Raw genomic sequence first — 72,089 nt, forward strand, 5'->3', positions numbered from 1 at the left:
GCGCGTCATTTTTGGCGTCATGAACAGGATTGTCGTAGCCCGGTATAACTGGGTACTGTGTGCCATAGACTTTATTGAACGGTATAATCGCGTCATTTGACGTCAGCCGGGGGTAGCAAGAGGCCCCGATCCGGAAACGCCAGGTAAGCGATCCCTCTCACCTGCAGAGCAGCAGACTGGTACGCCAGCAGAAACCCAGGACCTGGCTGATGTTCACTAGGGGGGGAGGAAGATGCCCAACGTAGAAGAGGGTCCAGCTGCGGGCGCGGCTGCAGCAACTGTAATGCCTTTATCCATGCCGCATATCCCAGCGTGGTTGCCTCAGTACTCAAGGGAGTCACCCTGAGTGAATTTGAGGAGAGACTGCATAGTTTCTTCGAAGTGTACCCCCTGTCTGAGAAGCAAAAAGTCAGCATCCTTATAGGCCAGCTAATCGGTGCAGCCCAGAGGGAGGTGAAGTACTGGCCAGGCAGGGACAAAAGAACTGTTAAACAAATTGTGGCCAGGTTGAAGGATACCTTTGACACCCGGATAGCAGCGGACATTAAAATGAAGTTCTACGGGTGCAAACAAAGGGTGCAGGACAGTGTACGGGACTATGCTCTAAACCTGCAGGAGGTCCTGCGGGCTATTAAACAGGTAGACCCCGACAGTGTGCGAGACGAGGAAAGATTGCTCACCGAACAGTTTAAGTTTATTGAGGGGCTCCCGTCTAACGCTCACCGGACACAGCTGATCATTATGGCTCTGCAAAACCCTGATCTAGACTTTGTGCAATTTAAAGACCGGGCCAACCGGGTGCTGCGAGAATCAACCCCAAGTGGCACTGCACCCCTCCGGCACCCAGCTATCACATACCACCAGGAGGCAGCGTCCTTTTCCCCGGCACCTGTAGAGGCTGACGCGCAGACCCTAGATAATGACCCCTCTGCAGACCTATGCCTTCAGGTCCAGGAGCTGACCAAAAGTGTGTCTACACTAACCAAAACCGTGCAGACCATGCAAGTGTCTCTAAAGGAAAGGATACAGCTGGCTTCCAATCCAGATGACGTCCCGTGGCGACGGCAGAGAAGAATTCCACCGACCAGAAGGAGAGACAGATATTGCTACGACCAGAACGGACAACCCATCTGCTGCTGCTGTCAAAAGAAGAGCACCTCGCAAGATTCTGCGATTTAAACGAGCAAAGGGTCAACCTCCAGGAGTAAGACGACCAGGCCCACAAAGCTGGCAAGACAAATACGTGGGAGGACGACCGGTCCTGCCTGTCGCGCTTGATGGCATCCCGGTGAACACATTACTGGACACCGGTTCCCAGGTGACAACGATGCCATATATCCTTTTTAAACGGTACTGGGCTGATTCAGACATTACCCGCAGTCCAGATGAACACTTTAACATCTTTGCCAGCAATGGTCAGCCCTTGCCTCAGGTGGGGTATAAAGAGGTGACCATGAAAAAACCTCTAAAACTATCAATTTTATTCTGATTCTTTTTTAAAAAATACCAAAAAACCCATGTGATGTGAGGTTTTAAAAATACGTCACTATATCCAATCAAACCAATATCCCTCAGGGACTATTTTTCAAATAAGAGACAATGGAAATAGATAACCAGATATGGGCCAGTAAGGTCTTATGCATGATAAAAATCCGTACACAATAAAGACTTACATCTGTCTTATTACAAAACGCCTCAACTGATACTGCCTGTCATTGAGGTTGTCGCTCACTTTCCCTGTTAAGCCCTGATTAGTCACTCATTACCTGTCTATAAACCACACTATCAGGGCTTAACAGGGAAAGTGAGGGACAGCCACCAATGAATGGGGGAGCCAAACTCGTATACTAGGGTGCCAACCTCCATGACAGGCACCCTAGTATATGAGCGAGTCATCTTGCCACAGTTGGTGTGAGAGTGCGTCCAGGATTCCAGGAACACGTGTACCTGCCACAAAGACCGATGGATGTCCTGAGTGAAGGCCAGCAGCCAGCCAGAGAAGTCCGGCAGCACGGAGGAGCTCTTTAAGCACCTGGTCCAGAGCCAGCAGAGTATGCAGCAGTCCCAGCAGAGCATGAAGCAGCAGCACCAGGAGACAACCAAACTGTTGCTTCAACAAATCCAGTTGCAGCAAAAGTCGCAGCAACAACACCAGCAGGAGGCGCAACAGCAGATACAGCTTCTGGCGGACGCCATCCAGAGCAGGGCGGCCGCCCCACCCCCAGGGCCGACTGCTGATACTCACGTCAGGAAGGCGGTAAGGAGCGCCATGCAGAAGATGACCCCTGGGGATGATGTAGAAGCATTTATGACTGTTTTTGAGAGGGTGGCTGATCAGGACAGACTTCCACCAGGACAGTGGGTAGAGGTTCTGGGGCCATATTTATCGGGTGAACCCCAAAAGGCAAATTTCGACTTGGCGCTGCAAGATGCTAAGGAGTATCCCAAGCTAAAGACAGAGATCTTAGCACGCCTGGGAGTAAAAATGGCGGTGAGAGCCCAACAAGTTCATCACTGGATGTATGCTAGCGACAAACCCCCTCGCTTGCAGATGTTTGACCTATTGCATCTTGTTCAGAAGTGGCTACAACCGGAGTCCTCCACTCCGGCCCAGATGGTTGAGCGGGTGGTGATTGACAGATTTGTGCATTCCCTTCCCAAGCCAGTACAGACCTGGGTTGCCCAGGGTGATCCCCAGAACACAGATGACTTCATCGGCCTGGTAGAGAGGTACCAGGTAGTTGAGAGATCCCTTGGGAAACCGGATGCAGTCATTTCTCCGTACTGGGATACACAAAAGGGAGCAGGTTCAGCACGGAAGGGGTCTAGAGCCACCACTGGGGGACGTCCCACTCCCACTGAAGGTGCCGTTAGGACTGTTGGTAAAGATATAGTCTGTTGGCGGTGTCACAACCCTGGACACGTAGCTGCCAGGTGTCAAATATCCCCTGAGCCCATGGACTGCAGCCTAAGCAGACGGGTCTCCTATTATGCCTATCCAGCCTGTAGCGTGGACTGTCGACCCGGCGAGGGTCCGCAGGCGTGTGCAGTGTCCATTAATGGAGTAAAAGTAATTGGGATGTTGGACTCCGAGAGTCTGGTGACCTTGATCAGAGCAACCCTTCCCCACCAGTTGACCCCTTCCAATACTACATTCGGTGCATCCATGGTGATGCCAAGGACTATCCCGTGACCACAGTGACAGCGGGGACAGACTGTGGTGCCCAGTCCCATGAAGTCAGGGTAGTGAAGGACCTGATACACCCCGTCATATTGTGCCATGATTTTTCCTTATTTTGGGACTTGTGGGAGAAGGGAACTGGACTAAGTAGCGTGGGGAAAAGCCAGGAGAAGAATCCCCGACGAAGTATCAGGTGGAGGAGTTCCCACTGTGCGTCCTTGTCGGTGATGAGGGTGAGACGGTGACCGATGAGGCCGACCTCCCTGAGTTAGATATGTCCGGAGAGAATTTTGGGACTGCTCAAGTTCGAGACCTGACCTTAAAGGGGGCGTTCGACCAGGTTACTGTATGTAATGGGGTTGCCCAAGAGCCGGGGGCCGACACCAGATTCCCCCACTTTGCAGTGCAGGGGTGTTGCCAAACTAAGGGGTGATGAGATAGTGGAAGAGCTGTTAGTGCCATGGCCATACAGACAGAGGGTACTAGATATGGCCCATTCACATGTTCTGGGGGGACACCTAGGGGTCGAGAAAACTCAGGAGAGGATACTGAGAAGGTTTTATTGGCCAGGGTGTTACCGAGAAGTTTAAAACTATTGTAGATCCTGCCCTTCCTGCCAAATAACCGCTCCCTCCTCCCACTTCCGTAGCCCCTTAGTCCCACTACCTGTGATAGAGGTTCCCTTTGAGAGGATTGCCATGGACCTCGTGGGCCCTTTAGTTAAATCAGCTTGGGGCCACCAATATATCCTGGTCGTCATGGACTATGCAACCTGGTGCCCTGAAGCGGTTTCCCTAAGGAACTCGTTCAGTAAAAGTATAGCCCGAGAGCTGGTCCATATTTTTGCTTGGACAGGTCTGCCAAAAGAGATTCTGACAGACCAAGGAACCCCCTTCATGAGCAAGGTGATGAAGGAGCTTTGCAGAGTCCTTCAGATAACTCAGATTTGGACCTCGGTTTATCATCCACAGACAGACGGCCTAGTGGACGCTTTAACAAGACCTTAAAGGCGATGCTCAGGAAGGTCGTTGAAAAGGATGGGTGAGACTGGGACTACCTTGCTCCCATTTCTGCTTTTCTCGGTCAGAGGAGTTTCTCAAGCCTCCATTGGCTTCTCTCTGTTTGAGCTCCTATATGGGCGGCAACCAAGAGGTCTCCTAGACATCGCTAAGGAAACTTGGGAGGCCGAAGTCATGCCACACCGGAGTATCATCGAACATGTGACCCAGTTACAGGAGAGAATGTCAAAGGTGATGCCCATCGTGAAGGAACATCTCCTCCAGGCGCAGGAAGCCCAGGCGAGGGTATATAAGCGGTCGGCGAGACTAAGACAGTTCCAGCCTGGAGACCGTGTTTTGGTGCTAATACCTACCCTCGAGAGCAAGTTCCTCGCCAAATGGCAAGGTCCGTATGAGATGGTGGAGAAAGTCAGCGAGGTTAATTATAAAGTCCACCAGCCTGGCCGAAGAAAGCCGCATCAAATATATCATGTAAATTTGCTCAAGCCGTGGCGGGACCAGGAACCTGTGGAAACTCCTTGCCTGGGAGCCGCATCAGAAGGCAAGGTGGAGGAGGTCACTATTGCAGAGACTCTATCACCGGCTCAGAAGCAATAGTGTAGAGAATTACTACAGCAGAATCGGGAGCTGTTCTCAGAGTTGCCAGAGGCTTGGACCGGTGAAGTACATCACCACTCTTGACCTGACGAAGGGCTACTGGCAGATCCCCATGTCCCAGACAGCTAAGGAGAAGACGGCTTTCTCAACACCTGATGGGTGTTTTCAATACAAGCGGATGCTGTTCGGATTACAGGGGGCCCCAGCCACTTTCCAGAGGGCTATGGATCGAATCCTAGCCCACATAAGAAGTATGCCGCAGCCTACCTTGACGACATTGTGGTCTTTAGCCCAGACTGGGCTAGTCACCTACCTAAACTACAGGCCGCTCTGGAGGCGCTAAGGAAGGCGGGATTTACCATAAATCCGAGAAATTGTGCCATCGGAAAATAGGAGGCCAAGTACCTGGACTATGTCGCTGGGAGAGGCGAAATAAAGCCGCAAATCAAGAAAGTGAAGGCAATTCAAACCTGGCTGCAACCATTATCGAAGAAGCAGGTGAGAGCGTTCCTGGGAATGGTGGGATATTACCAGCGGTTTATCCCGAATTTCACCATGATGGCCACGCCACTAACGGATCTTCTAAAAGCCACCAAATCAACCATGGTGAAATGGACGGAAGAAACGGAGACCGCCTTTCAACAGTTGAAGCTAACACTATGCAAGCAGCCGGTACTGGTCGCGTCAGACTTTAAAAAATAATTTTTGGTCCAGACGGATGCTTCAGAGGTTGGTCTAGGGGTTGTACTCTCTCAAGAGATAAATGGGGAAGAACATCCCATTTTCTATCTGACCAAAAAGCTGTCCTCCTGCGAGAAGATCTACGCCATAGTAGAGAAAGAGTGTTTAGCCATAAAATGGGCAGTGGATACACTGAAATATTACCTACTAGGCCGGAAGTTTAAATTAGTATCAGACCATGCTACGTTGAGATTGTTGAGGGAGAAGAGTCGTAAAAATGCCAGGGTAACTAGATGGTTCCTAGGGCTCCAAGATTTTAACTTTCATGTGGAGCATAGGCCCGGGAAGTTACATGGGAATGCAGATGCCCTCTCTAGGATTCCTTGCCTGGTGTCAGAAGGTGCCCAAACCCCCCCCGGCTTAGGGCAGAGGGGTGTCACTGGTTTTATATGTGAGGGGAGGTATGTGTCACTCAGTATTCTCTCCTGTGTGAACTAAGACCTACTTTATTTCTGTGTCAGCATGTTATATGCTGGTGGGTTTACTCTGTTAAAGGGTGTGTGGTTTTATGGGAATGGCAAAGAGGGCAGGACGTCATTCCCCCTGAAGTGAAGTCTCCAGACAGTGTTGTGGAAGCTGCAGAGCTTTTCACAAGGACTTTGCCTGTGCAGTTTGTGCTACCGTGAGCGGGCGGAACCCGCTCACCTATGGACTGAGCTATGTTTTGTTTTGTTTTCCCGTTTAACCCAAAGGGGTCTTGTTTATTTTTCCTGTGGAACCCTGCATGAGTTTATGCCAGATAATAAACCAGCAGAAGGGTAACCTGAGAACATGTGTCCTGAGTCTGCCTCCGGGAGAGCCAAGCAAGTCGTCTTGCCACAGTGGGTACAAGTTTTGCATTTTTTGTTTTTACATGGGAATGTGCCCGTCACTGATGGTGATGAGAGGACACTTCTGACAAGGAGATTCCTTAAGTTAGGGGGCTGTTTGTAGGAGAGAAGTGGTAGTTCTGGGAATATTTCTTTCAGTTTGTGGTCTTTGTGGAATATGGGTTGGAGATCAGCATCAATTTTCCTTAGGATGTTCATGTGGGGGTTGTATGTGACCACAAGAGGTACCCTGTTGTTGTCCTCCCTCTGTCTGTAATTCAAGAGGCTGCTTCTTGGGATTCTTGTAGCTCTGTGGATCTGTTCATCTATTAGCAGTGGATGGTATCCATGTTGTAGGAATGTATCCCTCAGTGATAGCCGCCGCAGTTTTCTGTCCTTATTGTCTGAACAGATTCGAATGTACCTCAGAACTTGACTGTAGATGATGGATTTTTTTGTGTCTTGGATGAAAGCTGTTCCATCTAAGATATGCCGGACGTCTTGTGGGCTTATGGTAAATTGATGTTTGTATGTTGTTGTCTTTGATGTATATGGTCTTGTCCAGAAAATGTATTTGGGATTTTGAGAAGTTGAGGGTGAGCTTGATGGTTGGGTGGAACCTGGGGACATTTTGCTTCCCATAACGCTGCTCATACATTGTTGGTATAAATTGTTCCCAAAGGAGAAATAATTGTGATGGAGCACAAACCTGATGAATTGCAGAGTTGGTTCTGTGACCAGATTGTTTTTTTGTAGGAAATGTTTGCATGCTACAATCCCATCCTCATGAGGAATGTTGGAGTAGAGAGACTGTACTTGCATGGTGGCTCGTATTGTGTCTTTCAGAAGTAGGCCCAGGGCTGACAATTTGCAGAGAATATCTGTGGTGTCCTGGATATAGCTGAGTGTGCGTCTCACCAGGGGTTTCAGCATGTTCTCCACCCAGACTGAGATATTCTTACTGGCAAAACAACAAAACAAAAGATAAACAATAGCACAGTCCATATATGTGTGCAGTTCGCCCACACAGGTTATATCCAGCCTTCAGCTCCTTCCTGAGCTATGGCTGTCCAGTCTGGAGACCTTGCCTCTCCAAACACAACACAGAAAAAAAAAACCAGGACTGAACATTTAAAGCTCGCTCAGCCACACCCTGAGGTGGAGGTATGGGGAATGACTTCCCTCCCATCTCTATGTCATTGCCATAAAAGCACACCCATTAAAAGAGTTAACCCCCAACATATAACATGCTGGAAGAAATTCAGTAGGTCTTAGTTCACACAGGAGAGCATCCTGAGTGACATATACCTCCCCTCGCATATAATACCAGTGACTCTGTCACATATCCCCCTCTCTGCCCAAAGCCGGGGGTTTGGGCACCTTCAGACACCAATAAGGGAATTCTTGAGAGGGCATCAGCATTAACGTGTAACTACCCGGGTCTATGCTCCACGTGAAAATTAAAGTCTTGGAGACCTAAGAACTACCTAGTTATTCGGACATTCTTACCCTTCTTTTCCCTCAACCATCTCAAAGGGGCATGGTCTGACCCCAATTTAAACTTTCGGCCTTGTAGGTAATATCTTAGCATGTCTATGGCCCATTTATGGCTAAGCATTCTTTCTCCACAATGGCATAATTTTTCTCACAGGAAGAGAGCTTCCGGCTCATATACAGGATGGGATGCTCTTCCCCATTCATCTCATGCGACAGCACGGCTCCTAGGCCAACTTCTGAGGCATCTGTCTGGAGCACAAACTCTTTAGTAAAGTGTGGTGCGACCAGGACCGGCTGCTTACAGAGTGCCAGCTTCAGCTGTTGGAACGCCATCTCAGTTTCAAACGGTCATTTCGCCATTGTTGATTTTTGCCATTCAGAAGGTCTGTCAGTGGTGCAGCAATCATAGCAAAATTTGGTATAAACCGCCGGTAATATCCCACAATTCCAAGAAACAGTCTCGCCTGCTTCTTGGAGAGCGGTTGCGGCCAGTTCTGAATTGCCTCGATTTTATTGACCTGTGGCTTAATTTCGCCTCTCCCGACGATGTAGCCTAAGTACTTGGCCTCCTCCTTCCCAATGGCACATTTTCTCGGATTTATTGTAAATCCTGCCTTCCTTAGAGCATCCAGAATCGCCTGTACCTTTGGCAGATGACTAGCCCAGTCTGGACTAAAGACGACAATGTCATCAAGGTAGGCTGCAGCATACTTGTTATTTGGGCCGAGGATCCGATCCATGGCCCTCTGGAAGGTGGCTGGTGCCCCTTGCAATCTGAAAGGAATTCGGATGTACTGGAAGCACCCATCAGGTGTTGAGAAAGCTGTTTTTTTCCTTGGCCCTCTGGGAAATGGGGATCTGCCAGTAGCCCTTTGTCAAGTCGAGGGTGGTAATATATCTCGAAGGTCCAAGCCTCTCGATGAGTTCATCGATGCGGGGCATCGGGTATGCGTCACACTTGGAAACCTCATTCAGCCTGCGGTAGTCGTTACAAAATATCCATTCCCTGTCGGGCTTTGGCATGAGAATGATGGGACTCGACCATCCGCTCTTCAATTCCTCTATCACGCCGAAGTCCAGCATCCTCTTCACCTCAGCTGAGATTACCTCACTGCAGGCTTCAGGAATCCTATAGGGTTTGAGGTTTACCCTAACATGTGCTTCCGTCAGCACATCATGCTCGACCAACTCCGTATGCCCTGGCAACTCCGAGAAGAGGTCACGGTTCCGTTGTAGCAGCTCTCTACATTGTTGCTTCTGTGCCGGCTATAGTCTCTGCTATTGTGACGTCCTCGACTTTGGCTTTTGGGCTGGCTCCCAAACAAGAAGCCCCCAGTGTTTCCCGATCTTGCCGTGGCTTGAGCAAGTTCTCATGGTACACTTGGTATGGCTTTCTTCGGCCAAGCTAGTGAACTTTGTAGTTCACTTTGCTGAGTTTCTCCACCACCTCATATGGCCCTTGCCACTCGGCCAGGAACTTGCTCTCAACAGTGGGAATAAGCACCAGAACGCGATCCTCAGGCTTGAACTGTCTCAGCCTCGCTGACCAGTTATAGACCCTTGCCTGGGCCTCTTGTGCTTGGAGGAGATGAGCCTTCATGATGGGCATCACTTTCGCTATCCTCTTCTGCATCTGGGCGACATGTTCTATGATGCTCCAGTGGGGTGTACCCTCGGCTTCCCAGGTTTCCTTGGCAATATCCAGGAGCCCTCGCGGATGACATCCGTACAATAGCTCAAACGGGGAGAAACCTGTAGAGGCTTTTGGGACCTCTCATATAGAGAAGAGCAGGAATGCTAACAGGTAGTCCCAGTCATGACCGTCCTTCTCTACGACCTTTTTGAGCATTGTTTTTAAGGTTATTAACGCGCTCCACCAGGCTGTCTGTCTGTGGATGGTTAACGGAGGTTCGCAGCTGGGTAAACTGAAGGACTCTATACAGCTCCTTCATTACCTTGCTCATGAACGGGGTTCCTTGGTCCGTTAGGATCTCCTTCCGCAGTCCGGTCCTGGCAAATATATGGTCAAGTTTCCGGGCGATGCTCCTGCTCGACGAGTTCCTCAGTGGTACTGCTTCCGGGTACAGGGTCGCACAGTTCATGACCACCAGGTGGGTGGCTGCTACACTATCTCATCACCCCATGGTTTGGTCACCCGATGCAATAACTCCCCCTGAACTGCGAAGTGTGGGTACCTGGTGTCTGCTCTTGAACAACCCCATTACAGACCGTAACATTGTCCCATGCCCCCTTGAAGGTCAAGTCCCGAACTTGAGCAGACCCAAAGTTCTCTTCTGCCACCTCTAACTCAGGGAGGTCGGCCACCTCGGTCACAGTCTCGTCCTTGTCGTTGGCAAAGACACACAATGGGAACTCATCCCCTTCCGATGTCGACAAGGGTATTTCCTTAGGGACCTGGAATTTGTCCCCGCAACTCAGTCCGGTTCCATTCCCCCAAAAGTCCCAGAATAACAGGAAATCTTGCGCCAATATAACGGGATGTATCAGGTCTTTAACCACCCCGACCTCGTTGGATTGGGCACCACAGTATGTTCCCACTGTCACTGCGGTCACAGGGTAGTCCTTGGCGTCCCCATGTATGCAGCGAATACCCACAGTCTTGGCAGAGATCAGCTGGTGGGGAAAGTTAGCACTGATTAGGGTCACTAGACTCCCTGAATACAGCAGTCCAAGCACCATCACCTCATTAACGGACATGGCACATGATGTCCCCCAGTGGTGGCTCTAGACCCCTTCCGTGGTGGACCCGCCCCCTTTTGGGTATACCAGTATGGAGAAGTGACTATTATTGATGAGCGAGGACTAAAATGCTCAGGTACTCGTTGCTCAGGTCGAGCACATTGGAATACTCGGGTGCACGACCCGAGCAACGAGCCCAATGTAAGTCTATGGGAAGCTCGAGCATTTTTCAGGCGGCTCCCCCCGGCGGTCTGCAGAGAGCCTAAAAATCGATGGGAACAATGCTCAAATGACATGGGAACAGCATGGGGAAGACCCCTGAAAGCATTTCTGACTCCCAGGTCACTGCTGTCAACAACGTTGTCAGAGTATTACACCACTTTTATGGCCTTACAATAAAGCATACAAAAACGAAGCCAAAATGGATTTTCCTGGGAAATATGTTAAGGAACATCCTTTCCAGGGTAATGACTTGTATATAAGGCAAACTAAATAAGCAGAAACAAAAATACTCCTCCATACCTTAGGCTATGTTCACACGTAGTGTTTCTGGTGCGTTTTTGCACTTTTGCATTGTGCTCAGCCAAGACAAATGCATTCACTGGGAAATGTAATTTTAACATTTTACAAACTTATCTGGCCATGTGGTGTGTGACACATCATCAGACACATGCATACAGTGCTGAAAAGACATGGGAACAGCACGGGGAAGGCCCCTGGAAGCATCTCTGTCTCCCAGGTCACTGCCTAAAAGTGTGCCCATCATAAGTTATCCTTGGCGCATGCAAAGATGCCTCCCGCCATGCACCTGTCAATGCAGACTTGCAACAATCACCGTCCATGTCCTTGTCCGAGTGCAGCTTTCAGTTGTCCCTACCCCATTCCTTGGAATGCAAGTGCAAGTATGCAGCCAGCCACCCATCCACCCACAGGCTGCAATATTATACTGCCAAATTTTTGACAGCTGCTTGCACTTGAAATGTGGCCTTTTAGGCTCGTGGAGGTGGAAGCTGTCCACAATATTATGGGGGCAGCGAAAGGGTATTCATACTCGGTCCCCAGCCACCACTATTTGTCCCGGTGTCGTCTCCACCTTCCAAAAGCACGGGTCCCACAAGATTACCCATGCCCTCCCCAGTACACTTACTGGGAAGGATCGCCTACACACAAACACGTAGTCAAGTGAATGTGGCCAGGGACGGTACGGAGGCTGTCCACAGCTTTTTTTGCTGAGTTGTATTTCACCACAGCCATATTCTTTAGCTTGGTAAAAGGATTTGGGAAACCATGTCTACCCAGCTGTCATTTCTCCCAGGAAGTCTTCTAAAGCTGCTTTCACTTGAAATGTGGCCTTTTAGGCTCGTAGAGGCGGAAGCTTTTCATAACCTCATGCCGGCGGCGGCTGGGTGTCCATACTCGGTCCCCAGCCGCCACTATTTGTTCCAGTGTCGTCTCCGCCTTCCACAAGCACGGGTCCCATAAGATTACCCATGCCTTCCTCAGTGCACTTACTGGGAAGGACCGCCTAAACACAAACACGTAGTCAAGTGAATGTGGCCAGGGATGGTACGGATGCAGTCCACAGCTTTTTTTGCTGAGTTGTATTTAACCACAGCCATATTCTTTAGCTTGATAAAAGGATTTGGGAAACCATGTCTACCCAGCTGTCATTTCTCCCAGGAAGTCCTCTAAAGCTGCTTTCACTTGAAATGTGACCTTTTAGGTTCGTGGAGGCGGAAGCTTTTCATAACCTCATACAGGCGGCGGCCGGGTGTCCATACCCGGTCCCCAGCCGCCACTATTTGTCCCAGTGTCGTCTCCGCCTTCCACAAGCACGGGTCCCATAAGATTACCCGTGCCCTCCCCAGTGAACTTACTGGGAAGGACCGCCTAACCACAAACACGGCTTGTGGAGGTGGAAGCTTTTCACAACCTCATGCCTCATGCCCCGTGTCCATACTCGGTCCCAGCCATCACTATTTCTCCCGGTGTTGTCTCCGCCTTCTACAAGCGCGGGTCCCTGAACATTACTGCTGGTACTTTTCTGTGAGAATTTGCTTGCCTCCTACCAGCCTGGAATATTTTCAGTAAACTATGGTACGACACCATGGTATTAGCACTGCCCCCAGTACCAGTAGCGAAGCCATCCCCAATTTCCTTCTCAGGAGTTTTATTTGGTAGACTGAGTGGCTGCCCAAATACAGTAATATGAAAAAGTTTGGGCACCCCTATAAATCTTAAGCTTAATGTTTTATAAAAATTGCTGTTTTTGCAACAGCTATTTCAGTTTGATATATGTAATAACTGTTGGACACAGTAATGTTTTGCCTTGAAATGAGGTTTATTGTGCTAACAGAAAATGTGCAATCTGCATTCAAACAAAATTTGACAGGTACATAAGTATGGGCACCCTTATCATTTTCTTGTTTTAAAAACTCCTACCTACTTTTTACTCACTTACTAAAGCACTTTTTTTGGTTTTGTAACCTCATTGAGCTTTGAACTTCATAGCCAGGTGTATGCAATCATGAGAAAAGCTACTTAAAGTGGGCACTTGCAAGTTGTTCTCCTGTTTGAATCTCCTCTGAAAAGTGGCATCATGGGCTCCTCAAAACAACTGTCAAATGATCTGAAAACAAAGATTATTCAACATAGTTGTTCAGGGGAAGGATACAAAAAGCTGTCTCAGAGATTTAACCTGTTAATTTCCACTGTGAGGAACATAGTAAGGAAATGGAAGAACACAGGGACAGTTCTTGTTAAGGCCAGAAGTGGCAGGCCAAGAAAAACATCAGAAAGGCAGAGAAGAAGAATGGTGAGATCAGTCAAGGACAATCCTCAGACCACCTCCAGAGAGCTGCAGCATCAACTTGCTGCAGATGGTGTCACTGTGCATCGGTCAACTATACAACGCACTTTGCACAAGGAGAAGCTGTATGGGAGAGTGATGCGAAAGAAGCCGTTTCTGCAAGAACGCCACAAACAGAGTCGGCTGAGGTATGCAAAAGCACATTTGGAGAAGCCAATTTCTTTTTGGAAGAAGGTCCTGTGGACTGATGAAACCAAGATTGAGTTGTTTGGTCATACAAAAAGGCGTTATGCATGGCGGCAAAAAAACACAGCATTCCAAGAAAAACTCTTGCTACCCACAGTAAAATTTGGTGGAGGTTCCATCATGCTTTGGGGCTGTGTGGCCAATGCCGGCACTGGGAATCTTGTTAAAGTTGAGGGACGCATGGATTCCACTCAGTATCAGCAGATTCTTGACAATAATGTTCAAGAATCAGTGACAAAGTTGAAGTTACACAGGGGATGGATCTTTCAGCAAGACAATGATCCAAAACACTGCTCCAAATCTACTCAGGCATTCATGCAGAGGAACAATTACAATGTTCTGGAATGGCCATCCCAGTCCCCAGACCTGAATATCATTGACCGTCTGTGGGATCATTTGAAGAGGACTGTCCATGCTCGGCGACCATCAAACTTAACTGAACTGGAATTGTTTTGCAAAGAGGAATGGTCAAAAATACCTTCATCCAGGATCCAGGAAATCATTAAAACTACAGGAAGCGACTAGAGGCTGTTATTTTTGCAAAAGGAGGATCTACTAAATATTAATGTCACTTTTCTGGTGAGGTGCCCATACTTATGCACCTGTCAAATTTTGTTTGAATACAGATTGCACATTTTCTGTTAGTACAATAAACCTCATTTCAAGGCAGAAATATTACTGTGTCCAACAGTTATTACATATATCAAACGGAAATAGCTGTTGCAAAAACACCAATTTTTATAAAACATTAAGCTTAAGATTTATAGGGGTGCCCAAACTGTACATTAGTTTCTCACAAAGGAGCTGAAGATAGAGTGGCAGTAGGTGCAAGTTTCTCCAGCCTGTTAGATATTAGAGGGTGAACGGCAGCACACTGGATCAGTGGTTAGCACTGAAGCCTTGCAGCGCTGGGATCCTGGGCTTAATTCCCAGCAAGGACAACATCTGCAAGGACTTTGTATGTTCTCCCCATGTTTGCGTGGGTTTCCACCTCAGTAAAAGAGCAGCCATAGAGTGTCCAGGAACCTTCCCACACACTTTTCTTAGCCAGGACTGTTTCTCGGCAGGGTTGGACGGTCCCACCAGAGAATCCTCTGGTGTGCCCTGGCTTTTACATCAGGAGAGTTCATGATAGCGCTAACTTTGCAGCTGCTATGGGGCTCTTGAGCGGGGGAGAAAGGTGAGCCCTAAGAATCAAGTCCTCTGGTGGGCACAATGTTTTTGAATCTGAAACAGCTTCTCATTGGGAGTTGTATTTCACCAAAGCCATACTCTTTAGCTCGGTGAAAGGACTGGCATAGAGGGAAACCGTATCTACTCCGGCTGTCATTTCTCCATCACCAGGTTCCACCCATTGTCAGACACGACCATGCCTGGCTGTAGGTTCAGCTCTCTCAGAGCTGTCCACAACTCTTCAGCATTGTGCGGTTTGTCACCTAATCATATTAGCTTCAGCACAGCCTGTTGCCGCTTGGCCAAGGCAGTGCTGCAGTGCTTCCAGCTTGTGACTGATGTGGTCATTTCGGAGGTGGAGGAGGAGGTGCAGGAGCTGAGCAATGTGATTACATTAAGGTTACATTGGCGACTCTGTTTTTTATACTAAATAAAGATCCTACTGTTTTGTTTTTTTTACGTTATTTTTTAAGACAAATGCATTCACCAGGAAATGTCATTTTAACATTTTACAACCTTATCTGGCAATGTGGTGTGTGACACATCATAAAACACATCCTGTTTCATTTATGATGGAGAGACTCTGAAAGTCACAAAGCCTATTTTTATAGGGACTTAAATGAGTTTCCTCCAATCTCTGTATCTTCCAATTACTAGAATGAATTGTTAGTGGAGCTAGGAATCTATTGTGACACTTTTGGCTCTGATTGGCAAAGGTGAATTTAGGGTATGAGCAGATGGCATTTTTTTGAGAGGGTCTACTTTCAAAAACGCCTGAAAAATCAAGACTATTTGCATATTTTAATCCCTAGAAGAGCACTGCATAGCCAGTAAGTCTCCTTACTCTGACTTGGTGCTCTCCACAAAGACGTTACCTGTTATAACCTCTGTCAGAGGCAGCTAACCTAGCCAAATCAGATCTACTGCTTAGCACTGATGAGAGACAAACACCCCGAAACATGTGCCTGCAAATTGACTTTCTACTTTTGGCTTTAAATTCTAAGCTATGTAGGAAAGCTTGTTAAAGGGTCAACATTGACTTTTAAGTTTGCTACATCCAGAAGATGGTGGTAGCGGTCCAGTCCTCTCCATCTCTGAAAAGACTATTTACATTTTCAAAAACATTTGAAAGCACTTAGCTGTTCATATGTTCAATCTTTTGCAGGTTTTTGAAAAATATCTAGTGGGGAAAAAAGAAAGTGTATGTACTTCTGTGAAGCAGCTCCTGATGGAATCTGCTCTAAACTAGGCACTGTCCAATCAAATGGCTGCAAAAACGCTTTGGAAAAAAAAATGAAACTCTTTAAAACAGCTTAAGGAAAAAATAAATAAAAATAATAAAAATATATATATATATTATATATATATATATTATATATATATATATATATATATATATAATATATATACACACATGTGAATTAAAAATTATAAATTAAAATTCATAAATAAAAATGTGGCAAACATGGGGAAGATATTTATATATGTGTATGTATGAAATAATATAGAAATGTCATATATTAAAAAAATAATCTATCTTTTGCAAATGTGGAACAATATGTAATATATAAATAATGATTTATTTATTTATTTTTTTAGAGTGTTGATTTGAGATGCAATAAGTGATTATTCATTTATTTGTGGTTTTCTTTATATATTTTGTATGTATAAATTTTGTTTGGTATTTCCAGGGTTGTACCCTATAAAAGGAAGTTGTAATTATTTGTCCACAATTGACAAAAGCTCAGGATGGGCTGAAACGTCTTTCCATGTGGATATTCATTAAAGAAGCATTGAAACTGATGTGAGTGCTGGGACTTCATTATTTCTATGGACTGCAGCCTTCCACGTGCACCACAGATCTGTACGGAGTGCTGAACCTTCTATTGAACATTATACTATTATATGGTACATGCACACGTTTTACCTTTATGGCAGCTTTAAGTCGAGCATTTAATGAAGATGAAGCCACAAGGATAATGGCTCAGCCAACTATTTCTACAGACTTCTTAAAGATTCCTACTAGTGAATTTAAAAGACGTGATTTGGAAAAGAGATCGAGGAGACTTATTGCATATGAACTCCATGCGGCAACCCTCTCTGAGTACTACCGTGAGAGGAGAATCCCAAGAGTTAATCACTGAAAGAGGACCTACCAACTGACAATTTACCAACAAATATATCACTGACTGCGGTGGAACATAATAAAATATAACTTTTACTGAATATGTAAAATATCAATACACCAAATCCACCGTGCTTGTGTGCAGTCTACCCAAGTGTGCCTGCATAGGCAGGACACACCATGGGTATTAATAGACCTAAAAATGACAATTAAGTGTCCAGCATCAGCTCAGTCAGGTACTTTGGCACCTCCTCAATGCATTTTAAGCCTAATTTGCAGGTGGCTAAATTAGTCTAGTACCTCCATATACACTGCTCAAAAAAATAAAGGGAGCACTCAAATAACACATCCTAGATCTGAATGAATGAAATATTCTCATTGAATACTTTGTTGTGTACAAAGTTGAATGTGCTGACAACAAAATCACACAAAAATCATCAATGGAAATCAAATTTACTAACCAATGGAGGCCTGGATTTGGAGTCACCCCCAAAATTAAAATGGAAAAAACACACTACAGGCTGATCCAACTTTGATGTAATGTCCTTAAAACAAGTCAAAATGAGGCTCAGTATTGTGTGTGGCCTCCACGTGCCTGTATGACCTCCCTACAACGCCTGGGCATGCTGCTGATGAGGTTGTGGATGGTCTCCTGTGGGATCTCCTCCCAGACCTGGACTAAAGCATCCGCCAACTCCTGGACAGTCTGTGGTACAACGTGACGTTGGTGGATGGAGCGAGACATGATGTTCCAGATGTGCTCAATCGGATTCAGGTCTGGGGAATGGGCGGGCCAGTCCATAGCTTCAATGCCTTCATCTAGAAGGAACTGCTGACACACTCCAGCCACATGAGGTCTGGCATTGTCCTGCATTTGGAGGAACCCAGGGCCAACCGCACCAGCATATGGTCTCACAAGGGGTCTGAGGATTTCATCTTGGTACCTAATGGCAGTCAGGCTACCTCCGGCGAGCACATGGAGGGCTGTGCGGCCCTCCAAAGAAATGCCATCCCACACCATTACTGACCCACTGCCAAACCGGTCATGCTGAAGGACGTTGTATGCAGATCGCTCTCCACGGCGTCTCCAGACTCTGTCACGTCTGTCACATGTGCTCAGTGTGAATCTGCTTTCATCTGTGAAGAGCACAGTGCCCAAGTGGCGACTTTGCCAATCCTGTTGTTCTGTGGCAAATGCCAAGCGTCCTGCACGGTGTTGGGCTGTGAGCACAACCCCCATCTGTGGATGTCGGGCCCTCATACCACCCTCATGGAGTCGGTTTCTAACCGTTTGTGCAGACACATGCACATTTGTGGCCTGCTGGAGGTCATTTTGCAGGGCTCTGGCAGTGCTCCTCCTGTTCCTCCTTGCACAAAGGATGAGGTAACGGTCCTGCTGCTGGGTTGTTGCCCTCCTATGGCTCCCTCCACATCTCCTGATAATCTGCTCCATGCTCTGGACACTGTGCTGACAGACACAGCTACCCTTCTTGCCACAGCTTGCACTGATGTGCCATCCTGGATGAATTGCACTACCTGAGCAACTTCTGTGGGTTGTACTGTAGACACCGCCTCATGCTACTGTACCTCTAGGGGTGAGAGCAATAGCAAAATGAAAAATTGACCAAAACAACAGCCAAAAAGGATGAGAACAGAGAAATGGTCTGTGGTCACCACCTGCAGAACCACTCCTTTATAGGGGGTATCTTGTAATTGTCTATCATTTCTACCAGTTGTCTGTTCCATTTGCACAACAGCAGGAGAAATTGATTCACAATCAGTGTTGCTTCATAACTGGACAGGTAGATTTCACAGAAGTGTTATTGACTTGGAGTCACATTGTGTTGTTTAAGTGTTCCCTTTATTTTTTTGAGCAGTGTATTATGAGCTGATGCTGGACATTTAATTGTCATTTTTAGGTCTATTAATACCCATGGTGTGTCCTGCCTAAGCAGGCACACTTGGGTAGACTGCACACAAGCACGGTGGATTTGGTGTATTGTTATTTTATATATTCAATAAAAGTTATATTTTATTATGTTCCACGGCAGTCAGTGATATATGAGAATCCCAAGAGGTCTGAGGGTGAACTTACGTCCGACGCTTTTTTCTGATGATCCTGTATATTGTGACTCATTTGAACAGATCATGAATAAATGCTCTTTGGATTTAATTCTCCTGACTGTGGATTGTTTACAGCATGCTATAGCTGAAATTAAGATTCAGAATGAGAACATCGAGCAGCAGCTGAACATGTGCACGAAAATTGATGAGTTTTCCACAATGAAAGAATACTTAAATGCCATATTGGATACTTTCCGTAAGGATATACAGGAAAAGAAGCGACGAAAATGTACTCGCGAAGCAGATTACCTGTCAAATAAATTATATAAATGGAGAGATCCTATGGATCAGAATTGCTAGGGATCTAGTACAGATTCAACATGGTATAGCAATATAAGGATTAAATGAGATAAAATATAATAAAAATTTAATACAAAACTTATATAAAAAAAAAAATAATAAAAAAATATATACATGTGAATTAAAAATTATAAATAAAAATGTGGCAAATATGGGAAGATATTTATATTTGTGTATGTATGAAATAATATAACAATGTCATATTAAAACTAATCTATCTTTTGAAAATGTGAAACTATATGTAATATATAAATAATGATTTCAAATTTTTTTATTGTAGATATGTGAATGATTTCTTTACATGTTGATTTGAGAAGCAATAATTGATTATTCATTTATTTGTGATTTTCTTTAAATATTTTGTATGTATAAATTTTGTTTGGTATTTCCAGGGTTGTACCCTATAAAAGAAAGTTGTAATTATTTGTCCACAATTGACAAAAGCTCGGGATGGGCTGAAAGGTTGTTCCATGTGGATATTCATTAAAGAAGCATTTAAACTAATTTGAGTGCTGGGACTTCATTATTTCTGAGGAAACAAAAAACCCTCCGTATTCACATAAAACCTCTCGAAAGCAGTGTTTCCTAAAGTGATTTCCACTAGAAAACGTGGCATTTTTACTCATACAAAACTTTGTGCACATAGCCTAAGGGTGCTTTCACAGTGTTTTGGCACTCGTTCATTGGTCCTGCCGGGACCTACAGCCGAACCTCCCTCAAAATGGGATTCGGCCGTATGTGCCTGCGGTTGGGACATTATTGGGACTAGAATGGTGTCTCTCTGACATGCATCATTTTCGGGCGTGTAGCCTACTGGACACCCAGACGTAGTAGACTGTATCTGGGTGTCCGTCTCCAGTTGGTGTACACGTTCAAAAAATGTTGTGCCACCATTATTTTAAATGGTCCCCGTCGATGCATATGCCCGAATCCAGTCTTGCGGTGGTTTGCATGTAAGCCCCGAAGGGACCAGCGAACGGGTGCCAAAACACAGTGTGAAAGCAGCCTTAGTTGGATCCCCACTAATAAAGATCAGCTTACCCCCCCCATGGGATACAGATTATTTTACTTGGGGAAACTGCAGCCATACATGTCCTCTTTTTCTCGGGAAAATGCAATAGTACAGATGACTTAATTCCGCTAGTGGTTATTTGCCGTACCACTAAGGCTGGACCACACTGTGTTTGTGGCCAGTGTCGGGTGCACACAGTCAGGAGATATGTGCCCAACAGTGGCCACTGTCAAGACGGATGTCAAAATATCCATAAACCATAATGACCCATTGTAGGAGATATGTACTGCATAGTATAGATTTCCTTGCAGTGCCTTTTTGTATAAGAAAGTACAGTCTGCTGCTCTTTCCTATAGTTAAACAAATTGTTTGTAGTCACATACCGACCAGACGGAGGCCGAAAACTCACTTTTTACCTCTGAGTGGCGAATGGGAGTCTATGGGGAACGTTGCAGCATATGTTGGGAAAAACTTTGGATGTATACTGTAGACGCAGTGTGCTCCTAGCCTAAGTGGGGGGAGTGGATTAGATATATACTGTAGATGCAGTGTGCTCCTAGCCTTATTTGGGGGGAGTGGATAAGATATATACTGTAGACGCCGTGTGCTCCTAGCCTTATTTGGGGGGAGTGGATAAGATATATACTGTAGATGCAGTGTGCTCCTAGCCTAAGTGGGGGGAGTGGATTAGATATATACTGTAGATGCAGTGTGCTCCTAGCCTTATTTGGGGGGAGTGGATAAGATATATACTGTAGATGCAGTGTGCTCCTAGCCTTATTTGGGGGAGTGGATTAGATATATACTGTAGATGCAGTGTGCTCCTAGCCTTATTTGGGGGAGTGGATTAGATATATACTGTAGATGCAGTGTGCTCCTAGCCTTATTTGGGGGGTGGATTAGGTAACTAGAATGTGGTTCTGATTCTTTTTCTGCCTACAGATTCCATTGGTATTGGAGTAACTGGCATTGCATGCTCCTCAGCCAGTTCACTACAATGGATGCAATCCATAAATGAGAAAAACGAATGCAAGGATGATTCACTCTCAGGTCAGTAAAATGACTGCACTGCAATAACTTTTTATATACTCGACCATTAAAGGGGTTGAACCACGAACAAAGTACCTTTTAATCAGTGGATCTTGGAACAATAATAACTTCCATAATTGAATGTGTTAAGAAGAATGTTCCTGTGCTGAGATAATCTTATAAATGTTGCTCCTGCTGTGTATTGTATAATGGCTGTATCTTACCGTACAGGAACATGGTTTGATCATACCACATCTCCTTGGCGGGTGGGGGGGGAGCAATAAAAAAATAAAAAAGTATATAGACATTACAACATGGGATCACAGCTGCTACTTTGCGTGAGGTACCAGTGTTTTTCTTCAAATAAATAATCATATGTGATCCCATACTGCCCTGGTTCTCTGAGGGTGGCGAGCCTACATCTTTCCCGGCAGATGATGGCTGCATTATTCAGCCATCATCTGCCTCTAACAGCCGCTGGTGGAGCAACCTGTTAAATGCTGTTATCAGTCTCTGACAACGACATTTAACGTGTGCCGGCAGGGTTGGTGTCATTTAATACTCCCACTTACTCAATCTCGGGGTGCAGATTGCCATGACAGACAGGGGTCTGCTGAAGACTCTCGTGCCTGTGATTACAGTACTACACACAGGCAAAGAAATCAAACTGTAGATGTTCATAAATTTAGTTATGTGTAATAATAAGAAATGACACAGGGATAAAGTATTGAACATGCTTACTGAAATGTATTTAATATATTGTACAAAAGTCTTTGTTGGTGATGACACCTTCAAGACGCCTTCTGTATTGAGAAACTAGTCGTAGTACTGATTTTGAGACACACACACACACAGAATCCTGGAGGTCCCATGGGCTCCTTCTATAAACTCTGAGCTTTAGTTCCTTCCATTGGATTCAGGTCCGGTGATTGGCTGGGCCATTCTATCAGCTTTATTTTCATTCTTTGAAAATCAGTTGAGAGTTTCCTTGGCTGTATATTTGGGATCACTGTCTCACTAAAATGTCCACCCTAGTTTCATCTTCATCATCCAGGTAGATAGTAGCAGATTTATTTCAAGAATGTCTTGGCACATTTGTCCATTTATCCTTACTTCAATCATGTGAAGTTTGTCAGTGCCGTAGGCTGAAAAACAGCCCTACACTATGATGTTCCCAACTCCAAACTTCACTGTTGGTATGGTGTTTTGGGGGTAATATACAGTGTCTTTTGGTTTCCAAACATGGTGTGTATTCTGGCATCCAAAGAGTTCAATTTTGGTCTCCTGTGACCAGATTATATTCTCCCAGTATTTCACAGGCTTGTCTAAATGTTGTTGAGAAATTTTTGAGGTTAATAAAGGGGGAGTCAGGGGGCTATATAGCCATTTATGGAATGCAGCACAGGCCCTGAATACGGTGATATTTTAGTTGATATATGACAAAATTGGTGACAGGTTCCCTTTAAACATTCTTGAACATGCATTTTGTTCAGCAATGGAGTCTTGCATGGTGAACATGCGTACAGGCCATGTAGGTTAAGTGCATTACTTAGTTTTCTTTGAAACAATTTTACCTGCTGATTTCAGGTCTTTCTAAAGTTCTCCACATGTGCACATTGGCTCTTTGAGCACTCTTCTGCTTCTGTTAACTCCTCTGTCTGAAATCTTGCAGGGAGCACCTGGTTGTAGTCAGTTTATGGTCAAATGATGATCTTTCCACTTCCGTATTATAACGCCAACAGTGCCCACTGGAGCCTTCAGTAGTTTACCAATGCCATCAGTATGTTTTGAAACAATAAGGTTGCGAAGGTCTTGAGACAGTTCACGGGTTTTTCCCATCATGAGATGCTTTTTGAGTGGCACCTTGGTAATGAGACACTTTTTTTTTTTATAGGCCATCAGTTGAACCAGCTGATATTAGTTTTCACTAAGTGGCAGGATTGCTTTCTAATTACTGATCGATTTCAGCTGTTGACTTTCCATGGCATTTTGCACCTCTTTCTTCATGTGTTCAATACTTTCATACTTTTTCCTGTGTCATGTCTCATTATTACACATAACTTAATTTATGGACATCGATGTTTGATTTCTTTGCCTGTGTAAATTGGATGGAAGGTTACCGACGTCTGGTGAGAATTTTATGTCAATAGCATATATTTCCTTAGAAAATTGGAGACGTGTTCAATACTTTTTTCACCTACTGTATTTAGTATTGCTGCGTTCGTAAAAGTCTGATCTATCAAAATTTAAAATAAATTAGATTGGTAATGATAAAAAAAAAAAAATAGAAACTCCAGAATTACGCTGTTTTTGGACGCTGCAACATTGCAATAATAGGTAATCAAACATTGCATCTACTCCAAAAGGGTAACAATAAAAACGTCACCTCAGGGCTCAAAAAAATTATTCCTCACACAGCCCCGTATCCCGAAAATTGAAAACGTATAAGGTTCGAAAAATAGCAACACAACCCAATTTTTTTTATTTAGTTTTCAAATTTCTGAATTAAAAAAAAACAACAACTATGCATGTTTGGTATGTGTGCAATTGTACTGACCTGAAGACTCAGTGTCAGATCAGTTTTACCATGTAGTAAACATTGCAAAGTACAAAACCCAAAAACCAATTGTGGCATTGCATACTATTTTTTTTGCAATTATGAAGAACTTGGAATTTTTTTCCCTGCTTTCCATTGCATCTCATGATACAATTTATTTTGTCATTCAAAAGTACAATTCATCCTGCAAAAAAACAAGCCCTCATACGAATATGTGGATAGAACAAACTGCAGTTCTGTCCTTTTTTTTTGCATTCTCTATCCAGATGGTATAGTTTTACAGTACGGGCTAATATGGTTAAAGCGATGCCCAGTTTATATATATTTCTTTACCTTTACACAAGAAATAGTGCAGCATTTATTTTTAACGGACAACACTCGGACCAAAAATAGTAATGTGAATATACCCTTATAGTGTCAGACAGCCTAATAGACCGAGCCACAGGTACGATCTTTGTCTTTTATCTATGGAAAACCAGGTTGCCAAAGCAACCATCAGTGCTACAAGGATGTAATGGCGTGACAGAGGGAATGGTTTACCTGTCATACTGCTGACATGTTGTGGTCGCTATTTACTGTGGCATGTAACGAGTTAATCAAGCTGCTGCAAAACACTGATAGTGCTCAATTCCCTCAGCTATGTCTGTTAGCAGGGTATTGAATGTTGTTAGGCAGTGGTGGCCCCAGAATCACGACCCATGGGTGAAGATTCACTGGCTTTTCATGTCTTAGTTGGAAAGTGGTATGTCCATTAGGACATGAGAAGCCAGTGAGCTGCTGTAATGTGGTGGAACACTAACTAAAAATACATATTGTACAAAATACATGAGTTTTGAATTAAAATAATGCACATTCATCTTGGTGGTTAAAAGTAAAAATGTTTTATGTCGTCCCTCCCTCCCTTCGTATTAAGGAACCCCACTGCATTTGCGGATGACGTTTCCTGGCCACTGAGGACAGTACCAGATAATGTGTAGATTATGTAATGCAAACAATGCCAAGCTTTATCACTAACTACCAATGTTTCTTTGAATAAATATCTGCCCCTGCAGCTAAAGAATGGATGTGTGATCATTAACCTATAAATTCATGAAGCATGTAAAAAATATCTATGCAAGGAAGAATTGCACATACATTTTTTGTGCTAGCATAGCCCAAGACCTCCACACACATTAGATAGCTGCATTCCGCTGACCCTTATCTCCTCGACACAGTAACGTTCAACTCATCTAATCGCTCCTGTGTTCGAGCTGCCACTGGACTCCACTATCCAATCCAGGATCCTCCGCCTCTGCTCACCCAGAACAATCAGATCAACTCCTGGAAATCCAACTGCCTGGATCCTGCTCACCACTGCTATCATCTGTTGTGGGGTGAGGGTCTAATACAAATTAGACTCTTGGTTGGTTCTGCCAACTATCATGTATGTGGGTCTCAAGGACTTTAGGTGGGTATACAAATCCTAAAACATTGGTCTGAATGTAGGTTTTTTTCATTTTAAGACACAGACATCAGAGCACTTTACCATTTATTTTTTGATCTACAGCAATACCTGCAGTGCAGCCATAGACCCCGCTGCTGTAGGAACAGGCGCTTTTCCAAAGGACCAGCCATGCTCTCAGATCAGCAGGACTGTCGGCGCTGGCACACTGCTAACAGTTTGGCATACTTAACCAGGTTTTTGTTAATTGACTGTGGTGTAGCCTTGTTTAAATATGTACTTTTATGACCTAATAAAATACTTTAATATTTATTGTATTATGTTAGATGTGTATTATGTCTGCCTTGACAAATGGCCTTATGTACACCATTGTAATACAGGTTCCTTTGTATTATTCCATATTATGTTCAAGAGCAACACATTAGCAAAGTTGAGGTTCTGTAACATTAGTTTCCTTCTAAATTGTACCTCCTGCAGCATTCCATAACAAGGCTCCTGTATGGAATATGGCAGTATGCTCTTCTGTTGCAGATTTATCGCATAAAAAAAGAAAAAAAAAAAAAAAGATTATCCCCCTAGAACTCTGCAACTGCACAGTGGTAGTTTCTGCAGCCTGAGCTGCAAACAGCTCATTAGTGGCAGAATGGCAGCAGTCAGACCTCAGCAGGTGTGATACTAATGACCTATACTAAGAATAAGACAACCCCTTAAGTATAAAGTTTTGGTAAAGGAACAAATACAGGGTGCTATGCATAAACACAGATCATGAGGGGTGATGCAGGAAAATTAAAAACCCTATATCAGACTAAATTAATCTTGAAAGTCTCTAAAAGTGGGGCATGCAGAGGCCATATAGGTTATATTCGTACAGTATTTTCATTCTTTATTACTACATTTAAAATTTCACTCAACTTCATAAATGGGCACTATCAAATAGAGCTTGTAAATTCAAGCAATTATACAATTTACTGATTTTTAGTTGTTCTTGTGATACCACTTGTTTACAGCTTATTGCCTTGGAGACAGACCACTGCTACTAAAGAGCAGAACATGTGCTGTACTTACAAGCCCTTTTTCATGAACTGGTAAATACTGTTGTGAAGCTGGACAAGATCACTGGAGCACAATGTTCCCTTCTAATCCCATATAGCAGGAGTAGGGAACATTTTTTCTGCCAAGGGCTATTTGGATATTTATACCATAATTCGGGGGACCACCCAAAATTACAAACTTGAAAATGACACTACAATATTTTGTCAGGTGTTTCATTAACTCACCCCCTGGGAGATATTAGATCTCAACTAAGGGCATACAGGTTATAGAAAAGTAAATCTATACATACCTGTGTGGCCCATGATAGAGGTTTGATTGCAGAGACAAGTGTTTTAATCAATTCTGTTTTGCACAGGCTTGGCGTCTGGGGAACACCAAGAACTCCCTGCCTATGATTAATTACCATATACCCCCCCCCCCACGACATGTCACAGGGCCTGTGACGTGCACTGTGCTCCCCTGGTACCCGGACATGCGCCGCTCACATACAGCGCGCTTTACTTCATCCCGGTCCAGTCTCTCATTGCCCTGCGCCTCAGGGTTCTATTGCGCAGGCACGTCACTGTCACTTCCCGGCACCTGCGCAATAGAACACTGCTGCGCAGTGCACGGAGAGACGTGCAGGGGAGTGGGGGAGATATGGTAATCAATCAAAAAGGCGAGGATTTTGGGGAATAAACAGACAGGGATTTCTAGGAGTCTCCTGGCCGCCAAGCCTGTGCAAAACAGAAATGACCATCATAACTTTCTAACTAGACTCCTGTAGACGCAGTAGAAATTAAGTTTTGGGGGGCCTGGCCCAATGTAGCAACAACATGTAGGTAGTCAAGTACAAGAGGGATTTCCTTTTCTTGACCACCATAGATGGCGACGGCAGCACCCCCACCACTGTATGAGGTACAGCTACACAGATCCACAAACCACACTGTAGTGGGGTACAAGTAGTACATGGGGGGGGGGATTGATCTCTCTGATCAAGTCCTCCAGCCGTACATTGCCATGGGAAAGGCCAAGGTGTGGTATAAGAAGCTGACTGTGCCCATCATACAGATGGCAATGTAGAACGCTTTTGAGCTATCACGATGTGCCGGCCAGACCAGTATGTCGTACTTTTAGTTCCACGACGTAGTGATCAAGGCTCTAATCTTTGGAGATCAGTACTTTGGGAACTGAAGATGCTCGTATCATACCAGGCCAACATTTCCCAGGGGAGGTGGTCCCTCAAACCACAAAAAAAAGTCACAAGAGAGGTGTCAAGTGTGTTACAGAAGAGGGATACGCAAGGACACCACTTATCAATGCGACTACTGCCCCGAAAAACCTGGCCTGTGTATGAAAGAATGCTTCAGACTATCACACATCCATGGACTACTACTACATTCATTTCTGACTTACACAATTCACGAATACCAACGTGACGAACACTACACAACTCATATGCCACTACATTATAAAATTCATGCCAGGGAACAGTACATCAGTTCCAAAATGGGGTCATATTTGGGGCATTTCCACTGTTTAGGGACATCAGGGACTCTGAAAATGCGATAAAGCCCGTAGACCATTCCAAAACATCAATTTCCGAGCCCCGATGTGCACCCAAACAGTTTTCTCCCACATACAGGGTGTCATCGTACTCAGGAGAAATTGCACAAAAGATTTTGAGGTCCATTTTCTCTCGTTACCCTTGTGAAAATAAATGGAGGCTGAAATCATTTTTCCACAATTTTTTTTTATTTTAACAACTCCGTTATAATTTTCTGTGAAGCACCTGGGGGTTTAAAGGTGCTCACCACACATCCAGATAAATTCCTTGGGTGGGGAGGAACTAGCTTCCAGAATAGCATCACTTGTAGAGGATTTCCACTATTTAGGCACATCTGGGGCTCTCCAAACGCGATGTGACATGTGCTCTCAATTCCAGCCAATTTTGTAATTAAAAAGTCAAATGGTGCTCCTTCCCTTCCGAGGCATGAGCCCAAATAGTGGTTTTCCCCCATATATGGGGCACTGGCATATTCAGGAGAAATTGCAGTACAAGTTGTGGGGTCCATTTTTTTTCTGTTACCCTTATAAAAATAAAAATTAGGTCTAAAACAAATTTGTGAAAAAAAAGTTAAAAATGTTCATCAATTCCTGTGATGCACCTGAAGGGTTAATAAACTTCTTGAATGTGGTTTGGAACACCTTGAGGGGTGTAGTTTTTAAGAATTGTCACTTTTTGCTATTTTCTGTCATATAGACTCCTCAAAGTCACTTCAAATGTGAGTGGTCCCTTGAAAAAAGGTTTTGTAATTTGTTGGAAAATAAGAACTCTGGTCAACTTTTAACCCTCAAATTTCTTTAAAAAAATTATGTAAGGTAGACATGTGGGAAACGTTATTTATTAAATATTTTGTCTGACCTCCCTTTCGGATTTAAGGCCATAAGAATTCAAAGTTTGAAAATTGCCAAATTTGTTTTTTTCCATATCGAAGAAATGTTACCACTACCATGAAGTACAACACGTCAGAAAAAAAAAAATCTCAGAATCAGTGGAATCTGATGAAGCGTTCCAGAGTTATTACCTCAAAGTGACAGTGGTCAGAATTGTAAAGATTAGACTGGTCATTAACGTGCAAACAGCTTTGGGAGGGGCTAGAATGGTCTGAAGCGAGTAAATCCAGTCAATTACACCTATACAGATGATCAGGATGAGAGGAGGTGTGGGGGAAAACCACCCACAACAAAACTACTGTATTTTTCATACTATAAGATGCACTCCTACCCCTTCCCCAGCAAATTTGAGAGGGAAATGAGGATGCGTCTTATACTCCAAAAGTAGCTTTTGGAGGGGGAGGTGGCGCCGCCGGAGCAGGGTTGCCTCTGCGGGAAGCCAGCGGAGGCAGAAATGGGATGATGCTGTGGGCCCTGGGCTGCGAAGGGAAGGCGGTCGGGGGGGGGTGTCGCGGTGGTGCAAAGCAAGCGAGGCAGCAGCGGAATCCCCGCTGTGCATATTGACCTCGCGGCAGCTTCAGGAAAATGGAAAGCATAGGTCTCAATCTGGCACCTCCATTTTACTGAAGACAGACAGGAAATTAATGTGCGCATGCACCGTCACCAGCACCATTTTACTGACCCCCACTGCATAGTGAATGTGCACAAGCGCCGCCCGCAGTTAGGACCACGCCAGCGTAAAATTTAAAACAGTAACAAGATATTGACACCAGAGGCAGCTGAGGGCCGGAGCAGAGCCAACGACTATACTCAGTCCCAAACAACCAGGCTGCGGATTTTTACAGTGAAGGTACCTATTAAAATCAGTATGGCAGTGTCTTTATGCCCATACATTCAGTTTAACATGAATGATCCTGACAGGAAAAAAAGTTGAGTTTTCCTCCTCTAAAACCTAGGTGCATCTTATGGTACGGGGTGTCTTATAGTCTGAAAAATACGTTACATATACCTGAACACTACCAGCAGAGCATTCAAATTTGGTTTAAAATAATAGCATCCGATTGTTGCACTTTTCCTTTGCACCAGTTTTGCTAACACATGTACTTTTGGACTTGAAAATATGCCAAGATAAAATCAGAAGTGTTTTCGTTACTTTAATGAAAAGTCTAACAAACAAGCAAAGTTACACTGCAAAAACAGAGGAGGAGAGGGATAATTAAAAATCTTGCATGGGTAACTGTACAAAGTTACAACAAAGAAAAAAATTCAAAATTCAACCAGTTCACAAAAAATAAATAAAAAATCCAGCAATGAGTTCCAAATAAGAATTGCTTTTTAGGTCATCCGTCAAATAGTTTACAATTTACACAGTTTTTCATGCGGAGGCCAAAAGTGCGATAATTTGAACTCTATAGCTTGGAACATGTGTATAGAGATTTTTAGAATTGACACCAATGGTGGGACAGATGCCACAGCATCAAACAAGACTCACCACTGGAGGGTGTATACAACAGACCGTGGCCACAAAAGCAGTGTGTGCTTACCCCATCTTTACCTACAAGACCTGAGGCAGAAGTGCTTGGATCATGAGACCTGCCTCCAGCCCATGCATCGTAGTCTGGACTGCAAAAAAGCAAAGTGTGAAACCAGCTTTAGGGTTTGTGCACACGTTTGTTTTTTTGCTGCAGAAAAATCTGCTTCAAATGGTAAAGAGTTGGCAAGAAAAACACTGCATAAAATATGCTTTTTCCTATTCATCTGAGTGGGTGAAAAACACTGAAAGAATTAACATGCTGCAAATTTGAAAAGTGCTTTGAAGCATCAAATCTGCAAGGGAAAAATACAGCATGTGCAGGAGATTGAAGAAACTGCGTTTTTTTTTTTTTTACCATAACGTATGAACAAGCCCTTAGAGATGGTCTCGATGGCACATGTGAAAACAGCATTCATTTTGTGTAAGGCTATGTGCCCACGATGCAGAAATGCTCTGGATATTTTCCTGAGCGTTTCTGCATCTCCCTGGCAGAAAAAAAGCATGTGGATGGTACATGCGTTTTTCCTGCCAAATACATGCGGATGTGAAGCGTTCACTTGCATTTCCGCATGCGGGTTGACAAGCGCTTTCCAAGCGATTTTAGCATCACTTGGAAAGTGCTTGTCAACTTGGTCACACTATATAAATCCATGCAACCAGCATAGATTTATATAGACTGTGACCGAAAGAATGGTAAAAAATAAATAAAAATCTATACTTACCTTCCGATGGCCCCTGCAGTCTTGCTTCTCTCCGTCCTGGTTGCCGGCAGCTCGCGGTACACTGAAGGACCTGCCGTCACATGACTGACGTCAGCACAGGTCCTTCAGTCCACCGCGATCTGCCGGCAAGGAAAGACAAGGAGACCGGGGGCCATCAGAAGGCAAGTATAATATTTATTTTTTAATTCTTTATATTTTTTTTTATTTTACAGGTTCTAAGATACCCGGGTCCAGAGGAGAGTCTCCTCTCCTCCACACCCGGGTACCATCCGCACATTAAAACGCATGGATTCCTCATGTACAGATGCAGTGATGTGGATTTCATGCGTTCCAATGCAAGTCAATGGCGGCGAAAACGCAGCGCTTCCGCAAAATAATTGGTAGTGCTGCGTTTTTTTCCGCAATGATAATCCACGTGCTGTGCACATGCTGAGGAAATTTTCCGCTGCAGGTTATCATTGGGGAACATGGCAGGCCTCCTACCATGTGTTTAAGCGTTTCTGCAGCGTTTTTTGTCGCTGCGGAAACGCTTGAAAAAAAGCATCACGGGCACACAGCCTAAGAGTCACAGTCTGACTAAAGCTGATAAAACCCTAAAGGAAAGGTAACCCTGATATTAATATTCTACCCATCATCTTAAGTTAGCAGCGCTATTGGTTAGCCTTTTCTTTTGTAAACTACTTAATAGTTTGAGATTCCACACTGTAATAGCAAAAGGCAAGAAGAATTCAGAAAGAGGGCCAAAGTCGTATTTGTGCTTTTTTCTCTCTAATTTTTTGGTGTTTTTCCACATTTTCTTTTACAGTCTATTTCAGGTCTTCACCTGCTCTCTTTTTCTGTTATGCTTGCCATTGTGGAAGGGGTTTCCCAATATTTTCAGGCGATTCAGCTTGCTGGGAATTAGCATCTCCTACTGCAGTATACATTTGCAGGACTGCAGAGCCATCTCCTCAAATAATACATTTATCATTCATAACAAAACACTGGAAATGGACGTTTTTTGACCCTTTTAATCACCCGATCACTTTTTTCCTTTTTTTGATGTTGTAGACTTTTTTCCTCCCTTTTTGGTATTGTTGCAGTATTTTGCTTCTAGCTGTGCCATGAAGCTATCAATGTCCTTTTGCTTATCTTGGTGCCTTTTCTGAAAGGTAAAAACACAAAACCGTTATAAAAAGTTAATGACAAGCAATACAATAAGCAATCTGAATATAGTGATACATTCTTACTTGTATCAAAGCTTTTAAATCATCCTCTCCATCACCAAGTCCCATTTCTTTCTTTAATGCTTCAGCTTCCACAGCTTCTTCATGAGCCTGCAATAAAAAAAAATAATTAAGCAGAGCTCTATCCCCTACCCCATATAATATTTTAATCCCATGGGCAGGGGCTAAATTCGCTCTGTGGAACTGGGGAAGCCATGGTGCCATCCCACAAACTGACAGCCAAATTACTGCAATTAAATTTTTCTTCGACTGGGCAATCCCATCAGTGACCGACAGCTATCTCTGTATGCACTCTCATTAGAAAGAAAGCTGTCAGTGATGGACAGGATAAACCACTGGGAAAAAAATAGTTGCAAAAAGGAGAAGTAAAATGATAAGAGGTTATAATCAATCTCAAAACTATATATCAGTCCACTCTGCTCTCCCTGCTCAATAGCATGATGCCGCAGATTGGACTTTTCATGGGGATAGGCTCCTGATAACACTGGCACTTCAGCTCAAGGCCCGCTACTACCCACATGCCAAACCCTGTATCTGCACATGCTCTGAATACGATGGATGCAGGAGAATAGAGCTGAGAAGACAATCACATGGGGTAAAATCATGTGACTGGAAGCAAATGCCACTGCTCTACCATATTTTCATATCTCATCCATGGGCTGCAAGGGGCCATCTAATGAAGAACAGAAATTAAGCAAAGCAGTACTAACAGTCACTTCTAGGGTCAAATTGCTGGCGTACATCAGGTATCCTGTATGCACTGTGAAATCACACAGTATAAAGTGTTTGCAATCTATAATTGCTGCCTGCTATCATTAGGTCTGCAGAGACTTCAGATTCGTGCACTTTTGCAGCATTTAAAGGGAACCTGTAACGTGAAAAAAACAGGGCTGTGGAGTCTAAGCCAAATCTCAGACTCTGAAGCACTGGAAAAAGAGCTTTAAATGCTGAGCATGTACATAAAACGCAGCACAGATTCATCTCTACTAAAAGCATAGGATAATAGCATTGTGAACTTGCCCAGCACTTAATTTCCTCCTGGTAGCATGGGTCTAACTTTATTGCTCATAGCGGCGTTTAGGGTCCAGTCATAGGGGTGGCGCCGGTATATGTATAGAGAGCAGCGGCTGCAACTGCGCCCCCTCCCCACACGCGCTGACTGACAGCCGGCTCTAATGCACTCCATCCTCCGCCCTTCCAGTTGTGTGTTTTTATTGACAGAATAAATAATGTGAATTGATTTAGAAATTATATTGGACTTGCATTAGTCCATTTGTCTAGGTGCTTCATTATTCAAGTTTGTCAAAAAGTAGACAATTTTTTAGAGAGCTTAAAAGTTGGACAACTCCTTGTCATACCCCATGCTTGACCCCGATAAAATAAAAAAGCTGAAACTCACCTCCCATGCTAACGCCGTTCCAGGGTTGTCAGTGATCTCGGTCCCGGGGCTTTCATGCGGTTGTTTGGACGCCAGGCTCACGTGTTACATCAGAGCTGGCGTCACTGTCTCCGCTTTCATACAAATTGAACATGGAGAGGAAGTCCGATCAGCTGCAGCCCTGACTTCCTTTATATTCAATTCGACGGAAAGAGGGGACAGTGATGCCAGCGCTGATTGGGCACCTGGCTCATATGTCACAACAACCGCACGAGAGCCCCGAAATCGCGAGTGGCGAGCATGAGCAATATCTTTTATTTTATTGGGGTCAATCATTTTAGATGAAGAAGGAGTTGTCCCAGTAGCGGACATTTATAGCACATCCACAAGATGGGTGCAGGACCGCAAGACAACTACTAGGGTTCCTGAGGTGGCCTGAAACTGCTTCATACAGGCAAAGAGTTAGAGGTACCTGCACCTGCCTTCCATACACTTCAGTTAAAGTTACAAAAACAGCAGGGCACATTTGGTCAGCTATTTCCTCAAAACCTATGACACATGCAGCATCGCTTCACATGGAGACCGTTTCACCACACGGACGTGGCACCTGCAACTATTCGGTAGATAAGTGTTTTAGCTGGGAATTCACTTTAATAAAGATAATATTTTACAACAGCAATTGCATCATGCACACAAGCAGGTGAAAGTTGTATTTACTACATGTAGCGACCAATATTAGTGTAGTAGTGTAGTGTAGTGGCCCAATACAAGTCTATGGACATCAGTGTTACATTCTTGCTTATATGACTTCTACTTGAAAAGAGAGATAAGACTTTTGCAAGCAAACAGATGCAGTCACTAGAGAATTAATGCTTGACACTGAAGAAAAATGAAATAATATTTCAGTATGTCAGGCTGTGCCTAATATTTCCTGAGTATTGATGCAACCATTATATATTTTGGGTCTCACCCTTTTCTTGCGCCGTTCACGTTTCTTCTTGGATTCTTTCACAAAGGCATCATAAGCTGGAACCTCTTTCTTATTAATAGCTTTCTGAATAATATCCTTGATCCTCGGTTCATCATCAATTTCCGCTAAACTAACAGAGACCATGATGTGATCCATGTCTCCTTCATAATCCATATAAGCTTGTATTATATCAGTCCGTTCTTCCTCAGATCCTTTATATTTTTTTTCATATTCTTTTATGTCTTCTACAGTTATCTAAAATAAAAAATAGGATATTGTTCATTTCATATGCAAAGACCTTAAAAAATGTAGGTAATATGGTGTAAATCAGTACCACCACTGAAGAGCTTTTATTTTTACCTCCACAGATCTCCAACCATTAGCCAGTGGGCTAGTAAAGAGCCCCTTCATTTTTGTGTAGTACTATGCAAATACAGCAGCTGTCACGTCTTTGTTCAGGATCAATGGGGACCACAGACACCCACATATTAGTAAGTTATGTCATATCCTAGCCATGTGCTAGAACTTACTAAGGTAATAGAACACTTACAATAGGTGAGCTCTGTTTATCTTACTAATTCAGCTACATAACCGTATTACATATTCCTTTACATACGACTTGTTATAAATCATGTCTGCTTGATGAAAAATAATGGTATTCAACGCCATTCAAGGAAATTACTCACTACTGATTCTATACTTCGCAGGAAGAAACCATGGGTAACAATACCTTCTTAAACAGCAGTTGCCAGTACTTTTCCCAGTTCTGGTCTTGACAGACTGTGTCAGACTCATCGTCGACAATTCCTTGCTCATCATACAAAGCTCTTTGGTCCTTGTCATTCAGAACTGAATACACTTTTCCAAGTACCTGCACACAGAAATAGAAGATTTTAGGCTAGGATAATAAAATGAACACTGATAAAACATGGAAGAGCTGGCCAACATACCATCATCAGTACTCAATCCATCTGAAATCTAAAGTGCTGTGGATGTGACAGTCTGGATCAGCTTCTTAATGATCAGAGGTGGCCAGTCAATTACCATAAGTTGTGGCACTTTGTGGAATGCTGCAGCATTGATGTATCTAAAGCAGGGGTGGGTAATTTTCCCGAGGGGCCACATGAGAGACTGACTGTTGTGGAGGACCGAACCAAGAGGCTGAAATTAATTCTGCTCAATATTAATTATATCACTTAATATTGAGCAGAATTAAGCATGCTGACAGACCCCTATATACTGTAAGAGCCCCCCCCCACAACCCTCTATATACAGTACAAGCCCCAACATAGCCTGTCTATATACAGTATGAGCCACAGTGCACAGCTGATGCAATGAAATGTCAGCGTCTGCTGTCTGACATACTGATTGGTGGAAGATGGAGCCTGCGGTACCGTCCTCCACTAATGTATTCTGCATTGGTGAGGATACAGATATCAGTGATCGTGGCAGACGAGGGCATGATGCAGCCCGCGGGCTGCAGTTTGCCCAGGTCTTCTATAAAGGATACTCAAGTTAAAATGGGGCATAGGCGATAGTCTGACTTTTAAGACATTCCCAAATTTAAAACTTTTTTTCAGTCAGTCATCTGATTCACAATGCCCATAAGCTGCATGAATCAAAATTCATATGCATTATTGCTGCCAGGAAGGTATTAGGCTATGTTCACACTAGGTGGTTTTTTATTTTTATTTTTGCAAATTTTCAGCTGTATTTTACAGTACCAGCAAAGTCTATGAGATTTCAGAAATCTCATGCACACACATTGGTTTTTTGTGTCCTCAGTATTTTGCGCTTTGCATGTTTTTTTGCAAAATAGAGCATGTCACTACTTTCAGCGGTTTTTCACCCATTGAAAGTAATGTGTGGTGAAAAAAAACACTGAAAAAATGTTAGCTATGTTCACACTATCAGGTTTTGCTGCGTTTTTCGTGAAAAAAAAAAAAAAAGTAGAGCAGTATGTGAAACTCATTTATTTTTGTGGTCACCTGAGATGGCAGTTTGGATTAGGAGTGTAAACACTGGCTGAGCCAGGTGATAAAATTGAACAATACCTGTGGCCCACAGAGGTGTGAAATTGAACAATCTGAGCAACTCAATGGCAGACCATAGTGTGAAAATAGTGTCCTACAAACTCAATGCACTGCCAGTGTCTTAGTTAAACTATTCCTGAACAATTCACCTTTCCCCAACATTACATTTGTAATTCTGGTTAATATGGTTTCACATATGTCTTGCATTGGTGGCATGTGCTCATGCTTCTGTGGTGGAAGCAAAGCCCCCCCAAAAAACAACGTACATTTTTGACGCAGTTCCTTTCCTGCCAAGAGATCAGGTTTTGCTGCAGGAAAAAAAGACTGAAAAAACAGCTAGTTTAAACATACCCTTACTCTAAAATTCTGCAGTGTTTCAGTGTAAACATACTTTGAAAAGTGGCTAGGACTATGCATCTTAAGTGACTAGTCCAAGTGAGGCCCCCCTGCTACTTCTCCCCCACCCTGTATATATTGTAGCTTCAAATGTTTTAAGAGGAAGATGAAAAAATTTTTTTTAAAATATTTCATAAAAAGTTTGAATCATCACCCCCTGTTCCCAAAACAAAAAATATAAAGAAATTTCCTATTTCCACACCTAGAGAATTCTGATCCAAATAAGAATATTCAGCCTGTATGGTATTACTGTAAAACAAAAAATAAAAAAAATGCCAGAAATGTCAACCCCCCCCAAAAAAAGGGAGCACAACCCATCCCCCACACCCCACCTCATACAAAAGTTCTCAATTTTTAACCACCAAAACAAAGAAATTAGGCAATGTGCACTCGTAAGCCAAATCCAAGGGTGAATATAAAATGCAGAAGTGGTGCATTATACTTTTCCTCTGATTGTTCCACTCCTGGTTTAGGCTTACAACCACTGATGTAAAATACTGACGAAATACTGAACATGTGAATGTTGCCTTAGTCTGTCATCAACATAATTGTAATGACGTGAAAAATCATGTTGCAAAGTCATTTTTTACAGCACAGTGTACATTGTAAAAACAAAGCCCCACAACATTTTTTTTCCATAGAACATTTGAAATTTTCAATAGATTATATGGTAAAATGAATGATTTTGCTCATAACTATAACAAGCCCTCATACAGCTATGTTGAAGAAGGGAAAAAAACGTGCAAAAAAACCCCCAATGAGACGGAGTTAAAGGGCAGAGCGTAATAACTGCTTTTTGCAATGACGTTGACTTATTAAGTCCAACTGTTGCGGAAGCGATTTCAAAGAAAATTTGTGGGTGTAGTGCAGGGTAAATGGTGTCCATCGTTTTATTTCCATGGGAAATATGGAGGAAGACTGTTGCTCTACCCTACAGCAGTGCAAGTGGTCACAACTTCAGTCGCGATCCACACAAGAGTAGTTGCGAGCTCCTAGCCTCTGGATCAGCTGTATGTAACTGAGGAATGATGTCCCATCAACGATGCTGATGTTGGTTGGTTTCTTCGACACAAAATTTTCTTTTTGGATTTTTACAGGTTTCATAAAAATACAATGCAGTGCAGTACTAAAAGCAGCTACAAAAAAAAAAAAAAATCACAAGCAAGAATGGGCAAAGTAGGCACTGAAGGGTAATCAAGTGATTTTGGGCCACTGGACTTCCAGCACACAGAAAAGGAAGACCCACACCAAAAATCAGCTTTCTTCAGGCTGGCCGAAATGGTTAATGGTCATAAAAGCTGGCATCATAGTTTGCAAATTACAACTTTGTACTGATTTGAATAAGTTGCTGGTTTGTTAAATGACTCTGGTATTTTGAGAAATGCCTTAATGTGGCTACCAGGTAGACATGAATTGGCCAATTTATGCGCTAAGATTTCTCATTTACTTCTATTTTCTACAGCAGGAATGCTATTCATATATTTCATGTTCACATACTTAGCATTACAGAGTGCTACTTTGATAGATAGTTGTATATGGAGATGGCTGGTCCTAATAAGCTACTGTAACACCCTGCACATGGGGTAAGCGACATAGCGAATCTGAAGAACTATACTGTATTTCTAATTGGAGGTATTTGCTAATATTATTGCACCTACTACATACTGGGATATGATCTTGGAGAAGGGACATAGAATTGCATATTAAAAGGGGTATTCCCATCTGACAGCAGGAATAGGGCTGTATGTACCACTGGTCTTATGGGGAAAATTGCAGCCATCAGAGCAGGACCCTCACAACCCCCCACCTCCGGTGATGTCAGCAGTCATCTGTGTGATATTACTGGTTAATGGTATTATTACTACTTAATACAACAACCACATGTGAAGACAACATTCTGCACATCTTATTGTTATTAAGCCTGTAACAAAAAAATCCGTTTTTGAGAAGGAGCAGCTGAATAAGAAGCCCCCGCCCGCACCGGGTCCTGTCAGGGCTCAGCCTTACCTGGAACTTCGCAGTGGCCTCCGCCTTCTCCTCTTCCGTCACCCGGTCCGGGTGCACCTTCAGTGAGGTTCTATGATACCCGCGGCGAATCTCCGCCTCTCCCGCCGTCTTCCTCACCCCCAGGACGGTGTACAGGTCCGAGCTGCCGAAGTGGCGCTCGCAGTCGTCTAGCAAGTCCGGCATGACGATGAGGAATAGACCGCGCACAAGCAGAGCCCGCGATAATAACACGCAACACGTGATAGATTTTGGCGCGTCTTGAGAAGAGCAGCGCTCATTGGCTGTCCCCGCGATACGTCACTTCCTGTTTTCGGTGGCTGTTGACGCCTGACGTCATTTCCCGTGAGCCCTTCCTGCTTCCTGTGTAGTCATAGCTTTGCTGCCGGCATGGCGGCGTTCAGCACCACGGCAGCGGACAATCTGCTCCGGCAGGCCCGGGAGCTCTGTGATGGGGAGCTGGAGAAGTTCTGCTCCCGTACTTGGAGTCAGCTGCTCAGCGCGGACGTGGAGAGCTTAGACAGCCTGCGGAGGCTGCACCTCATCCTCTCTGCCAGCAGGGGGCGGCGCAGCTTGGATTCTGCTCTGGTGAAGCAAATACAAGAAGCTTTGTGTTGCCAACAAACTTCAGCTCAGGTTCGGACTGTGTGCGCTGCCATCCTGTGCCAGCTGTGCCCCTGCCCACTGGTGACAGTGTCGTGGGGTCCCACAGAGCAGTCCCGGGGCCCCGTGTTCTCCATCCTGCTGGCCCAGGCCTCAACCAGTGACATTATGGAGATAGGGCCACGTATCTGCCGAGCTTTGGAGATGCGGGCCCCTGAGGGCCACAGCCTGAGGGCCCTCCTGCCAGCACTGCTGAGGGTAGTTGGTGTCAGTGCTGAGAGCTTACAGGAAGAACAGGTCAACATAGTGAACAAGAAGCTGACAGACTGGCTGCGCTATGCCACCGTCCCACAAGTGGGCGCCACTGCCTCCGGAGGCTTCTTCTCCAGCCCACGAGTGAAGCAGCCCAGTCTAATCTCTGAGGTGGATGGTGCCATGGCAACCGATTTCTTCACCATCCTTAACCACAGCCAGAACTATACCGAGGACCAATGGATGAATATCCAGGGCTTCTCCGCCCTGCGCCAGTGGCTCCTTCATTACGGCACAAATTGTAATGCTGGCTCTGAAGACAAGTCCGAGGTGGAGGGTTCTGTGGTCTCCATGGTCTCTGCTTCTTCAACGTCAAGCCGCCTCCTGCCCCCAAGAGAACGCCTAAGGGAGAAGGGATTTGAATACTGCCTGAGGCTGATAGAGCAATGCAACCGAAAACCCCAGAAGAAGTCAGATGTGGACCTGCAGAAGGCATGCCTGGTGGAAGCGGTGTCTGTGATAGATGTCATATGTAAGCAGGATGTATCCTTCTTGTACCGCACCTTGCCTCTCATGAAGGTCTTGCACACAAGGGTTTGTGCAGACCCATCTTTGGCCCCCGTGCTCCTCCCAGTTGCTCAGTTCTATCTTAACCACAGTGAAGCTGCTGCAGTGGAATCCGAGGCAGTGTATCGGCATCTGTTCACCAAAGTGCCCTCGGACATGTTTCATCAGTCTCTGTTTGCATTTCAGTTTGTCAGATTCTGCACAACTAATGGCTCCTTTCTAGCAGAGAACGTGGAGGCATTTAGAGGAAGCTTTCCCAACATACTGAAGCTCCTGGCATGGCATGCTCCATCACTGATACCAGACTTTGTGACTCTTCTTCCTATGCTTATCAGTCCAGAATCTGCTATTGAGATGCTGCATGCATTGCTGGATCTGCCTTGCCTTACAGCGGCAATGGAGGTCCACCTTATTGTTTTATCCTCAATAGAGAAGCATAATCTAGACGCTTCCGTGTTGCCTTCATGCTCTTTAGAGGCCTATCGTCATCCCGCTTACAGCGCACTCTTCCAGTATCTGTTACGTAGTGAGGCCTGGAATGGGACACCTCCAGAAGGATTCATCAAACTCCGTCAGATCCTTGCGGACAGGAACACATCGCCACGTGTCCAACAATGTTCTCAGATTGTTCCATGCCTTCTACAACTTTACGGCAATGTTGTCTCAAAGTTTGCGGATGGTGGTCTTGTGAGTAGAATAGTTCTAACGTTCCTTGAGCGCAGTGGTCACTTATATGACTCTCCTTCATTCCAAACAGAGGTCCAGGGGATCCTCAGTGCACAGCTTCCTAATCTGTGCCGCCTGTACCCCTCTGTCATTGTAGAACTTTCCCGTGAGTTGTTAGACTTTATAAGTACAGTTGGTAACCTCCAAAGCAGGGAACCATTATTTGCTCATGTGGTCTGGGCTATGGGAGAATACTTGTCGGTATCCTACGACAAGAGGTGCACCGTAGAACAAATCAATCGGTTCTTTGAGGTTCTAGAAGCGTTATTGTTTGAGATCACACAGCTTCGTGGTTCCTCCAGTGCACCAATATCCTCACCTCGTATTATAACAACTCTTATGACTACCCTTGCCAAACTAGCATCCCGCAGCCAGGACCTCATCCCGAGGGTTTCTCTCTACTTGTCCAAGATGAGATCGTGTGTACAGAGTTCAGCCATGATTTCCACATACGGGGAGGAGGACAGCGAACAGATTCTAATACGGGCCACCGAGCTTCTAAACCTATTGAAGGTGCCCAGTGTGGCACAGTTTGTTCTCACTCCTCCTCTTGAGGTTTCCAAGCCAAGTTTCCACCATGACCCATCTTCCTCTCTGCCACTTGCTATTCGTTCTTCGAGTTATATGTTGCTAAGAGAGCGGACATTACCTGGATGAGTGATTGGAACTGTGATGGAGACCATACATTGGTCCTTGTATAACAATGACTATATATTAGGCATAACAGGTGGACTTTTTCTTGCAAATATCATGCCAAAGACAGAAGAAATTGTGTTTTCAAAGTTTATACTTTATTTTTGAAAATCTGGTAAACATTAAACATGTTATCTATGTTAATGGTTTTGTCTTTGGTTTTAGAAATGGCAGAAAAGTCATTCTTGGTGAAAATGGATTGATATGAAAATTAATTGTATAGATATAGGGGTTGTATTGTTTTGTTTTTTTGTGGCTCATCTTTTTCTATAGGTCATCAGTATCAGATCTGTGGCTGTCAGACGCCAGCCACACTAGCAGATAATAATAATTTTTTATAGCGCCAACATATTCCGCAGCGCTTTACAAATTTTAGGGGGGACTTATACAGACAATACAGAATAAGCATATTTCATATCAAAAGGAATGAGGCCCCTGCTCGCAAGCTTACAGTCTGAGGAAATGGGGGAGACACAAAAGGTAAAAAGTACATATATTGTATAATGCAGCCTTAATATACTAAATAGGATAAATAATACATGGACTGGTCGCCTGCCAGTATGTGTGCGGTCCTGACCGAGGCTATTATGTGGAAAGCACAGAGAAAACAGAGCCTCCAGGTTTGAAAAGGTTATAACAAATTTATTGCAGATAGTTAATTAGGCACACAACAGGGGTAAGTGCAGATAATGTGAAGCTTAAAAAGACCCTCCCCACATAGCGACCTCCAAAATAGATCCTACATTACACATGATCAAATCATTGATTTCAAATATGTATAAAAACAGAGGAACCATCACCATGGAGAAGAACAGCAGATAGCATCTCCATATATGTTCATACAATAGCAAACATAGCAATATTAACTATACTGATTTAGAACATAAGATGTCCACTGGACATTAACTGTCTGCAATAAATTTGTTATAACCTTTTCAAACCTGGAGGCTCTGTTTTCTCTGTGCTTTCTATGTCTATTTGACGATGGAGCCTATTTAGTCCACAATATGGTAGTATTGAGTATAACATTATATGTAATGGTTATTTAAAATATACACTCGAATTGTGGTGTACATACTACTTTTTTCCATGAATTGTGTCTATTTTACGAGGCTATTATGTGCATGGTTGGTATGAACCTGAAAATGAAGAAGATTTTAATATGGGGGAAAACTGGGACGGACAGATAGTGTGTGGAGGCGATACGCCAGTCTAAAGAAATAGTTTTTTAGGGTCCGCTTGAAACTGTGGGTATTGGGAATTAATCGAACTGTCCTGGGTAGTGCATTCCAAAGAATTGGCGCAGCACGCGTGAAATCGCAGATCAGATGTAACCTTGCCCGCATCAGCTTAAAAGTACATAGTGTTGTTCTTATCTAAACTTTTCTTCTGGCTGCCTCGGGCCTACAGTTGTTCTGTGTGGGTGCCCAGTGTCTGCTCCCACCAAGCCGATATTCATCACCTATTGTAAGAATAGACAAAATCTGGGATATCCCTTGAAGTGCTGACACAATATGTTGGTTTTGCCAGAGAACTAGATTAAAAGGGTAGCCTAGATTTTTGCACACTAAGCTATGTGCATGTTCTGGAGAATGGCATTCTAACTGTATTCCTGTCAAAAGTCTCTGTTTTTGGGGTTATGCTTAATAAGTTGTAAGACAGAGCACACAATCTATGCTAAGTACTGGAGAAGAATGTCGCACATGCACAGGGTTCTTCTCAGGTAATTTATATACATACAGTGTTCACTGTCTTACAACTACTACTTACATTTAACACTAAGACAGAAACTTTTGACAAGCATTTGTAGAGAAGACAAGCTCAAAGGAACTGCCCAAGGAGCTCAGAGACAGAATTGTGGCAAGGCACAGATCTAGCCAAGGATAGAAAGTAGAATAGCATTTGACAAGCATTCTCTAGCACTGCAATTCTCTAGCAGTGTAACAACATGCAGGTGGTGTAGAATAAACTAGAGACGGGGTCGCTTAAGGAGCAATACCATGTTTAATTATCTTTAGTCATAGAAATATGCCAGAAAACCACAAATAAACCTTCATCAGTCATTCACAGGATAGTTGGTAAATGCATGATTGCTGGAGGTCTGGCTACTTAGACCTCCAAAGTGCCCAGTGTGAATGTAATACTAGTGAGCATGTCAACCAGCATTCCTATTAATGGTGAATAAAGCATGGCCTTGCATATGCTCGCCACTGCTCCATTCACACAGTGACACACATTCTTGTGATTGGAGGGTTTGATCAAACCCTCAGTGATCATACGTTTATCCGACCTGTGGCTGGGTGATGCAAGTTTTTATGGAGCAGACCCGAGATTCATCGAAGCTTTTAAGGCAAAAAAATGTTGCATATAAACTTTGAAAAGTCGCAACTCAGAGTTGCGCCAAAATGTTGCAGCATTTGGCATTTTAATGCCAGTTTCTCTCTGCTCTGCTGGAATGTGGGACTGTGGCGTCACCGAATAGTCATGTCACAGCTCATCTAATTCATGACAAGTTGTGGCGTTCCCTTTGTTATGCACGATATGCCATCAATGTCTCAGATGGTAGTAACACTTTAAATCCATCTATCTTTAGTGGATCATATTCACTTCTCAAGCTGTGAAATTAATACAAATTTAAACTTTGGAATTACTTTAATGGTTTCTGTCTGGTGTTTTTTCCCCCCTACCATATATTGAAAAACTGCATTCCATTACATGTTTCTGTTCCTTTTTTATTTAAGTTCAATGGACCAAAGTCAGCAATTCCTTTTTTTTTCTATTGTAAAAGCAATTTTCTGTTCAATGGAATTTTAGAAAACTAATTAAAGGAAGATGAGCTAAATGTTTTTTTACCAGTTCGTCCATCATGACAGCACGACAGGAGGAGTTCCTCTGATCCTCTAGGGACAGAAAACATATGAGAGGTTAAAAGCCCCCCATCCCCTAAATCACCCTCTGTGTTTTTCCTGTCCCTAGCAGGACAGGTGCTGTGAGAGGTCTGGTTTAAAAGAAAAGAAGTTACTGGTGAGCCAGGGTGGATCAGGGGGGAGGGGAGGATCGTTCTCTCTCCTCCCAGTCAAGAGGCTCTGCGCTGACTCCCCACTGGGTGGTGGTCTCTCAGCTGTGTCGGTGGAGAGGACTCCTAATAGCGCCGCGTCCCTCGTACAGAGGGCTGCTTGCTGCTGCCGGCCGGCGAAATTCCTACTCAGCAGCGTGTTCCAGGATGGAGCGCACGCAGTGTCACCAGGCTGAATTTCTGGCTGAAGGGTGCGCTCCGGGGCTGAGGTCCGCTGGCCGAAATTCTGGTGCGCGCAGCAGGAGCGCGCACAGCTCAGGATCCGGAAACTGAATCTGCGCAAGAGCCAGGAGGCGGCATCCACTTCTGGGGCGCACCATAATGAAGCGTGTGCGTTCCAGGGCGGAACGCACGCGGTCGTTAATCCGTATTTCTGGCTTAGGGGCGCTCTGGGGAATGCGAGGCCTGCTGGCCGAATGATTAAAAGAGCCGTGGTGTTGTGTGCATTCCAAGGATGAAACGCACACCAGGATTCCTCATTACACCATACAGCTGGGCAGCAGTAAATCACATCCCTGCAGGAAGACACACACTCCCTGACACAATGGATTTTAATCCTGTAAGGTCAGAAGCTCCAGCAGATTCCCTGGGTAGTGTGAGTATAGTGTTATTCTGTTTAGGCCTCAGTCCCCTAAGAAACTTCAGTCAGAATGGGTGTTAAATAAAATTCCCATGTCTCCTGTAAAATAGGATAAGGAAACTCAGAGATCCGGATCCTCCTCTAAGAAGTCCCGGAGATGTGTATCATGCAACTCGAGATTCCTACTCAAAACAAGTATGCAGAGAATGCATTGACAAAGTCCTTAGAGAAGAGAAGGCATCATTCCTAACGGATATACAGTGGGTACGGAAAGTATTCAGACCCCTTTACATTTTTCACTCTTTGTTTCATTGCAGCCATTTGGTAAATTCTAAAAAGTTAATTTCTTTTCTCATTAAAGTACACTCTGCACCCCATCTTCACAAATGCGGATATTCTTTTGTAACCTTGGCCAGATCTGTGTCTTGCCACAATTCTGTCTCTGAGCTCCTTGGGCAGTTCCTTTGAGCTCATGATTCTCATTTGGTCTGACATGCACTGTGAGCTGTGAGGTTTTATATAGACAGGTGTGTGCCTTTCCAAATCAAGTACTATCAGTTTAATTAAACACAGCTGGACTCAAATGAAGAAGTAGAACCATCTCAAGGAGGATCACAAGGAAATGGACAGCATGAGACTTAAATATGAGTGTCTGAGCAAAGGGTCGGAATACTTATGACCATGTGATATTTCAGTTTTTCTTTTTTAATAAATTTGCAAAAAAATCTACATTTGTTTTCTTTCAGTCAAGATGGTGTGCAGAGTGTACTTTAATGAGAAAAAAATGAACTTTTTAGAATTTACCAAATGGCTGCAATGAAACAGAGTGAAAAATTTAAAGGGGTCTGAATACTTTCCGTACCCACTGTACGTGCCATGATCCAAGATGAAGTTCGGAGTACAGTTCTCATGCCCTCCCAAACGTTCCATGTTCCCCAAGCTGTTCAGCTCTCCTCCCGCCGTAAGAGACCTAGATGGGAAATTAAGGAATCATCGAAGGAAGGCGAATATTTGGATTCACCTTCGGAAAAGGATCTGGAAGGGGGGGGGGGGTCTCTCTCCCAGATACCTTCGGAGGAAAGTAAGAAATATATGTTCTCAACAGAACATATAGTTGACTTACTAAGATCCGTAAGAAACACTATGAATCTAAAGGACACACACATATCCCTTTCTAAACTGGACAAGATGTTCTTGGGTTTAAGAAGGCAGACAAATAGGGCCTTTCCCATAAATGAGCACATTAAAGCTATGATTCTTGAAGAATGGGAAGACACGGAAAAGAGACTCACTATTCCAAAGAGACTTCAAAGCTTTGCTTCCATTTAACCCAGAGGAAATTAAGCTATGGGAGGAAATTCCTAAGGTTGATATCCCTATTGCAAAAGATGCTAGGAAGACTTCCATCTCTTTTGAAGATGCCTCTTGTCTAAAAAACGCAATGGACAGAAAAGTGGAGAATATGCTGAAGAGATGCTGGGAAACATTAGCAGCAGTTATTAAAAACTAATATTGTGGCTAGATCCATGTGTCTATGGATAGATGAGCTGGCAGACCAAATTGTTTCTAACACTCCTAGGGAGACTTAGTCAGATTTCCCTGCCTATGTTAAAACTGGAGACACAGTTTTTGGCTGACGCATCAGCAGAATTGGTTAGGTTCGCGTCCAGGGGTAGCGTGCTTTCTAATTCAGCGAGGCGTGCAATTTGGCTTAAAACGTGGTCAGGAGATAGCCATTCAAAACACAAGCTTTGCTCCATCCCCTTTTCCGGTTCCCAAGTCTTCGGTCTGGTTCTCGATGAGATCCTGGAAAGCGCATTGGATAAGAAAAAATGGTTCCCCGAGGATAAAACAAAAAGATTCCAGCCCTTTCGTAAATCCCGTCTGTCCCCTAAACAAGACTATAGGGGTAAAGGTGAATCTGGTAGATGGTCTTACAGAAAAGGGGGAAAAGATAGAGCAGCCCAGTTGTCCTCTGGTCCCTCGGGCAGGCCCTGATGCTATAGGGGTTGGGGGAAGGCTTAATTTCTTTGTGGGAAAATGGCAGTCCATAACAGAAAATCAATGGCTGTTACGGACAATAAAAGAAGGATACAAAATAGTTTTTTCCCATCCTCCCCTGACAGCGCTTTCAAATTACCCATCCCCACTCTCCCTCGGCCTTAAAAAGCCTTTGGCAGGACGTAATAACCTTGAAGTCTCTAGGTGCAGTCAATCGAGTACCTCTCTCAGAAATAGGTTCGGGACACTATTCTACCCTTTTCTTAATACTGAAACCGTCGGGCAAACGCCGTACGGTAATAAATCTCAAGCCCTTAAATCAATGGAGTACAACAGAAGGTTCAAAATGGAAACAATCAGGTCTAGCATTCCATTAATTGAAAAGGATTCAGTAATGTGCACCCTAGATCTCAAGAACGCGTACCATCCAACCCATCATCAATATCTGAGGTTCTCCCTAGAGCGGGAGAACAGGGTGTATAATTTCCAGTTCACCTGTCTGCCATTCGGCCTATCGTTGGCTCCTCACATTTTTACGAAAATAATGACGGAGGTTGTAGCCTTTCTAAGCAGGGCATAATCATAATCCCCTACTTGGACGATATGCTTTTAGTGGCCGAATCAGAGACTCTCCTTCTTCAGCAGCAAAAACAGACGATCGCGACCCTGGAATCCTTAGGATGTGGGGTAAATTGGGAGAATCTCCAACCGAGTATCGGGAAGGTCTTTCTGGGGGTACTTTTGAATTCTCTACTCCAGTGTTCTTCCCTACCTCTAACAAAGCAGGAAAAAAAATCTGTCTTAAAATCCGGAATTTCCAGAGGAAAACTTCATGACAGTCAGATATGCCATGCGAATCCTAGGTTTAATGATGTCGTGTATTCCCAGTGTAAAATGGTTCCAAGTTCACACAAGGCCCCTACAAAGAGCAGTCCGTCTACCTGGAACAAGAAGTCTAAAGGTCTAGACAAAAGGATGAAGTTGTCAGCAGAAATAAAGCTTTCCCTTTCCTAGTGGACAGAACCCCCAAACCTAAAGAAGCCAGTAGAATGGATCCTCCTTGTGGTGCGGATCTCTACGGATGCCAGTCAAAGAGGTTTGGGTGCAAATGAAGAAGGCAGATATTTTCAAGGCTCATGGCCTTCCGAACTTCAAGGAAGATCTTCAAATTTCAAAGAGCTGAAGGCAGTCTGGGAAACGTTCCAACAGTGTCAGGATCTAGTCAGCGGAAATCATGTAAAAATTTTCTCAGACAACAGTGCCACCGTCTCCTTCCTTCTTTGGCAGGGAGGCCCAAAAGGAACATGGTTACAAGATCTACCAGCACAGATCTTCCGATGGGCAGAGGCGAACGTTCTCTCGCTATCAGCAGTCCGTCTCAAAGGTCCCGAAAACATGGTAGCAGACTTCCTCAGCAGGGAGAAGAGCAGATCTGGTCTTCTGAGTGGGAACTAAACCCTGAGGTTTTCAAGCGAATAATCCAAAGATGGGGCACACCCTCCATAGACCTATTCGCGACCAAGAAAAACAGGAAAATTCAGCGTTTTTTCTCCATCAACCCAAACAACAATCCGGAAGTTGTGGACGCGCTTTCTCAGCCCTGGGGAGTAGGTCTTCTATATGCTTTCCTCCAATCCCACTCATTACAGGCCCAAGAAGAACTGGTTACCGCTGTTGCATCGAATGTCAGTGGATCATCCATTCAGGCTTCCACACAGTGAAGACCTTCTGTCTCAAGGTCCCCTGTATCATCAAGACGCCCACCTTCTCCAATTAGCTTGGATCCTGAGAGGCAGATCTTGACCTCCAAAGGTCTCTCGGACAGGGTAATTACAACAACTTCACAGGCTAGTAGAAAGCCAGTAACATCAGCCATATATTGTTATGAACTGCTACAAGCACTAAGGAAAGATAGGAAAACTGTCCCTACAATAGGACTAAGCTGATTCCCTATGATGCAGCGGGGGACCTGTTCCTTGTGAACAGACCCGCCTAAGTCCTCGGCTAGTCTGAGCGCAGACCTATAGATATAAGGGAGGGGTCCCTAAAAGTACTAAGGACTGGGATATAGTTGGACACCTCCTAGCAGAAATTGTAGCAGAGCAAAGACAAACAAACAAAAAGTACTAGTGGTCCAAGGACCAAGCAAACTACAGAGTTAGGTACAAGGCACCTGGCTAGCTTAAGAGTAAAAGTAACACTGAAGTCAAGCAAGGCCAGAAGGGCGGAGCTGGATTATATAGGCAGAAAGTCATGTGACCAACAAAATAGAAAAAAACTAACAGGAGGGTTCTAACATATATTCCATAATATGGAAACAATTTTGTACTTTTACAAAGGAATCGGTCACGGATTCTGTTCATCCAGATATCCCTAAAATCCTGGAATTTCTCCAACACTGATTTGATAAAGGGCTAAGGCCGAATACATTGAAAGTACGCATTTCTGCCCTAGGTGCTTTTCTGGAGTATCCCTTGGTAGACCATCCATGGATATCAAAATTCACCAGGGCAATTTCTCGCCTGAGGCCTACAGTTAGAGATCTTGTACCTCTATGGGACCTGAATCTAGTGTTAAGAGCCTTATGTAAACCTCCGTTTGAACCTTTAGAGCAAGCAGGGGTTGATCTCCTCTCCATGAAATCCGCTTTTTTGGTAGTGGTCACCACGGCAAAGTGGGTAGGGGAGATCCAAGCGCTCTCGGTAGTGGACCCTTACCTCAAGATCCTAGACGACAGGTTAATTTTCAGATTGGATCCCTCTTTTCTCCCCAAAGTGGTAGCCAATGCAAATTAAAATCAGGAAGTAATTCTACAATCTTGCTGCTAATTTCCGAAAAACGACAAGAAAAAGTCGTTTCATACTCTGGATGTCAAAAAGTCGGTCGTTCGCTATGTGGAAGTCACAGCTCCCTGGAGGCAGGACTCGAATTTGTTCCTACAGTACTCAGGAGCAAACAAAGGGAAAAATGCCTCCAAACCAACTTTAGCAAGATGGATAACTAAAACTATCGCCCTTGCATACGAGTCAGAGGGAAAAGACCCGCCAATTACCATAAGAGCTCATTCCACTAGGGCAATTTCCGCGTCCTGGGCCGAAAAGGCAGGAGCATCGGTAGACCAAATCTGCCAAGCAGCAACTAGGTCTATTATATTCACCTTTAGCAAACACTATAAATTGGATGTACTGTCCAGCCAAAAGCTAGCTTATGGTTGTAAAGTCCTTCAAGCAGTAGTCCCGCCCTAATAATCGTTTGATTTGGTATTACTCCTGTCGTGCTGTCATGATGGACAAACTGGTAAAATAGGAATTATTACTACCGTTAATTACATTTCCAGGAGTCCATCATGACAGCACCGTTATATTTCCTCCCCTACTCTTGATGCTAATGTGAATGTAACATTGGTTTAAGTGTAATAAAATAGAGTTGCATCCATCCTGGTGTAGTGATCGGTACAAACAGTGAGGGTGAGGTGGGGGGCGGGGGGGCTTTTAACCTCTCATGTGTTTCCTGTCCCTAGAGGATCAGAGGAACTCATGTCGTGCTGTCTTGATGGACTCCGGGAAACGTAAATTAACGGTAGGAATAATTCCTATTTTTCTTCTGAGTGGATCACTCAAGGCACTAATCTTTGGGCTGGCACATCTTCATGTATGGTTGGCACACTTGAGCTGGCTTTCCAAGGTTGCACTGCTATGTTCCTGACATATTAGGAGACAGGGGTAGACAGTCGCCTTGCATGTATCTCAGATTGCTGTTACTGTTCGCACTTTTCTCCCTATATATATGAGTATATGTACTGTGTGTGTGTATGTATATGTGTGTATGTACAGTATGTGCATGTATATACACACACACAGAGTGTATATATATATCACATAGTGAAGGAAATAGTTATTTGATCCCTTGCTGTTTTTGTAAGTTTGCCCACTGACAAAGACATGAACAGCCTATAATTTTAAGGGTAGGTTAATTTTAACATTGAGAGATAGAATATCCCCCCCAAAAAATCAAGAAAATCACGTTGTATAAATTAGATACATTTTGCAGTGAGAAATAAGTATTTGATTCTTCTGGCAAACAACACTTAATACTTGGTGGCAAAACCCTTGTTGGCAAGCACAGCAGTCAGAATTTTTTTGTAGTTGATGATGAGGTTTACGCACGTGTCAGGAGGAATTTTGGTACACTCCTGTTTTCAGAAGATCTCTAAATCATTAAGATTTTGAGGCTGTCTCTTGGTAACTCAGAGCTTCAACTCACTCCATAAGTTTTCTATGGGATTAAGGTCTGGAGACTGGCTAGGCCACTCCATGACCTTAATGTGCTTATTTTTGAGCCACTCCTTTGTTGCCTTGACTGTATGTTTTGGGTCATTGTCTTGCTGGAAGACCCAGCCACAACCTATTTTTAATGTCCTGGCGGAGGGAAGGAGGTTGTCACTCAGGATTTTACGGTACATGGCTCCATCCATTCTCCCATTGATGAAGTGAAATAGTCCTGTGCCCTTAGCAGAGAAACACCCCCAAAACAATGTTTCCACCTCCATGCTTGACAGTGGGGATGGTGTTCTTTGGGTCATAGGCAGCTTTTATCTTCCTCCAAACATGGCGAGTTGAGTTAATGCCAAAGAGCTTAATTTTTGTCGCATCTGACCACAGCACCTTCTCCCAAGGTCACATGACTAAATGACGTCATGTCAGGTCCTTTTAGTCCACCGGGAGCTGCCGACAAGTCAAGACGCATCGAATAAGGACACCGGGGGCCAGCAGAAGGTAAGTGTAATATTTATTTTTTACCATTCTTTCGGTCACACTATATAAATCCATGCCGGTTGCATGGATTTATATAGTGTGACCAAGTTGTCAAGCACTTTCCAAGTGATGCTAAAATCGCGTAGAAAGCGTTTGACAACCCGCATGCGGAAATGCATTCAAAAACGCTTCACTTCCGCTTGTCCTTGGCAGGAAAAACGCATGTAAAATCCGCATGCGTTTTTTCTGCCAGGGAGATACAGAAGCACTCAGGAAAAATCCAGAGCATTTCTGCATCGTGGGCACATAGCCTAATAGTGTCACAAGCTGCTTTACTTTACTCTATTTGAGGTGTAGGGGAGACAAGAGGACGACGGCCTTTTTGCGTATTACAAACGCTTCTATGGACCCGTAGAAGCATGTGTAAGACGCGAAACGGCCGTCGTCCTCTCGTCTCCCCTACACCTCAAATAGACCGCTGCACCTGATTGTCCAGAATACTATGAAATAAAGGATTTTTTAGCCAAATGACTTGGTGAGTGCTGCTATTCATTTTTCTACTCGTTGCATCTATCTTAAAGGGACTCTGTCAGCGCAGAATGACTGTTTAAAGGGTTCACCAGTTTTTGAGCCTATGAACAAATGCCACCACCTTTGACTGCCCCTGTGCTGCATTGCACAAGCGGTACCCCGGAAGAAGGGTGAGGAAGCTGAAACGTACGTAGGATATCTGACACCCTCTAGCCCACATCAGGTATAGTGTGGATTGGTTTTCACATGCATAGGATAGTGGCCCAAATTAAATGGGTTTAATAATATTGTGAATCACTGTTAGGACAATAAGGTTTAGCTATGGTGATGTGGGTTATGGTGCCATCTGGTGGTTTTTCCCATTTTTAAATGTATGTGTGTTTTTTTTAAATGTTTCAATAAAGATGAAGTGTTTTGATTAATTTATGGTCTTTTGGTGATATTTTATAATTAGACATGGTTCGCATATACACTTACCTCTCTATATGATGTTATTGCACAAACAAGTCTATCAGCTCCTGACTCCCCCTGTACACTCCAAAAAATACCGTTTGATATGCTCTCGCGTTGAATGAAGGTCGCCCGGTCCGATGGGCGTCTTTGCTGTGGCGTCTGTCCCTTCTCTCTGCATCTAATCGCGTTCTCCTGCTTTGATTGATGTGACACGTCATCCACATAGCGAACCGAGAGCTCGCGCCTGCACAATATGCTCACAGGACCGCGCAGGCGCACTCTGCTCTACCCTACTGCGAGCATTGTATAAAACAGCACTGTGCAACGAGAGAGACCCTCATGTGCAATTTGCATACTTGTAACCTCGTCTTTTCCTTTTGATTCCCTGAATGGTCTCACAATATTTTAAGATAAATGTAAAAACACCAATAGTTTTAAATTATTTTTTGTTTTATTTTTACTGCACTTTTAAAATGCTGTGGTCCTGGGTTCAAATCCCACCAAGGACATGTGCAAGGAGTTTGTATGTTCTCCCTGTTTTTGTGGGTCTCCTCCGGGTTCTCCGATTTCCTCAAACACTCCAGAGACATACTGACAGCGATGATAATGTATGTAAAGCGCTGCGGGATATGATGGCACTATATAAGCAAAGTATAATAAATAAATGCAATTGTAATGTGCGTAAGAAGAAAGCTGCTCATCACAGGTGAATGGCGGGGCCAATCTCCGAGGTCACAGTGCTGGCAACACACTGCAACTAATTAAGTTTAGCCAAAACACAGTACATTTCTACATAAAAGACACAGCTACTATCAGCATGGCTGTCATTTCTGCATCAGCGAGAGCAGTATAAAGTTGGAGACAGGTTTGCACAAGAAAATAAGTGACTGTATGTGGCGCTCCCTTGTGGAGTACTCCTGAATTGCAATATCCAAGTTTCTGCAAGTAGTACTACATGTAATTATAGTGTCTTCTAAATATATATATATTGACTGTCCATTTTCACATAAAGATTTACCATTTGCTGAAAATTGCATAGTTATTGTATCAGGTGCACTCCTTCCTGGAGACCTCGTCCTTCTATTAAAATGGTCAGAATACAGGTGTCGCCAAGCTTCCCGGATAGCAGGATATTGTGTAGTGTGAGAGATGAAGCACAAGAAATGAAATGGAAAGCACCAGCTATATTCTCTAATGTATTCACCAGCTATTGTGGCTTTCTTTGTAAACCTGAAGAGTCTTCTGAAAGCAAATTGTTTTATGGTTGAAAATAGGTTTGATGTTAAATACAGGTGCATCTCACTAAATTAGAATATCATCAAAAAGTTAATTTATTTCAGTTCTTCAATACAAAAAGTGAAACTGATATATAGAGTCATTACAAACAGAGTGATCTATTTTTAGTGTTTATTTCTGTTAATGTTGATGATTATGGCTTGCAACTAGTGTTGAGCGAGCACTAAAATGCTCGGGTGCTCGAAGCTTGGGCCGAGCTCACCGTGATACTCGGGTGCTCGAAGCTTGGGCCGAGCTCACCGTGATACTCAGGTGCTCGACCCGAGCAACGAGCCCAATGGTAGTCTATGGGAGACCCGGCAGTCTGTAGAAAGCCTAAAAAGTGCCCAAAACGACAGTGACAGTGCTCAAATGACATGGGGATCGCCCCAGAAAGCATTTCTGACCCCCAGGTCACTGCTGTCAACAACGTGGTCAAAGGTATTAAGCCACTTTTACGGGCTCACAATAAAACGTTCAAAAACTAAACTGAAACGGTTTTCCTGTGAAATATGTTAAGGAACATCCTTTCCAGGGTAACGACTTGTGTATAAGGTAAAATAAATAACCAAAAACAAAAATACTCCTCCACACCTTGGGCTATGTTCACAAGTAGCATTTTTGATGCGTTTTTGCACTTTTGTATTGCTTTCAACAGTGACAAATGCATTCACCGGGAAACATCATTTTAACATTTTACAACCTTATCTGGTCATGTGCTGTGTGACACATGCATACAGTGCTGAAAAGACATGGGAACAGCATGGGGAAGACTCCTGGAAGCATCTCTGACACCCAGGTCACTGCCTAAAAGTGTGCCCATCAGAAGTGATCCTTGCCGCATCAGAAGATGCATCCCCATGCAAGTCCTTGTCCCAGGGCAGTGTTCAATTGTACCTTCCCCATTCCTTGCAATGCAAGCGCAAGTATGCAGCCTGCCACCCACCCACCCCCAGGGTGCAATACCATACTGCTTGCTTGCACTTGAAATTGGGCCCTTTAGGCATGTGGAGGCGGAATCTGGCTACCACATCATGGCTGCATCGGCAGCCTGATAGCCATACTCAGTCCCCAGCCGCCCGGTGTCCACGCTTGGTTCCCAGCCACCAGGGGGCGGCCAGGTGTCCATACTCGGTCCCCAGCCACCCTGCGGCCGGGTGCCCACACACGGTCCCCAGCCGCCTGGGGGCGGCCTGGTGTACATAAAAGGTCCCCAGCCGCCCCAATTTGTCCTGGTGCGCCTTATACACAAGTGCGCATACCAAAACATTACCTGTGCCCTCCCCAGTGCATTTAGTGGGAAGGACAGCCTAACCACAAACACGTGGACAAGTGAATGTGGCCAGGGATGGTCCATCTCACTGATGCCTTCACACTGGGTAAATATTGTGGAAGCCGGGACACAGTTGGACACTGGGATGCAACATGTCTTCCAGACAGAGGATTGCGGGTCCTGAGACAATCAGGCTTCAACACAAAGTTCAGAAGGTAGACAGCAGCAGTGGTCGGCCTCATGCACAATGAGTAAATTATTCATGATCATGAGGCCATCCATCTCCTTAGCTTTCTGTTCCTTGGAATGCAAGCGCATGTATGTAGTAGCGGCTAGGCCTGAGGTGGTCAGTGTTTTGGCGCATATCCTACCTCCTCCGAGGATTGCTGGATGTTATCCTGCTACTATCCCAGTTCTACGACTCCCGTTAAAACAAAGCTTCAGGTGATGAATGATGGATGAGGTGGTGGCAAAGGAGAAAGAGCAGGAGGAACAGGGACCATTCACATCAATATCAGGCCAGTCAACCACACATGTCTTGTAGGATATGTTTCTGTACCAAAAGAAGCGGTTCGGCTACACAGTTATAGGGCATACAGTGAGTGCAATGCCTACCAAAAATTTCGAGGCACTCCAATGCCCCTTGGAAGTGACATGGAGGTCAGAGGGCCTTAACTAAACCGTTAATTCCATTTATAGCAACTGGGTCTCCTGAACACTGTTGGCCTAAGCAGTGAATGGAAGGCTTTCCAAAAATTATGAGGAACTGCAATGCCCCTTGAAATAGACGTGGATTACAGCGTACTAAAAACTTTCTACCCATTCTTGGGGAGTGGGTCTCCCTTAGTGTTCACCTATGCATTGAAAAGCAAAAGCTGACTAAAATTAGGAGGAAATGCAATGCCCGTTGGAAGAGTCGTGGAGGTTAGAGGTAATTAAAAACAAAATTTCAATGCCCCTTGGAAGAGCTGTGGAGTTCAGAGTGGTTTAACAAGACGGTTTTAATGCCCCTTGAAAGAGATGTGGAGTTCAGAGTGGTTTACCAAGACGGTTTTAATGCCCCTTGGAAGAGCTGTGGAGTTCAGAGTGGTTTACCAAGATGGTTTTAATGCCCCTTGGAAGAGATGTGGAGGTCACAGTTGCTTAACAAGATGATTTTAATGCCCCTTGGAGGAGTGGTGGAGGTTACAGTGAAATAAAAAGACAATATCAATGTCCTGTGGAAGAGATGTGGAGGTCACAGTAGCTTAACAAGACGGTTTTAAGACTCCTTGGAAGAGTGGTGGAGGTTACAGTTGAATAAAAAGACAATATCAATTCCCCGTGGAAGAGACGTGGAGGTCACAGTAGCTTAGCAAGACGGTTTTAATGCCAGTTGGAAGAGCTGTGGAGTTCAGAGTGGTTTAACAAGACTGTTTTAATGCCCCTTGGAAGAGCTGTGGAGTTCAGAGTGGTTTAACAAGACGGTTTTAATGCCCCTTGCAAGAGACGTGGAGGTCACAGTAGCTTAACAAGAAAGTTTTAATGCCCCTTGGAAGAGTGGTGGAGGTCGCAGTGGAATAAAAAGACAATATCAATGCCCCGTGAAAGAGACGTGGAGGTTACAGTAGCTTAACAAGACGGTTTTAATGCCCCTTGGAAGAGTGGTGGAGGTCGCAGTGGAATAAAAAGACAATATCAATTCCCCGTGGAAGAAACATGGAGGTCACAGTAGCTTAACAAGACGGTTTTAATGCCCCTTGGAAGAGATGTGGAGTTCAGAGTGGTTTAACAAGATGGATTTAATGCCCCTTGGAAGAGACGTGGAGGTCACAGTAGCTTAACAAGACGGTTTTAATGCCCCTTGGAAGAGTGGTGGAGGTCGCAGTGGAATAAAAAGACAATATCAATGCCCCGGCGAAAAGACGTGGAGGACACAGTAGCTTAACAAGATGGTTTTAATGACCCATGGAAGAGACGTGGAGGCCACAGTAGCTTAACAAGACGGTTTTAATGCCCCTTGGAAGAGTGGTGGAGGTCACAGTGGAATAAAAAGACAATATCAATGCACCGTGGAAGAGAAGTGGAGGTCACAGTAGCTTAACAAGATGGTTTTAATGCCCGTTAGAAGAGCTGTGGATTTCAGAGTGGTTTAACAAGACGGTTTTAATGACCCATGGAAGAGACGTGGAGGCCACAGTAGCTTAACAAGACGGTTTTAATGCCCCTTGGAAGAGTGGTGGAGGTCGCAGTGGAATAAAAAGACAATATCAATGCCCCTTGGAAAAGTGGTGGAGGTCGCAGTGCAATAAAAAGACAATATCAATGTCCCGTGGAAGATACGTGGAAGTCACAGTAGCTTAACAAGACGGTTTTAATGCCCCTTGGAAAAGCTGTGGAGTTCAGAGTGCTTTAACAAGACGGTTTTAATGCCCCTTGGAAGAGACGTGGAGGTCACAGTGGAATAAAAAGACAATATCAATGCCCTGTGGAAGAGACATGGAGGTCACAGTAGCTTAACAAGACGGTTTTAATGCCCCTTGGAAGAGACGTGGAGGTCACAGTAGCTTAACAAGACGGTTTTAATGCCCCTTGGAAGAGTGGTGGAGGTCGCAGTGGAATAAAAAGACAATATTAATGCCCCTTGGAAGAGTGGTGGAGGTCGCAATTGAATAAAAAGACAATATCAATGCCCCGTGGAAGAGACCTGGAGGTCACAGTAGATTAACAAAAAGGTTTAAATGCCCCTTGGAAGAGCTGTGGAGTTCAGAGTGGTTTAACAAGACGGTTTTAATGCCTCATGGAAGAGACGTGGAGGTCACAGTAGCTTAACAAGATGGTTTTAATGCCCCTTGGAAGAGACGTGGAGGTCACAGTAGCTTAACAAGACGGTTTTAATGCCCCTTGGAAGAGACGTGGAGGTTACAGTAGCTTAACTAGACGGCTTTAATGCCCCTTGGAAGAGTGGTGGAGGTCACAGTGGAATAAAAAGACAATATCAATGCCCTGTGGAAGAGACATGGAGGTCACAGTAGCTTAACAAGAAGGTTTAAATGCCCCTTGGAAGAGCTGTGGAGTTCAGAGTGGTTTAACAAGACGGTTTTAATGCCTCATGGAAGAGACGTTGAGGTCACAGTTGCTTAACAAGATCGTTTTATTGCCCCTTAGAAGAGTGGTGGAGGTTACAGTGGAATAAAAAGACAATATCAATGCCCCGTGGAAGAGACGTGGAGGTCACAGTAGCTTAACAAGACGGTTTTAATGCCCCTTGGAAGAGTGGTGGAGGTCGCAGTGGAATAAAAAGACAATATCAATGCCCCTTGGAAAAGTGGTGGAGGTCGCAGTGGAATAAAAAGACAATATCAATGCCCCGTAGAAGAGACGTGGAGGTCACAGTAGCTTAACAAGATGGTTTTAATGCCCCTTGGAAGAGAGGTGGAGGTCGTAGTGGAATAAAAAGACACTATAAATGCCCTGTGGAAGAGACGTGGAGGTCACAGTAGCTTAAGACGGTTTTAATGCCCCTTGGAAGAGCTGTGGAGTTCAGAGTGGTTTAACAAGACGGTTTTAATGCCCCTTGGAAGAGTGCTGGAGGTCGCAGTGGAATAAAAAGACAATATCAATGCCCCTTGGAAGAGTGCTGGAGGTCGCAGTGGAATAAAAAGACAATATCAATGCCCCTTGGAAGAGTGGTGGAGGTCGCAGTGGAATAAAAAGACAATATCAATGCCCTGTGGAAGAGACGTGGAGGTCACAGTAGCTTAACAAGACGGTTTTAATGCCCCTTAGAAGAGTGGTGGAGTTCAGAGTGGTTTAACAAGACGGTTTTAATGCCCCCTTTTTAGAGACATGGAGGTCACAGTATCTTAACAAGACGATTTTAATGCCCCTTGGAAGAGTGGTGGAGCTCGCAGTGGAATAAAAAGACAATATCAATGCCCCATGGAAGAGACCTGGAGATCACAGTAGCTTAACAAGAAGGTTTAAATGCCCCATGGAAGAGCTGTGGAATTCAGAGTGGTATAACAAGACGGTTTTAATACCCCATGGAAGAGACGTGGAGGTCACAGTAGCTTAACAAGACGGTTTTAATGCCCCTTGGAAGAGCTGTGGAGTTCAGAATGGTTTCACAAGACGGTTTTAATGCCCCTTGGAAGAGACGTGGAGGTCACAGTAGCTTAACAAGACGGTTTTAATGCCCCTTGGAAGAATGGTGGAGGTCGCAGTGGAATAAAAAGACAGTATCAATGCCCCGTGGAAGAGACGTGGAGGTCACAGTAGCTTAACAAGACAGTTTTAATGCCCCTTGGAAGAGCTGTGCAGTTCAGAGTGGTTTAACAAGACGGTTTTAATGCCCCTTGGAAGAGCTGTGGCGTTCAGAGTGGTTTAACAAGACGGTTTTAACCCTTTCACCCCCGGGCCATTTTCCGTTTTTGAGTTTTCGTTTTATGCTCCCCTTGTTCCCAGAGCCATAGCGTTTTTATTTTTTGGTCAATATGGTCGTTTAAGGGCTTATTTTTTGCGGGACGAGTTGTACTTTTCAACGCCATTTCTAGTTTTACCATACAGAGTACGGGAAAACGGGAAAAAAATTCCAAGCGTGGTGAAATTGCAAAAAAAGTGCAATACCACAGATGTTTTTTTTTTATTTTTTTACCACGTTCACTGAATGCTAAAACTGACCTGCCATTATTATTCTGCAGGTCATTTCGAGTTCGTTGACACCAAACATGTACAGGTTCTTTTTTATTTAAGTGTTGAAAAAAAATTCCAAAGTTTGTTAAAAAAAAAAAAATAAAATAATGGTGCCATTTTCCGAGACCCCTAGCGTCTCCATTTTTTGGGATCTGGGGCCAGGAGAGGGCTTATTTGTTGCGCACCGAGCTGAAGTTTTATTGGTGCCATTGTGGGGTAGATCTGATGTTTTGATCGCCCGTTATTGCATTTTATTGCAACTTTGCGGCGACCAAAAAACGTAATTCTGGCATTTAGAATTTTTTTCTCATTAAGCCGTTTACCGATCGGATTAATTCTTTGTTTATATTGATAGATCGGGCGATTCTGAACGCGGTGATGCCAAATGTGTGTATGTGGTTTTTTTTTTTATTATTTTATTTTGAATGGGGCGAAAGGGGGGTGATTTAAACTTTTATATTTTTTTAATTTTTTAAATATTTTTTAAAACTTTTTTTTTTTTCACTTTTTGCATGCTTCTATAGTCTCCATAGGAGACTAGAAGCAGCAACTGTCCGATCGCCTCTGCTACATACAGGGGACCAGCAGATCCCCTGTATACAGCAGAAATGGTCCTGTGCTATGAGCGCCGACCACTAGGTGGCGCTCATAGCGACCAGCTCATGACAACCACAGGCGTCTGCTGCAGACCCTGGGTTGTCATGCGCGCCCATCGATGACCCGCGATCACATGACAGGGTCGCCGATGGGCGTGGCTTAGGACGCGCTTCCTGGAAGCACGCGTTAAATGCCGCTGTCGGAGATTGACAGCGGCATTTAACATGTTAACAGCCGCGGGTGGATCGCAATTCCACCCGCGGCTGTTGCGGGCACATGTCAGCTATAATAATCAGCTGACATGTGCTCGGTTCAGTGTGGGCTCACCGCCGGAGCCCTCACTGAACCGGGGGTGATGACATAGGGCGTATTAATACGTCCTATGTCGTAAAGGGGTTAATGCCCCTTGGAAGAGACGTGGAGATCACAGTAGCTTAACAAGATGGTTTTAATGCCCCTTGGAAGAGTGGTGGAGGTCACAGTGGAATAAAACGACAATATCAATGCCCCATGGAAGAGACGTGGAGGTCACAGTAGCTTAGCAAGACGATTTTAATGCCCCTTACAAGAGCCATGCAGTACAGCATATTAAAAGCATTATTTCCATTATTGGGGAGTGGGACTCCCGTAGTCTTTGCCTATGCCTTCCAAGCAAAAGCTGCCAAAAATTAGGACGGAGGAACTTTCAATGCCCCTTACAAGAGTCATTCAGTACAGCATATTAAAAACATTATTCCCATTATTGGGGAGTGGGTCTCCCATAGTCTTTGCCTATGCCTTCCAAGCAAAAGCTAACCAAAAATTTGGACAGAGGAACTTGCAATGCTGGCAACACGGATCACGGTCACCCTGGTGGTATAGTGGTGGTGGAGGCTGAGGATAAGGAGAAGAGCAAAAAACAGCCGAAATGAGGAAGCATATACCCATGTGTGGGTGTGAAGCGGTGCATGGGAATACACCTCCCGAAACAACATAGTGGATTTGACTTTATGTTACTCTGCTGTCATTTGGTGGTGATGAGAAGTCTGGCCCAATCCAGCCCTTGTTCATTTTGATAAGGATCAGCTTGTCAGCATTGTCAGTTGACAGGCGAGTGCGCTTATCAGTTATAATTCCCCCAGCGGCACTAAACACGCTCCGATAAAACGCTAGTGGCAGGGCAGGCCAGGACCTTCAAGGCGTACAGAGCGAGTTCATTCCAAGTGTCCAGCTTGGATACCCAATAATTAAAAGGCACAGAGGAATCACGGAGGACACTGGTACGATCGGCAAGGTACTCCCTCACCATCTTTTGAAACTTTCCACTCCTTGTGAGAGTACCCCGCGCCTCAGGGCCTTTAAGCTGGGCGGGTCCCAGAACGTTGACAGTGTTCCCCTGCCTCTGCTGGATTGGAGTTGCGTCTCTCTCGCCTGTACGCCTTGGTTGGGCAACGAACTGTGACCTCTGCTGCTAACGTATTCAGATAGGAATTTTTTTAACAGTTCTGCAGCAAGGGCCTTTTGGTACTGCCCCATTTTTGTAGACCTCTCCACCTCAGGAATAAGAGAGTGAACGTTCTCCTTGTAGCGAGGGTCTAAAAGTGTCACCAACCAGTAATGACTGTCACCCAACATTTTGACAACGCGAGGGTCACGGTTAAGGCAGCATAACATAAAGTCAGCCATGAGTGCCAGACTGGTAACGGGCAAGACTTCTGTGTCCTCACCAAGATGACAACTGACCATGCTCTCCTCCTCCTCCTCCCCCCTGTCCTCAGGCCACCCACGCTGAACTGACGGTATGACAGTTGTACAGGTACTACAGTCTACACCGCATGATACCAGCTCCTGTTCTTCCTCCTCCTCCTCTCCCTCATTGTCCCCCAATGCACATTGGGATGAGATGAGGCTGGGCTGTGTGTAATCACCCGCAACGGCTTCTTGATCCATCTCATCATACTCTGGCTGCAATGCCTCCTCTTTAATTCTCTGCAGAGAGCGATGAAAAAGACAGACAAGTGGGATGCCGACGCTAATGATGGCATCATCGCCACTCACCATCTTGGTGGACTCCTCAAAGTTTGTCAGGATGGTACATATGTCAGACATCCAGGTCCACTCATGAGGTCTTATGTGTGGAGTCTGACCTGAATATCGACGGCCTTGTTGCTGGTACTCCACAACTGCTCTCTTCTGCTCACAAATCCTTTGCAACATGTGGAGGGTAGAATTCCAACGTGTGCGGACATCACACACCAGTCGGTGTGCCGGAAGCGGCAAACGCTGCTGCAACACAGCAAGGGAGGCGGAAGCTGTAGCCGACTTCCGAAAATTAGCTGACAGGCGGCGTACTTTGACGAGCAGATCTGGCAACTCCGGGTACGATTTAAGAAACCGCTGAACCACGAGGTTAAGCACATGAGCCAGGGATGGTACGTGTGTGATCTCGCCTCGCCTCAGAGCCGCCACCAGGTTACAGCCATTGTCACACACGACCATGCCTGGATGTAGGTTCAGCGGTCTCAGCCACAGATCTGCCTGCTCTTTCACAGCTGTCCACAACTCACAAGCAGTGTGAGGTTTATCACCTAAGCTTATGAGTTTCAGCACAGCCTGTTGCCGCTTGGCTGAGGCAGTACTGCAATGCTTCTAGCTTGTAACTGATGTGGTGATATCTGAGATGGAGGCTGAACATGAGGAGGAGGAGGAGGAAGATGATGCGCAGGAGCTGTACACTGTGGGGGCAACTCTGACTGACATAGGGCCCGCAATCCTCGGTGCGAGGAGGATGTGTTCTGTCCCAAGGTCCGACTGGTTCCCGGCTTCCACTATGTTTACCCAGTGTGCCGTCAGGGAGGTGTACCGTCCCTGGCCACAAGCACTTGTCCACGTGTCCGTTGTCAGGTGGACTCTCCCAGTAACTGCAGTGTTGAGGGCACGGCCGATATTTTGGGACACAAGCTTGTGTAGTGCGGGGATGGCACACTGGGCAAAATAGTGTCGGCTGGGGATCAAGTACCAAGGGACGGCCACCGCCATAAGGTCGCGGAAGGATTCAGTCTCCACCAGCCTAAAACGCAGCATTTACAACGCAAGCAGTCGTGAAATGTGTGAATTTAGGACTGTGGGGCGTTGGCTGCGAATTTGCGCTTTCGTTCAAAGATCTGGGATCTGGACAATTGAACGCTGCGGTGGGATGTGGATGTTGTTCCTTGAGAAACTGCCATAACAAGTGATGACTGAGAGGAGGGGGCATCTTTGTACGCAGTATGGACAGAGGATTGCCTTGCACGCACAACAGAGGGTTCTCTTACATGCACAACAGAGGAAGAAGCAGTGGTGACATCCGCTGACACAGATCGTGGACCCTGGGGTTCGCCCCACAAAGTCGGGTGCTTTGCTGACATGTGCCTGATCATGCTGGTGATGGTCAGGCTGGTAGTTTTGTCACCCCTGCTGATGCTGGCCTGGCAGGTGGTACAAATGGCCTTTTTGGGGTTATCAGCAGTGTCTTTAAAAAAATTCCAGACTCTGGAAGGCCTACCGGTTGTACTGGCAACGTCCCTCGTGTTGGTGTTACGGGGAACGGTTGCCCGCCTTCTGTCTGCGGCCACCACACTGCTTCTTCCTGCCTGTTGGGGTACTCTGCCTCCCTCCCCCTGTGTGCTGCTGGCCTCGCTCTGCGTGTCCTCCTGCCACGTTGGGTCAGTTACTAGATCATCCACCACCTCCTCCTCTTCCACTTCCGCACCACAATCCTCCTCCTCACTTCGTGGCAATTGTGTCTCGTCATCGTCCACCTCTTGTGACAAATTGCCAGCGTCGCCTTCCTGTGGCCGTGGCTGTTCAAATATTTGGTCATGGCTACATGGGATCTCCTCTTCCACCACTTCAAGCGGAGCAGGTGAGGGGCCCAAATATGGAAATGGACCAGTGAACAGCCCTTCAGAGTGTCCAACTGTGGGATCAGTTGCTGTCTGACGACACTCGGCATGGTGGGAGGAAGGAGTATCAGGGTGAGGAGGAGTATGCGGTCGACACTCACGGCTACTAAGACCGAGTGGAAGACAGACCGGAGGTGGTGGTGCCCAGGTGACTGGAAGTATTATCTGCTATCCAATTAATAACCTGTTCACACTGATCATTTCGCAATACTGGTGTTGTTGTGCGCTTCCCTAGTAATTTGGTCAAGAACTGGGAGCGAGAAGATGTGGCTGTTGGTTGTGGCACATTTTCACCTTGGCCACGGCCCCGTCCTCTCCACGCACCATCACCAGAACGTCTAGTTCCACGTCCCTTGCCACGCGCCTTGCCCATTGTAAATGAAGTAAAATAGCTTACACTCGCACTATCAATGGCAAAAGGGTAATATAAAGAAGATTACAACCGTGGAAGAGGAAAACCACAGTTCTATTTCTCTGGCCTACACCAGAATCTTTTAAACAGATATATTTGTGTCTGAACAGTCAGCGAGACACTCCAATTGTTTTTTTTTATGTAAAAAAGGCAAAAAAGTGGATAATGCAGAGATTTGAACCGTGGAACTGCAAAACCACAATTCTAATTTCCTGACTTTTTAAAATAGATATATCTGTGTCTGAACACTCACAGACACACTCAATTTTTTTTGGGGGTGGGGTGGGGGGGAATACCAAAAGGTTAATAAGACAGGTATTTGTACAGTCTGACTGAGAAAAAAAAAAAAGAGGATTTAGATGAAAAAAAAAGGATTTTTCCTGGCCCCTGAGACCTGGAGCTAAGTCTAGCAATTTGACCAGCAGCAGCACACAGTACTGTAATGCAGTGTTTGTTGGTATAACCACTGTGTCTCCTATACAGCCTGCCTGCCTAATATCTGGGAAGGACATTAGTCCTCAGAAGGACTGTTTGTTTGGTTTGGCAGGCTCTAGAGACTCTACACTACCTATTTCGCACTATATATCTCTCTCTAACTCAGCAGCACTGACCCTACACTGTCTGATCCGGGCAACTGTGTCCAAGATGGCGGCGCCCGGTTTTAAATACTCGAGGTGACGCTGTGCGGCCAGCCAATCACTGTAATGCCCACAAACATGGCTGCGGCATTACAGTGACTGGCTGGCAATCCCTGCATGTTCATTGGCTCTGTAAAGAGCGCCAAACATGCAGGGCGGAGACCCGAGCTCCCGCCCAAGTAACCCGAAAATGCTCGGTGCTCGCCGAACATCCCGAGTAGTGAGATGCTCGGGCGAGTACCGAGCATGCTCGCTCAACACTACTTGCAACCAATGAAAACACAAAAGTCATTATCTCAGTAAATTAAAATAATTAACAAAAAATACCTACAAAGGCTTCCTAAGTGTTTAAAAAGGTCCCTTAGTCTGTTTCAGTATGCTCCACAATCATGGGGAAGACTGCTGACTCGACAGATGTCCAGAAGGCAGTCATTGACACACTCCACAAGGTCCCAGAGTTCCAATTTTCATTTGAAAATCAAGGTCCCAGAGTCTGAAGGAAGAGGAAGAGTGGATGTAGCATCGGCGTCTCTGCCCCCTGCCAGGCAGAGACGCCGTCCTTCTCACCTCCCCGCTCCCCGCGTGGCGTCCTCCAGCGCTCCTCTTCCTGCTGCTGCTGTCGGCGCGCGCTGCTTCCCAGGCACTGTGCTTAGGGCGCGCGCTCCCTCTCTCTTAAAGGGGCCGCGCGCGCCGTCCTAAGGAGTCCCCGGCCAATAGCTGGAGGACCTCCCATATATAAGGCACTTCCTCCAAAATGGAGGTGCCCGAGCAAAAGTTGTTGCACAAGTATACTTACCTCTGCTTCAGCCCTCAGGTCCCGTTGCCAGCCTGACTTCCAGTCCTGTCTGCCAGCTTGTCTACTCTCCAGCTCGACAGTCTGTCTCCGGTCATCCGCCAGTCTGTCTATGGGCAAGTTCACCTGCTTACCAGGAAGCACCTGCCAGTTACCTGCCTGCTACCTGCCGTGCCTGCTTACCAGCTCACCTGGGAGCGCTCGCCTGCTACCCGTCTGTTACCTGCTAGCCTACCTGGAGGCTCTGCCGTCACTTGCCGTGACCACCTGCCTGCTAGCCTAGAGACTTCAGCCTGCTTGGCCGTCACTTGCCCTGACCACCTGTTAGCCTACCTGGAAGCTCCTGCCGTCACTCGCTGTGACCACCTGCCTGGTAAACCTAGAGACTACCACTTGCTCTGCTGTCACGTACCGTGACCACCTGTCAGCTAACCAGAGACTTCTGCCTGCTTGCTGTGTCCATCCGCCATACCAGTCAGTCCCAGCCATCTGACCTGTGGGAACCACCTTCTCTCTTACAAGGTCGTCCCCAGAGTAGCACCTGGTCCCTCGGCCCGGATCCTCCCTGGTCACGGAGTCCTTAGCCGCCGTCTGACCAGGGTTGGTTCGGGTTGATACTTAGTTACGCCCCTCTGGGTCCCTCCTTGCACAGCGGCACAGAGGTTCCACCACCCAGACCCGTAACAGTGGAGAGGCACACAATCCAAGCTGCTTGAGGTCTAGTGAGAAGTTTCCACAATCAGTGATGGTTTGGGGAGCCATGTTATCGGCTGGTTTAGGTCCACTGTGTTTTATCAAGACCAAAGTCAACGCAGCCATCTACCAGAAAATTTTACAGCACTTCATGCTTCCCTCTGCCGACAAGCTTTTTGGAGATGGAAATTTCATTCTCCAGCAGGACCTGTCCACACTGCCAAAAGTACCAATGCCTGGATTAAAAACAACAGTATCACTGTACTTCATTGGCCAGCAAACTCACCTGACCTTAACCCCATAGAGAATTTATGGGGTATTGTCAAGAGGAAGATGAGAGGCACCAGACCCAACAATGCAGACAAGCTGAAGGCTCCTATCAAAGCAACCTGGGCTTCCATAACACCTCAGCAGTGCCACAGGCTGATCGCCTCCATGCCACGCCGCACTGATGCAGTAATTGATGCAAAAGGAGCCCCGACCAAGTATTGAGTGCATTTACTGAACATACATTTCAGTAGGACATTTCGGATTTTAAAAAAGTTTTTCAAGCTGTTGTTATAAAGTATTCTAATTTACTGAGATAATGACTTTTGTGTTTTCATTGGCTGTAAGCCATAAATCATCAACATTAACAGAAATAAACACTTGAAATAGATCACTCTGTTTGTAATGACTATGTAATATACGAGTTTCACTTTTTGTATTGAAGAACTGAAATAAATTAACTTTTTGATGATATTCTAATTTAGTGAGAAGCACCTGTATTTTATATCTTGTTCCATCCATGAAGAGAGAAGTTACTGATATACTTACAGCTGCTGTTGTAAAACATGATTTTTTCCTTTAATACTATTGATTAAGGTGGGCATACAGACTAGACAGTTATAAGTTTTGGACTCTACCTTTTAAAAAGGATATTCAGAAGTTAGAGTCAGTTCAAAGGCGGGCAACTAGATTATTACAAGGGATGGAAGGCCTCTCATATGATTAGAGGTTGGAAAAGTTGGGCTTATTTAGCTTAGCAAAAAAGACTCCTTGGAGGATATATCATTTACATGTATAAATATATGTGTGGTCAGTACAAAGGACCAGCACATGACTTATTCCTTCCAAAGACCATAATAAGGAACAGGGGGCACTCATTACGGGTGGAAGAAAGGCGATTCCGGCGGCAAAACAGGAAAGAGTTCTTTACAGTCAGAGCAGTCAGACTGTGGAATGCCGACCACAAGAGGTAGTAATGGCCGACGCTATAACAGCTTTTAAAAAGGGCTGGATGATTTCCTCACTACACACAACATTGTGGGATACAGTTCATTTACTGACAAAAAATGTATAATTGGTGGAGAAAGGTTGAAGTTGATGGAGCTAGGTCTTTTTCAACCTGTGTAACCACTAAGTGGATCCAGTTGATTTCAATGATCTCATCATTTCTCTGATCATCTCCTAGTTTCCAAATTGGATGGAGTTCTTGGTGGAGATAAAATGCCCTCCTACCCATTACCTGCACACATGGGAAAAACCACCATTCTAACAACACATTTTTTTAACTCAGGTTAATTAAGAATGTTTTCTTCCGTTGAGTTAATCTTCGGTGGATTTGAGCGGTCTATGATCCCCAAAAATGCCGCTCTGCTGCTGTAATATCCACCCCCACTATGATTTCATTGTAGCAGCAGACGTTCCATTTCAACACAGGACCTTTTGATAACAATATTGCAGCTGTCCTTCTCCTCTGCCTTCCATCCTCAGTTGAATGGACAGACAGAGCACATTAATCAGAACTTAGAGACTTACCTCTGGTGTTTTGTCTCCGAAAACCAGGAGGATTTGTCATCTTACTTAGCGTTGGCAGAATTTGCTACTAATAATCATCACCAAGAATTTACCGGCAGATCACCGTTCTTTGGTGCATACGGTTTCCATTCACAGTTTAGTACTTTTAGTGGGGGAGGGGCTTTGAGAGTTCCGGAGGAGGAACATGTTGCTTTGTCGCTCTCTTCGGTGTGGCGGGGGGGTTCTGAGTAATTTGAAAGTCACAGGCGACAGGTACAAACATATGGCTAACAGGAAACGCTTGCCAACTCCGAACCTGAGTGTGAATGACTGTGTGGTTGTCCACCAGGAATATCAAGTTGAAGGTTCCTTCCTGGAAGCTGGGACCTAGATTTATTGTTATAAAATAACCGCTGTCATTAACTCAGCAGCGTTTCGTCTTGAGCTACCTAAGGCCCTTAAGATCCATAATGTGTTTCACAGGTCTCTGCTCAAGAATTATGTAGAACCTCTTGAGTCCTCTGCCCTGCCACCGCCCCTAGTCATGGTTGATGGTTATTTGGAGTTAGAGATTTCGAGGATTGTAGATTCTCGGCTCCAGCATTGTTCCCTACAATACTTGGTGCACTGGAACGGTTATGGTCTAGAGGAAAGGATGTGGGTTTAGGCATCAGTGGTGAATTCCCCCAGGCTGATTCATTCATTCCACACCTCTTACCCTGAGAAACCTGGTCCTCAGTGTCTGGAGGCCACTCATAGAGGGTGTGTCAGGTGTGACAGACAGTCATTCTGGAGCCAGCTGTAGAAGGTCACTGCGCTTGGCATTGCAGACGCCTTCTTGATCCTCTCATCTCTTTGGCATGGTTATATCTCTCTTCCTTTAGGACCCGTCAGCTACCTCCACCTTCTGCTGATGATTGACACACCCTTGCTTGGTAGTCAAAAACTCTTTTCCAGAGAGGTGCCGGTGATAGTTCTATGTACCTATGAGTTGGCTTGGAGCACTAGCAGTAGGCTAGTTTCTTCTCTGGTGCCCTTGGGAGGTCAGGTGGCATTATCTCTCTGGTGTCTGCTCAAGCTAAGTGTATCCCCTTTGTCTACCTTGTTGTCTTTAGTTTGTAGTGGGGCTTGACTAGTGCTCACCCTGTCCCCTCCCTATCTAGGGCCTAGCTCTAGGGACATTCAGGGCTTAGGTTCCTGCTCGGCGATAGGTGTGGAACCTATATAGGGATGATAGGGTAGGCAGGGTGATATTAGATCGGCCTAGGGGTCTCCACTCCCCCTTTCCCTAGTGTTTGGCCTTCCTTCCCCTCTTTCCTTTGTGTTGCACTTAATCTTTCCCTCACCTTGCGTGACAAGTATCCCCACTGTAGCTAGTGATTGTTCACATTGCAGCAGCAATAACTTCTGGAGCCAGACAGTGGTTGGGAACCAGAGCAACATATGCACTGGATTGTGGGGGATATCATACATTTAATATGTGACTTCACTATTTTGTTATTTTAACATGCGTTTGACAGCCAAATTAATAACAGCGATTTTTTTGGTAATGATGGTGCAACAATCCCTAAAAGTCATTAGCTACGCCTCTGAAGTTACAAAAAGGATGCAAAATCTGTTTTGCAGCATCAGAAATAATCTGGAATAATTAAAACACAGGTAAATGGTTCTTCCACCCCAGGACATACTTTCAGCAATCAGTGTAAATCATCACCACGATTTGCATACTTGTGGTCACGTGTCAACTAGCTTTTCATTCGCTTCTCTTGATGTTCTATTAAGTGAAGCTGTACTACAGACTATTAAGCACTGTTAATATTTGGCTGCACTACTTGCTGAAAGTTTGCGCTAGGGTGCAAAAAGCCTTTAGAAGGTAGGATATCTTTTGTGGCCTGCAATAAAATTCAGTGATCACTAGTAGCAATCTTGATCTGGAGCTGCTGAGATCAAGTCACACTCCTTAAAGTGCCATTGTCCAGCCCTGTGCATTTCCGTTCTTCAGAGTCCAGACCACTTCCCACCCATTTTACTGTCATACTCTGTACTGCCCAACATACTGACACAAGGAACTTGGGGGACAGGACAGAGTGTTTGCAGATCTGCTCAACCCCAGCCAACCGAGCACCTCCACCAATCAGCTGGAGTTTACTGTGGGTAGTCACCGCCCACAATACTATGAGTGGAGGATGTAAGCATGCTCGGGACTTACACTGACTAAAGTTCATTTTCTCCCAAGTGCTGCACTTTCCGTACAGCGGCCGGGCACTTTCATGACACTATTATCCTGTATCAGCAGGTGAATAGTGTTCTTCAACCTCACAGGTTTCCTTTAAGAGCTTCCCTGCCGCCTGCTTTCTCACTGAATAAGAGCTGTTACCTCTGTAAACCTCTGACTGATCCTCATGACTTGGCCTTTTTTTGACTCACTCAGGGACCTTTGCCGAACTTGCACTTTCTCAATACTTTCTATAATCAGTGGCGTAACTTGAAGCTCATGGGCCCCAATGCAAAAGCTCCAACGGGACTCCCAATTATTCCAAGTCTCTAATAGTATTGGTCTTTTCATACAGAGCAAACGGACTTTTTGGGCCCTCTAGCCTCCAGAGCCTGGGTGTGATTGCAACCCCTGAACCCATTGAAGTTATGCCCCTGTCTATAATTGCTGACCCTTCCCCAATAAGCCC

At 44.9% G+C, this 72,089-nt stretch overlaps 2 protein-coding genes across 2 annotated transcripts; one reads left to right on the plus strand and one right to left on the minus strand.

Moving 5' to 3' along the window:
- Positions 1-29,990: 29,990 nt before the first annotated feature.
- On the minus strand, positions 29,991-39,404 carry DNAJC9 (DnaJ heat shock protein family (Hsp40) member C9). Its single transcript, XM_073685670.1, has 5 exons — positions 39,116-39,404; positions 35,410-35,550; positions 34,680-34,934; positions 32,335-32,421; positions 29,991-32,249 (listed from the first exon to the last, which is right to left on the minus strand). The coding sequence occupies exons 1-5, from the start codon at positions 39,296-39,298 to the stop codon at positions 32,127-32,129; spliced, it is 789 nt and encodes a 262-aa protein (XP_073541771.1). The 5' UTR covers positions 39,299-39,404; the 3' UTR covers positions 29,991-32,126.
- Positions 39,405-39,448: 44 nt separating this feature from the next.
- AP5Z1 (adaptor related protein complex 5 subunit zeta 1) lies at positions 39,449-42,097 on the plus strand. The gene has a single exon (XM_073685668.1). The coding sequence runs from the start codon at positions 39,503-39,505 to the stop codon at positions 41,915-41,917; it is 2,415 nt and encodes an 804-aa protein (XP_073541769.1). The 5' UTR covers positions 39,449-39,502; the 3' UTR covers positions 41,918-42,097.
- The last annotated feature ends 29,992 nt before the right edge of the window (positions 42,098-72,089 follow it).

This window comes from Phyllobates terribilis, unplaced genomic scaffold (genome assembly GCF_046119375.1).
Source record: "Phyllobates terribilis strain yellow unplaced genomic scaffold, ASM4611937v1 Scaffold_5__5_contigs__length_657084704, whole genome shotgun sequence".
Taxonomy (NCBI): Eukaryota; Metazoa; Chordata; class Amphibia; order Anura; family Dendrobatidae; genus Phyllobates; species Phyllobates terribilis.

Coding starts and splice junctions, on each gene's coding strand:
- DNAJC9 (XM_073685670.1), bottom strand. CDS start 39,298: ATGCCGGACTTGCTAGACGACTGCGAGCGCCACTTCGGCAGCTCGGAC. Junction 34,935..35,409: donor GGCAACTGCTGTTTAAGAAG/GTATTGTTACCC, acceptor TTTTTATTTTAG/ATAACTGTAGAAGACATAAA. Junction 32,250..32,334: donor ATTTAAAAGCTTTGATACAA/GTAAGAATGTAT, acceptor TTTACCTTTCAG/AAAAGGCACCAAGATAAGCA.
- AP5Z1 (XM_073685668.1), top strand. CDS start 39,503: ATGGCGGCGTTCAGCACCACGGCAGCGGACAATCTGCTCCGGCAGGCC.